The sequence below is a fragment of the Zingiber officinale genome, chromosome 2B, assembly GCF_018446385.1.
Source record: "Zingiber officinale cultivar Zhangliang chromosome 2B, Zo_v1.1, whole genome shotgun sequence".
In the NCBI taxonomy this organism is placed as follows: Eukaryota; Viridiplantae; Streptophyta; class Magnoliopsida; order Zingiberales; family Zingiberaceae; genus Zingiber; species Zingiber officinale.
Window position 1 is genome coordinate 128059835 of NC_055989.1, and position 71202 is coordinate 128131036.

Below are 71202 nucleotides of genomic sequence, written 5' to 3' on the forward strand. Positions count from 1 at the left end.
CCACCCAAATAAGGAGAGATTTTTCTATTGTCACTGAAGTAGTGGGACAGGGACAAATAGATATACAACTCCATAAAAAGGAGGCTCTCTATTATCGTACCTACTTTACCCTTTGTTTGGATGGGGTGAGTGGATGTTCATTAACAGAAGGGGAAGAGAGGGGAATGGAGGGAAAGGAAAGGGAAGTAAAATATTTATATTCTCCTTGTATAGGAGGGAGGGAAAGTTCATTAACATAACATGTGTTACTTGTTGGAGCAATCCCAATAGTCTGTGCGACCATGTGTTTTGGTGTTTGGGCAAAGAGTTTAAGTTAGGTTCACCCTTGTATTTGATATGTGTATTTGAGTTGTGCAGGTTTGCAGGATACACATATGACTCAGGTTGATGGTTTCGGGTTCGATGAAGGATGGAGCATCCGAGGGACCATGGACAAGGCAGTAAGGACAAGCGCCGAGGGAAGCGACTTCGAGGCATACGTAAAGGATGACATTGGGACAAGCCACGAGCTTGGGTGCATCCGAGGGATAAGAGCCAAAGGAAGTAGGTTTGAAGGCAAGATGTCAAGGATGCAACGAAGAGTCAAGTGAGTCGTAAGGGTGAGGGTCCGAGTGTTGAGAGACTGTACTCGGGGTACTAGTCGACTAATGGAAATGGTAGTCGACTGGTATAGTCGACTGGCAGTTGACTGGTATAGTCGACTGGCAGTTGACTGGGAGCAAACAGAATGTTTCTGTTCGCTCGGCCATTGTGAAGCAGTCGACTGGTACTTTCACCAGTCAATTGGTATCAAGCCGTTGGATTGTAACGTTCGAATCTCCACATAGGGCAGTTGACTGACACTTTCACCAGTCGACTGGTAGGCGGGATTTTTCAACCCGTGGCCTATATAACAAAGGCTTGGAATCTTGGTTAAGGTTGATGAAATTAGTGGTGGTTAACCCTAATTAGTAATCAACTAATGCCCTAGTAATCCGAGTGCTCTTGGTTGAGTTGTGGCGAGGTTTCTCCACCGACGAGGACTGTGCTAGCCGGAGTTTTTGGGGATTAATCCACCGACGGATTGCGGGACCATCCACCTTACGGACAATCGTGGAGTAGGAGCCCTAATCTTCGAACCACATTACATCGACGTGTATTGGTTTGCATTTCTCTTCTTGTCTTTAGTTTAGCTTTCGTATTTGTATTTAGTATTAGATTTCTGCTGCGCAAGCTAACCATTGTAGGAAGCTATTGAATTGGGGGTGTCGTCTATCTAACCCCCCCTTCTAGCCGGCCATACAAAGATCCCCAACAAGTGGTATCAGAGCAAGGACGCTCTCCTTCAGACTAATCTTCAAGGAAGTAAGAAGATGGCCGACTTGATAGCACCTCCAAAGTTTAAAGGAGGAAGCTTAGGGGGCATCACATTTTGGATGATGAAGATGAAGGTCTTCTTCGACACAGATTGGGACACCATGATGGTGATCAAGGAGCCTTTCGAAGTCTCAAAAGACAAGAAAGGAAAGAGACTTCGACCACGACATTGGACGGAAGAGCAAACCTCATGATCGAAGGCAAACTCAAAGGTAATATGAATTTTGATAGATATTTTGCCTTCTAACTGTTGGTGCAGTGGGGTCGGCAAGAGGGGGTGAATTGCCTGTAAAATAAGATTATACCCTCCTCAAGGCTTTCAACTTAAAATAATAGCAACTATAAAAATAATGAAATAACATAAAAGAAATAGAGACAGGAAATTTAACTTAGTTACAACCAAGACGGTTGTTAATCCAAGACGGTTGAACAGCTCCACTAGCAGAGTCTCCTTCACTGTAGGCGGAGAAGCCTTTTTAAACTTAGAATGTTCACTAGTTGCTAGGAATTGATTACAAAGTTGATTGCTTGAATGAATGAATATTTCCAAGCTCCAAGGGCCTTTAAATAGTTCCTGGAAATCCTATCTCGAAGGTCCAAGGTGCCTCCAACAAGATCCAAGGCGCCTCTAACCAAGTCAATAGGATAAAACTTTATCCGATTACAAACGACAAGTTTTACTGGGTCTGAGGCACCTCAAATGGCCTTGGAGGCGCCTCGGACTGTCTAAGGCGCCTCCAAGCTGTCTAAGGTGCCTCAGACAGTGGAGGCAGCTGAGGCGCCTTCAGCATTGGTCTGAGGCGCCTCTGGCTAGCTTCTTCAGCTCCTTTTGGCTTCCTTTCTTCTTCCGAAGCTCCGATTGATTGGGTGATTACGGCCAACTGAAATAGGGCTCACCCGAATCCAATTTCTGGCCTTTTCCTCGAGCAGTCTTCCATCCCGGCTTTACATCCCTCGAACGTCGTGCACGTTCTTCTCGCCCACCGGTGTACTCTTCCGCAGCTTTCTCATCCTTCGGACGCACCGAGCCCATCAGCTCCCTTCCCGTGTCGTCCTTCTCGCTAGCTGCGTCTTTCACTCGACCTCCTGCGCTCATAAGCTCATGCACACTTAGACACAGGAATAAAAAACAAACATGACCTAACTAACTTGGTTGATCACATCAAAATAACCACGGGATCCAACAATCTCCCATTTTTGATGTATATCAACCCAAGTTTAAGTTAGGGTAAAAATAAACTAGTAGTAATTTAAAGAAATTACAAAACTAATATTTAAAGTTTAAATTTGCAATTAAACTAAATTGCAACAAGCATAAAATTTAGTTTTGATACTAAATGTTGAAAAGCAAAAAAAAATAAAAAAATCAAAGTTAGTTTTAATTCCCCCTAAACTTAACTTGTATTTATTTCTCTCCCTTTGATCACAGCAAAAACGGGGTACAAAATATTTCAAAATAAATTCTAAGTTAATTATGAAGAGATTTGAAAAAAAAATTTTAAAAAGTTCTAAGTCTGTTGAAAAAAAAAATTCTAAAAATTTTAACTTTAGAAGACTTTTTAACTTAGGCAAAAATAGTTCTAAAGATTTTCCAAGTAAAAATTCTAAGGAAGAATATTTTCCTAAGTATGGAAAAAATTTTTTTAAAGCATTATCTAATTTTAATTTTAATGTTTTAATAAGAAGTTAATTAAACATTTCCTTTCAATATTTTGGCTTCTAGGTCGTGGCGAGACACTATGCCTTCTTGGTTATTGGAGTAACAACCACTTCCTTAGTCAAAGCCTCAAAAGAAATTATCTGTTTAATTTTTCTTCTGAAAGCCTTAATTTAAAAAAAATTAGTCTAGAACGGATTTTGGAACCCAATATAGGTTCTTTCCTACAGGGTTATTTAAAAGCTTAGGGGGTATATAGTTTCTAGGAATTTTCCTAAGTTGTCCTTGATGTTTTCTAGGAATTTATTTAAGCATGTATTATTTTTCAATTTCTCAATTTCAATTTTTAATTTTTCATTTTCTAAATTTAAATTATCATACATTTCTAGTGGGCATGCTTTTGCTAAGTTCAATTTTAATTCAGCATTTTCTTTTTCTAATTTTGCTAGATCTTTCGTAAGCAATTTGATAAATTGAAATGACTGATTAGGAGTGAGATCACGTACCTTACTTACCTTACTCGGTGATGCTCCCCCTTCGTCGCAGCTTGCTTCTTCTTTTGAGGTTCCTCCCCCTTCATCTATGCTCATCTCTGAGCTTGAGTCATCTTCGAAGAGATGGTTGGCCATCAGTGCTAATCTTGAGAAGACTTCGACTTCTGATTCGGAGGATGAAGAATCATCCCAAGTGGCCTTCAGAATCTTGTGTGTAGAGGGCGTCGGTCTTTGAGGCTTTTCCTTGTGTCTTTTCTTCAACTTGGGGCAGTCATCCTTGATGTGCCCTTCCTCGTTGCAGTTGTAGCACCGGACTGTCCTTTTGTTGCGCTGATGCTTCCTCGACTGTGATTTAAATTTATTATTTTTAAGAAATTTATTGAAATGTCTTACCAGTAGCGCCGCTTCGGTTTCGTCAATCGACGCTTCGGACTCGGGATCGTCCTTTTCGTCTTGTAGGGCAATGTTGAAGTTCGACTTTTCTACTTATTTAGGCTCTGCAAGTCGAGACTCGTGAAGTTCGAAGGTAGAAAATAAACTTCCTAGACTACTTACCTCAAAGTCCTTAGAGATGTAGTATGCATCTACTAAGGACGCCCATTCTGGAGTTCTGGGAAGGCGTTGAGTGCGTACCGGATCGAGTCCCGGTTCATCACTTCTTCTCTAAGGTTGCTTAGTTGAGTTATTAGCTCCTTAATCCTTGCTTGGAGTTGCGTTACCTTCTCGCCGTTGTTCATCCAGAGGTTTGTTAACTGGATCCGGAGGATGTCGCGCCTGTTGGGGTTGCAAGGTTGCAAACATAGTCCCATATTGAAAACACATGGAAAAGATCATGAGTTTATAAGAAAAAGATATCTCCATTGGCATGAGGCCTTTTGGGGAGAGCCCAAGAGCAAAACCATGAGGGCTTAGGCCCAAAGTGGACAATATCATGCAATTGTGGAGATATCTAAATTCTTTTCGATCCTATAATTGGTATCAGAGCCCAGACTGCCAGAAGGTTTAACCGCTGATTGTGCACAAGAGCTATGGTCTGATTGAACCATGTGAGTACAATATTGACCTCGAACAAAGAAAGTGGGGGCTCCTATGTTCGGATCAAGAGGACCAGACACCAGGAAGGAAGTCCTAGTAGGTCGGGTGGACCGAGGGGCAGGAAGTCCTAGTTGCGGCTAGGCAAGGAAGTCCTAGTAGGTCGGGTAGACCGAGGGGCAGGAAGTCCTAGTAGGTCGAGTAGACCGAGGGGCAGGAAGACCTGGTGGGTCGAGGATCGGACGTGGGAAGCCCATGGTCCTTTGTTTGAGGGGGGGGTTGTTGGGGTTGCAAGGTTGCAAACATAGTCCCATATTGAAAACACATGGAAAAGATCATGAGTTTATAAGAAAAAGATATCTCCATTGGCATGAGGCCTTTTGGGTAGAGCCCAAGAGCAAAACCATGAGGGCTTAGGCCCAAAGTGGACAATATCATGTCATTGTGGAGATATCTAAATTCTTTTCGATCCTACAGCGCCTTGCTAGCTTTGCTTCTGAGGTGCCTTCGTGGGGCTCCAGGAATTTATCCCAGAGGTCTTTGGTGGAGTCGTAGCTTCCAATCCGACTTACCTCCTGGGGCAGCAGCACGTTGAGTAGGTGAAATTCCGCCTTTCCGTTGGCCACGAAATCGGCCTGCTCCTTCTTTGTCCAGTTGAATTCTTCTTTGTCTTTTGGCGCTGCATATCCATATTTCATTGTTAAAAGTATATCAAATTTAGTTTTAAAAAATACCTCCATTTTTTGCTTCCAAGTAACGAAGTCTCCGTCCAAATTCGGGGGATGAATGTCCGCGCCGGCCATCATCCTGATCTTTGTGCTTCAGTCGGCGGTAAGTCCTTTTTACACTTAGAACACTCACTAGTTGCTAGGAATTGATTACAAAATTGATTGCTTGAATGAATGAATATTTCCTAGTTCCAAGGGCCTTTAAATAGCTCCTGGAAATCCTATCTCGAAGGTCTAAGGCACCTCCAACAAGATCCAAGGCGCCTCTAACCAAGTCAATCGGATAAAACTTTATCCGATTGCAAACGACAAGTTTTACTGGGTCTGAGGCGCCTCAAATGGCCTTGGAGGCGCCTCCAAGCTATCTGAGGCACCTCAGATAGTGGAGGCAGTTGAGGAGCCTTCAACATTGGTCTGAGGCGCCTCTGGCTAGCTTCTTCAACTCCTTTTGGTTTCCTTTCTCCTTCTAAATCTCCGATTGATTGGGTGATTGCGGCCAACCGAAATAGGGCTCACCCGAACCCAATTTCCGGCCTTTTCCTCGAGCAGTCTTCCATCCCGGCTTTACGTCCCTCGAACATCGCGCATGTTCTTCTCGCCCACCCGTGTACTCTTCCGCAGCTTTCTCGTCCTTCGGACACACCGAGCCCGTCGGCTCCCTTCCCGTGTCATCCTTCTCGCTAGCTACGTCTTCCGCTCGACCTCCTGTGCTCCTAAGCTCCTGCACACTTAGACACAAGGATCAAAAACAAACAAGACCTAACTAACTTGGTTGATCACATCAAAATAACCACGGGGTCCAACACTAACGTGATAAGTCGTGTAGGTGAATATAAGAATGTCCACGAGTTGTGGAGTAAGGTAAAGATGGTTTTAAGTGAAGAACTCATGCCTACACACGAAGAGGAGAAATCCAAAGAAAGGAATGAAGTGGCTCAAATGGAGGAGGAGCAACCGGAAGATGACGTGTCTTCAATTTCCGAGGAGGAGAAGGATGAAGAAATGTCATCCGCAAGTGTGGATGAGGAAACATCTTCAAAGGTTGAAGAAGAAGTCAAGACGAATGAAGAAGAGGTCTTGGAAGTAGTCAACCTAGTGAGCATCTCCACCGAAGACAAGTCAAAAGATCACATTGTGTGCTTCGGGTGCAATGAGAAGGGACACTACAAGAGTAGGTGTCCGTTGGGTAAGAAGATGGTAACTCTTAAACCTATTCAAGTTAATTTAAATACTAACAAGGGTTGTAGGAATGAAGAAACCCAAGGAAGGAGGATGCGCATTGTGTGCTTCACGTGTGGGGAGAAGGGCCACTACCACACCAAATGCCCCCAAGAAGGGAGAGCTCAAGAAGTTGGAGCATTTGAAGAAATGAGAGAAGAAGAAGAGGAGCTCAAGTCAAGGGAGAGCTTCAAGGGTAAGGGAGGTATACCCTAATTTAAAGTGTAATTCAAATTTAAATTCTTATACTCCCATGCATGCTAGGAATAATTGTCATTATTTACGCATGCAAAATTTTAGACTTAGATATCATGATAGGAATAGGGTAAATGTCGATCATAACCCTAGGAGACCTATGCATGATAGACCTAGGCAAATTAAATTCTCATTACCTAAGGAGAAGAAGGTAATGGAGAACCAATGCATTAATCCCAAAAGGGGGAGACACATGCCTAGGAAGGGTAGGTCTAGGAATGTCCATTGTGGACATGTTAACTCTAGATTTAGGAACATAGAAAGAGAGAATCAAGCTTTAAAGGCAAAACTTGATAGTTTGGAGAAAACCCTAGATAAATTCAATGTTGGATCTAAGGGTTTAGGTATGGTGTTGGGTAGTAAAAGACCCAACAATGATAGATCCGATTTAGGATACCGATCTAATGTCTCCAAAGCTAAGGGAAAGTCTTATGCTAGGGTTGCATATGACTATAGCAAGGAGAAGCCAATAAATGGCAAGGGAAAGTCATTTAAATGTAAGGAGAAATTAACCAAGGACAAGGTGTCCAAGGTTAAAAAAAGTTAGGTTTATATGACAAGTGTCACCGGAGGTGCACCGATGTGGCCTAGCAATTGTAGATGAGTCACCTAGGGAGGTGGCTAAGGCTAAGAGCTTTAGGGGGAGCTCAAAAAGTCAATTTGGGACCCATGGCAAATGGATCTCATGTGGGTTTTACTTGGAGTCTAAATTGAGTTATGGAATGTGCCAAAAGGTTTGGAAATGAATTTGAGTCACAATCTTAGGGAATTGACATAATTGGGTTGTATTTCATACAAGGAAATATGATATTGAGATCATATTGCATGATAATTAGTTTTGAATGTATATATGTCATATAAACCAATGTTAAGGATGCATTGTGGTTTAGCATGAGCAAATACACCAAGAGGAAGCCAAAACTAGGACTTTAGGTCAAGGTTCAATTGAACAATTTAACTAGTTTTGGGTTTTGTGTCAATCTTGGGATTGATGATAGATATATTTTTGAATGTATTTTTACAAGTAAATATGGGTAAAATAGATCTCTCCACAAAATTTAGACATTTTTGAATGTCTATAGAATATTTGATGCATTTCTGAAGTTGGATTCAGAATGATGTTTGGGCTGAAAATAGTGTGTCAGTCGACTGATGCAGTTCCTGTTGGATCGTAGACGTTCGATAGAGGGGGGTGAATATCGAAAAGTGTTCGTCGATAAGAGAGTTAAACACAGAGAAAAAATTAAGACAATGCAATGCTAACACAAGAACCAATTTTACTTGGTTCAGAGCCTTTGGCGACTCCTACTCCAAGGCCCGCACACAAGGGTGCTTTCGTTGGGCAATTCACTAGCAATTCGAAGAGTGTTACAATTAAGAATTACATGAATGCTAAAAAAGAAAATTAATACCGACAAACTGGAAAGAAGTAAACTGAGGACAGCGCTTTGTCGGAGTAGCCTCAAGGCGTCGCAGGAGCACAGTAGAGCAGAGAGTTCTGAGTTGTTGTTGAAGCTCCACCCCTGCCCCTTCTTTTATATGAAGCTCGGGGCGCCCCAGATCCCTTCCGGGCGCCTTGGTGGGATGTGGCAGGTCCAACCAGTGAGCTCCACGTGGCGACGACGCGTTTGGATGAAATTTGCCTCCCGGGCGCCCGGATCCCTTCCGGGCACCCTGACCTCCGGGCGCCCGGACCACCTTTTTCCAGGGAACACCTTTCCTGCAAAACAAGGTTAGTCCGAGGTAAATAGATAATTTATAACCTGCAAAATAGAGTGTTAGTTCAGTTTACAAGTTCAATATATATAAGTTATGACTTAGATTTCATCTTTCCGAGACCGGAATCTAGTCACGATCTCGACTTAGATATCCGAAATGGATCTAAGCCGGATCGACGTCTACTGTTCCCTTCCCGGGAACGCGTCCTCACAGTCACTCCCTTCAGTGACTTACCTTTACTTACCTGCCAGACATCCGATCAGCCCTTCGACCCGTCTGGACTTCTTGCCAAGCGTCCGGTCAGCTCGTCGACCCGCTTGGACTTCGTGCCAAACATCCGGTCAGCCCGTTGACCTGTCTGGACTTCGTCTGCACACTCGGTCAGGGTGTTAGATCACGACAAACCTAACTTAACCTGATTTGTCATTCATCAAAACCTGAGTTAGACCGTTAGTGCTAACCGCACCAACAATCTCTCCCTTTTTGATGAAATGACAACCTGCTTAAGTTAGTGAAAAAATATGCGAGTACAAACCAGCATGAAGTTCAAGTTAGACATTTTGTTCTAGCATGAGGTTTAACTTTGACAATTTATTTCTCTAACTTAACCACCTATCCCTCCCCCTTTGGCATTTATCAAACAAGGACATAAGTTAAACATTTAAAAATACAGAATAAAAAATTTAGGGAATGATGTCAAGGTAACTTGGGGGAGTTTAAACTTTCGAAGATTTGTTTAAAATATTAGCTTTAAATTAATTTTAAAACTAAGTTTTTAAAATAGCTAAAACATTTAAAACAATCTTTTGGAAAATAACTAAGTTTTGAAAGAGTAGTTAATTTTTAAAGATTATTTTTGCAAAATTAATTTAATTTTCAAAAATGACTTTGCAAACTCAAAGAGAATTTTCAAATCAGAAATTTGAAAAGCTACTTTTCAAATTTTAGGATTAAATTTTCAAAATACGTTTCAATTTTGAAGTATTTTTAAACCTAAGTTTTTTAAAATCAAAATTTTAAGGCTAAGTTTTCAAAACTAGATTTATCAAAAAAAAATTCCAAACATAAGTTTTAATTTTGAAACACTTTTCAAACATGAAAATCAAAGCTGAGTTTTCAAAAGTATTTATTTTTCAAAACTGATTAAAACTAAGTTTTCAACAGATTTAAAACTTTAGTTTATAAAATCTAATTGACGAAATTAGTTTTATAAAAGCTAGTTTTCAAAAATAGGTTTAAAAAAATGAAACTTAAGTTTTCAAAATTAAAGATTTCAAAACTAAGTTTGAAAAATCTGCTTTTCAACACTGACTAAGTTTGTAAAAACTTTGAACTTAAAGAAAATTTAGAAAAGATATTATGTTTAAGGTGGAGAAAATAATTTTAGTGCTAAGTGTTGATTTAATCCTCCCCCTAAACCTGACATCTAATATAACTGTCTAACCAATTAGGAACTTACTGACTATCAGAAAATAGCAGTTTTCACTTGGTTAGTCAAGTTAAGTTCATTGTAATCAGTTAGCGGTTGACTAAACTGAATAACTTAACTTGATTAATATATGTTTGGTTTTTAACGCCCAGACTTATTTTGATGCACTGACATCAACATCTTAAGTCCAGGCAATTGGCCTATACATCTCACCCCTTTCTATGTATGTCAATCACAAGCAAGGTAAACCTAGAGTGTTGGTGAGATGCTCAAACACTAGTCCTGGGGGAACATGATTTCTAAGGGGATTTTTCTTAGTCTAAGGCTAAAATTATTTTGAAATTCTAAAAGTAGGAAGGTTTTTTTTTAAAAAAAAAATAAAATAATTTTAACCTAGAATTTAAAACAATTATTTTTGAAAAATAGTTTTGAATTTTGAAAAGTCCTAGTCTATTAAGCACATTCCTAATTTTCTACGCAAATTGCTGAATTCACTTTCAGGGAGTGGTTTTGTGAATATGTCAGCTAAATTGGATTTGGACTCAATGTATTTGAGTTCAATGTCCCCTTTAGTAACATGATCCCTGATAAAGTGATGTCTAATTTCAATGTGTTTAGTTCTGGAATGATGCACTGGATTTTTTATTAGGTTAATTGAGCTAATGTTATCAATTAAGACTTTGACATTTGTAAGGTTCAAGTTAAAATCTTTTAGGGTGTGCATCATCCATAATAATTGTGCAATACACTCTCCTATTACTATATATTCTGACTCAGTTGTGGATAAGGCAACACAGTGTTGCTTTCTACTAAACCAGCTGACAAGTGATGGACCCAATAATTGACATCCACCACTTGTGCTTTTGCGGTCTAATTTGCATCCAACATAATCGGAGTCAGAGTACCCTATTAATTCAAAATTATTAGTCCTAGGATACCAAATACCTACATTTGTTGTTCCTTTAAGATATCTAAAGATTCTTTTGACTTGAGTCAAATGAGATTCTTTAGCACTGGTTTGGTATCTGTCACGCATACTAACTGCAAATAAGATATCCGATCGACTTGCAGTTAAGTATAGTAGGGTACCTATGACACTCCTATAGTGTTTTAGATCCACTGGTTTTCCATTGGGATCATCATCTAGGATTGTGTTTACTACCATAGGTATTTTTATCTCTTTGGTGTTTTCCAATCCAAATTTTTTAAGTAATTCCTTAGTATATTTTTGTTGATAAATGTAGTTACCTTCATTTGTCTGTTTGATTTGTAATCCTAAAAAGTAGGTTAATTTTCCTACCAGACTCATTTCAAACTCGTGTTCTATTAAACTTGTAAATTCATCTAAAAATTCTGAATTTGTTGAACCAAAGATTATGTCATCTACGTAAATTTGTGCTATAAAAATATCTTCTTTTATTAATTTGACAAATAAGGTTGGGTTAATTTGACCTTGGTTAAACCCTTTAGAGATTAGGTAAGACGTTAGTCTTTCATACCAAGCTCTAGGTGCTTGATTAAGTCCATATAAGGTTTTCTTCAATTTATAGACATAATCAGGGTGTTCTAGACTCTCAAACCCAGGTGGTTGTCCTACGTAGACTTCTTCTTTTATTAGTCCATTTATGAATGCTGACTTAACATCCATTTTGTATAGTCTAAACCCTTTGTGTGTTGCATAACTTAGTAACATCCTAATGGACTCTAGTCTAGCCACTGGGGCATATGTTTCATCATAGTCAAGTCCTTCCACTTGACTGAACCCCTTAGCAACTAGCCTAGCCTTATTTCTAGTAATTTCTCCAGTTTCACTTAATTTGTTTCTAAATACTCATTTTGTTTCTATTATTTTCTTATTCTTGGGTGGTGGTACCAAGTCTCAAACTTCATTACGCTCAAATTGAGTTAATTCTTCTTGCATAGCTATGACCCAGTCTGGGTCAAGTAGTGATTCAGCTATGGTTTTGGGTTCAATTTTTGAGATTAAAGATATTTGACTTAGATTTCTAAAGGAAGATCTAGTTTAAACCCTAAGATCTGGGTCACCAATTATTTGATCAGTTGGGTGATTTGGATTGACTCTTATTGTTCTAGGGGGTTGACTCTCCTGAGGTTCTTCTTCTTCTTCATGACTTAGGATTTGGTTGGTTCCTTCAGAGTTATTATGTTCTTGAACAAATTCAATTGATTGATGTTGTGTTTGTTCTAGGTTCTGTTTGGATTCTTCAAATTTCACATTAGTAGTTTCTTCAATTCTTAAGGTAACTTTATTGTAAACCCTGTAGCCTCTACTATTTAGGGAGTAGCCTAAGAAAATTCCATTTTCAACCTTAGAGGTGAATTTTCCTAAATGTTCTCTTATGTTTAAGATGAAAGTTGGGCACCCAAATACTCTAAAGTATTTTATATTGGGTTGTTTATTGTAATAAACTTCAAAAAATATTTTGTTATGGGTTTTGTTTAGTGTTGTTCTGTTTTGTACATAGCAAGCTGTATTAACAGCTTCCGCCCAAAAATATCTAGGTAAATTGTATTCATTTAGTATCATTCTAGAGGCTTCAAGTAAGGTTCTATTTTTTTTTTCTACAATCCCATTTTGTTGGTGGGTTTTAGGACACGAAAATTCGTGATGGTAGCCATTTTCAAGACAGAATTTGTTAAAGTTATGATTTTTAAATTCTCCCCCATTATCACTTCTAATTCTTTTAATTTTAAGGTCCTTTTCATTTTCAACTTGTTTACAAAAGTTTGTAAAAATTTCAAAAGTTTCATCCTTATTTTTTAAAAATTTTACCCAAGTGAACCTAGAATAGTCATCTATTATTACTAGACAGTATAGACTTCCATTTATTGATTTGACTCCATGGGAGTCAAATAAGTCTAAATGTAACAGTTCTAAGATTGAGTTGGTGTGTGATTCATTAGTTGGTTTGTGGGTAGATTTTGTTTGCTTACCTTGTTGACAAGCATTACATATGGTTGAATCAAGGTTAGGTAATTTTGGTAGTCCTCTAACTAGTCCATTTAGTCTGTTTATATTTCTGGAATTTGTATGTGACATTCTTCTATGCCATAACCAGGTTTCTTCTTTTTGTGTTAAATAACACTTAATTGAAGAAGTGGTTAAATTAATCGCATAGATGTTGTCTTTCCTAAACCCTTTTAGACTTATGTTAGGGTTGACTAGGTGCTTGATTAAGCATTCTGTAGATAAAAACCTAACCTTATACCTAGTATCACACAGTTGACTGATACTTAAAAGATTATACTTGAAATTTTCAACAAATAAAACATTTGTAATAATAAAGTCAAATTTTAGTTCGATATTACCTATACCAATTACCTTGAGTTTGCCGTTGTTCCCAAAGGTAACTGTTCCTAGGCTTTTGTAGGTGAGTTGAGTGAATTTTGTGTGATCTCTAGTCATATGTTTGGAGCAACCACTATCCAAAATCCACTTAATTTCCTCTTCGGAACCTTCGGAAATGAGTACGGACTCGTGGCTCGATTTGGGTTCGGACCCGTCTTCCGATTCTTCTTCTGATTCTGCTTCGCGGGCCATCAGTACGAGGTGGCTCTGGTGCTTCTGATCTTCTGCTTCTGAATCGTCTGAAGAGGAGGAGTCGTCCCACGTCGCTTTGAGGACCTTCTTTTTGGTTGGCTTCAGTTTATCGATCTTCAATCTCGGGCACTCGTTCTTGTAATGGCCCTTCTTGTTGCATCCGAAGCACGTCACACTCCTCGATTCGGTTGGAGAATTGATCTTTTGAAGATCCTTCTTGCTGAAGCTTCTTTTCCTCCTGGTGAACATCTTCCTTACCAGGTTCACCAGGTGTTCTTCATCTTCAGTGTTCTGGTCAGACTCTTCTTCAGGTTTAGACTTGTTCTTCTTTAGTCAATTCGCACTATAGGGTGTTGATTGCTTTGTTCTTTGTTGATGTCTTCTTCTTTAGGTCTGTTGTCCAATCTTCTGGATCTAGTAGATTCCTGGAACTGTCTACTGGTATTTTGTAGGGTCTTGTAACGCTCAGCCACTGGTCGAAGTCTGTCTTGAGATACACTTCCATTCGCTTCTTCCAGTATGGGAAATCATCCTCGTTGAAGAGGGGAGGTCGCACTGTGCTGAAGCCCTCGATCTGCGATATTTCTAATCTGCACACAAAAAATATAGAGAGGTTCCAAGACTTGGTCTTGGATTAGTAGTGCGGGAAGAATTAAATAAAAATAACTAAATTGGTGTTGCACCGATATGTTTTAATTACGACGGAAAAAATTTCCAAAAGGGTAATAATACCAGTTTGGATCTTTACGAATAACTAAAATCCAAAAAGAAATAAAAAGCATATCACCCTCTTGTCTGATTGGTGGTTGCACCAAATCAGAGCGGTACCTGCTCTGATACCACTTGTTGGATCGTATACGTTCGATAGAGGGGGGGTGAATATCGAAAAGTGTTCGTCGATAAGAGAGTTAAACGCAGCGGAAAAATTAAGACAATGCAATGCTAACACAAGAACAAATTTTACTTGGTTCAGAGCCTTTGGCGATTCCTACTCCAAGGCCCGCACACAAGGGTGCTTTTGTTGGGCAATTCACTAGCAATTCGAAGAGTGTTACAATTAAGAATTACAGGAATGCTAATAAAGAAAATTAATACCGACAAACTGGAAAGAAGTAAACTGAGGACAACGCTTTGTCGGAGTAGCCCCAAGGCGTCGCAGGAGCACAGTAGAGCAGAGAGTTCTGAGTTGTTATTGAAGCTCCACCCCTGCCCCTTCTTTTATATGAAGCTCGGGGCGCCCCGGATCCCTTTCGGGCGCCTTGGTGGGACGTGGCAGGTCCAACCAGTGAGCTCCACGTGGCGACGACGCGTTTGGATGAAATTTGCCTCCCGGTCACCCAGACCTCCGGGCGCCCAGACCACCTTTTTCCAGGGAACACCTTTCCTACAAAACAAGGTTAGTCCGAGGCAAATAAATAATTTATAACCTGCAAAACAAAGTGTTAGTTCAGTTTATAAGTTCAATATATATAAGTTATGACTTAGATTCCGTCTTTCCGAGACCGAAATCTAGTCACGATCTCGACTTAGATATCCGAAATGGATCTAAGCCGAATCGACGTCTACTGTTCCCTTCCCGGGAACGCGTCCTCACAGTAACTCCCTTCAGTGACTTACCTTTACTTACCTACCAGACGTCCGATCAGCCCTTCGACCCGTCTGGACTTCTCGTCAAGCGTCCGGTCAGCCCGTTGACCCGCTTGGACTTCTCGCCAGCTATCCGGTCAGCCCGTCGACCTAGCTGGACTTCTCGCCAAGCGTCCGGTCAGCCCGTCGACCCGCTTGGACTTCGTGTCAAACATCCGGTCAGCCCGTTGACCTGTCTGGACTTCGTCTGCACACTCGGTCAGAGTGTTAGATCACGACAAACCTAACTTAACATGATTTGTCATTCATCAAAACCTGAGTTAGACCGTTAGTGCTAACCGCACCAACAGTTCCCAGTCGACTGGTAATAGTATTTATCGAACACAGAGTGGTTCTGTGAGTTTGTTTCGATAAGGACAACCGACTAATACCAGTCAGAAATTGTTTTCAACACTAATTTTGACCGGGTAGCTCGTATAGGTGTATGAGATCCTAGGGGGATAAATACACGAGTTTATGGTCAATTTGGATGATAAGTTTCTAACAATTGGGATATTGTTGGAGCTTTTTGATATTAGGCAAAGGGGGAGAATTAAGATTTAGTTGGGAAAACCTTAAATGCTTTAGTTGGGAAAACCTTAAATGCTTTTGCATGAAATTCCTAGCTCAATAGGGAGCATAGGTATAGGGGGAGTCTTATGATAGGTTCTTAAATAGCCCTATGGTAAAATTCCTAGCTCAATGGGGAGTATAGGTGTAGGGGGAGCCTTGTGATAGGTTCTTAAATAACCCTGCGGTAAAATTCCTAACTCAATGAGAAGCATAGGTGTAGGGGGAGCCTTGGGATAGGTTCCAATGCATGTTTATATTTTTGATTCGGTGGTGTAAGTCCAAGTGTATAGCCTTGGCAACGAAAGTTCATTCGGCGGTATAAGTCCAAGTGTGTAGCTTTGGCAACGTAAGTCCATTCGACGGTGTAAGTCCAAGTGTGTATCCTTAGCAACGTAAGTCCATTTGACGGTGTAAGTCCAAGTGTGTATCCTTAGCAACGTAAGCCTATTCGGCGGTGTAAGTCCAAGTGTATAGCCTTGGCAACGTAAGTCCATTGTTTTTAGCATGTTTATTTGCTATTATGTTTTCCCTAATTTAAACATATTGACAAATATCAAAAAGGGGGGAGATTGTTGGAGCAATCCCAATGGTCTGTGTGACCATGTGTTTTGGTGTTTGGCCAAAATGTTTAAGTTAGTTTCATCCTTTTATTTGATTTGTGTATTTGAGTTGTGCAGGTTTACAGGATACACATATGACTCAGATTGATGGCTTCGGGTCCGATGAAGGATGAAGCATTCAAGGGACCGTGAATAAGGCAGCAAGGACAAGGGCCGAGGGAAGCGACTTCGAGGTATACACAAAGAATGACATTGGGACGAGCCGCACGCTTGGGTGCATCCGAGGGACGAGAGCAAAAGGAAATAGGCTTGAAGGCAAGAGGTCAAGGCTGCAACGAAGAGTCAAGTAAGTCGTAAGGGTGAGGGTCCGAGTGTTGAGAGACTGTATTCAAGGTACCAGTCGACTAATGGAAAGGACAGTCGACTGGACAATCGACTGAGAGTGAACAGAATGCTTCTGTTCGCTTGGTCAGTGTGGAGCAGTCGACTGGTATCGAGTTGTTGGGTTGTAACGGTCGAATCTCCACAAAGGGCAGTTGACTGACATTTTCACCAGTTGATTGGTAGGCGGGGTTTTCCAACCCGTGGCCTATATAACCAAGGTTTGGAAGTTTGGTTAAGGTTGACGAAATTAGTGGTGGTTAACCCTAATTAGTAATCAACTAATTCCCTAGCAATCCGAGTGCTCTTAGTCGAGTTGTGGCGAGGTTTCTCCACCGACAAAGAGGATTGTGCTAGGCGGAGTTTCCGAGAATTAATCCACCGACAGATTGAGGGATCGTCCACCTTACGTACAGCCGTGGAGTAGGAGCCCTATTCTCCGAACCACGTTACATCGACGTGTATTGATTTGTATTTCTCTTCTTGTCTTTAGTTTAGCTTTCATATTTGTATTTAGTATTAGATTTCCGCTGCGCAAGCTAACCATTGTAGGAAGTTATCGAATTGGGGGGACCGTTTATCCAATCCCCTTCTAGCCGGCCATACAAAGATCCCCAACATTACTGTGTTTGGGAGGAAAGTGAGGGTAATGAAGGCTAAATATATAAAGTTATAAAATTACCCTTACTTTTATTAAAGACATATGTGTTCAAAAACCCAGTGTATTTTGCATACATTTATTAGTTAAGACTTACGCATTCAAACAATTTTAGCTCATTTGTTAAAGTCCACGTTGACATCGACGTCGGCGTCGACATCGAAGTCGGTGTCGACGTCCGCGTCAAAGTTGGCGTCAAAGTCGATGTCGAAGTTGGTGTCGATGTCAGCGTCTCGTCAATGTCAATGTTGACATTGACAGAGTACGAGCATTGGGCGGTGCAAGTGTTTTTCATCGTGACGCAAAGAATACCTAAAATAATATTTTTTAGAATTAATATAATAAAACAAGGATAAAATTAGAACATAATTTTTTTTAATTCCTTTTACCCTACTTTACATCTCAAATCAGGGTGTAATAAATTCTTTCGTTTCATATTAAAGAAGGTTAAAATTTACCCTTCCTTACCTTTCCTTTCCATAGCTCACTTCCTCCCATCATAATTTCAAATTTCCCTTCCCTTTTTTACTCTTCCCTCCCCTTCCCTCACCTCCTCCCAAACAATGCATTATTCTATTTTTTTTTTATATCATTTCTTCTCTCTATTATATTGTTTTGGAGTTCTATGATAACTCCCGATGATGCGGGATAAATTTCTTCCGCATCATGCTCCCGGCTCTAAATGTTCGTCTCTTATATTTTGGATGAATAAAAACAAAATAATCATAATAATAATAATAATAATAATTTGTCAAATAAGAGCATCGCATCTATTTATCTGTAAGTAATTCTGAACTGTTATTTCTGAATAAAAGGTAGGCCTGTGCTGCTATTTACAATTTCGCACTTGTTTTAAAGAGAAGGGAAAAATGAGTCACGAAAGCCAAAACTGAGAACCTTAAAAATCTATTATCGGTTCTCCAATGGTCAAATTTCTATGGAGGGACCATGGCAGGTTAAACAGCTTGGCCACCACGAACTTGAAGATTTTGTTGACGTTTATGTTGTGGGTAGCACTCGAAAAGAATAGCGTCGCTTTCATTGCTCTCGCATATGCTCTGGCCTGCCAAACCGTACAATAAACAAATCCACAAATTATCCACTTTAGTTAGAGAGCAAAGTGATAATTAATGTTGTATTTCAATTTATATAGCAAGTGTATCATAAATTATGAAAATTTTATAAAACTAATGTTGTGCCATATCAATTATGCCAAATGAGCCTAGCTATCAGGCCAATCGATCTAGTCAAACAAGCTGCACAAGCCAATTCATATGATTAGGTTGGCCGAGCTAAGTGAGTTGGATGAATTGATTGAGACAAGTTGGTTTGGTCCGATCAGACTAAATTGGCTAGTTGAGCTAGTTGGACTAAAGAGCAAAGGACTTTATTAGGACAATTGGGTCCGATAAGCAGACAGATTAGTCAAGTCATATGGGTTGCAAGAGAATTGATCGAATAAGCCATCATCGAGTGGGTTGAACAAGCTGAGTCGGCGATGAGTTGCCTACTTATTCAGTTCATGAAATCTACTTCCTCCTTTAATTCCAATTCCTTCTCTTTCCTTTCAACAGAGGTAAATGCAATGAATCCTATGGACCAGTTTCATGATCTTATCAGATGAAATTCTCACACACCCAAAGTTGAAACCTCATGGAGACCCTACTGCAGTACTTTGGCCAGGCAATTGTAGTCGATCAAATCATGAATGGAGATGGAAAAAAAAGCTTAGCAATCATTGTACTCATTCAAAACTCAAAGGAACCAAAAAAATAAATAAATCATTTCCTATCAGTGGCAACGTACTGTGAAGCAAAATTACCTGATTCACTATAGCCCATTGCATTTCAAGAGGGAGTTGAGCAAAATCATCAAACTTGGTTCCTATTAAAATAGGAATTGCTGCCTAAATTGAACCAAAAAGATCGTCAGCCGCATCACTAAAATCCCAAAGAAAACCATATCATACAGTTTTAGTGCATCCATAAAAGAAAAAAAGGAGGAAGATTAGCACCTTGTTCCATTTTCTTGCTCTCTGATACCAGACAATGACACTAAATGTGAAAAAGGAGAAAATATCACAATCATTCATATTGAATCAGATGATTGATTACAGGAAAAATTTGAGGGGAAAATAAACTAACTTGTTTAGAGTGGAGCGATTTGTGAGGTCAAACATTATGAGAATCGCCACAGAGTCTTTACAAGCTATAGGAACATGATGAAGAAATTTGGCATCACCTGCAAGTTCTCGATGGCAATCTCTCCAGTAAGATGAAGAAAACGAAGCCCGATTCTGCCTGATTAGTAAAGTAATTACCTCCTACATCCCAAATACTGAAAGCAATTCTTGCTCCTCCCTTAATATCCAAGACTTTGTCCATCAAATTTAAACCTGTAATTTCTAGCCCTCTTTGTTCTTCCGCATCACCCAAATACTTCATCTACAGAGAAAAGAGAGAGAACAAAAAATCAAATAGAGGAACTAATTCTTCAAAAAGCAAAACTATATTTAGGGTTGCAAATCCATATACCATGAAGCTTGTCTTTCCTGTGTGTTGGTCACCAAGCAGGCTGATCTTGAGAGTGACCAGGTCCGGATCCGCCTCGACGGCATCCGTCCGAGCTCCGGAGGCAACGGGACGGACGCACTGCGCGAGATCGATCTGGGGAAGGGAGGAAATCTGGGCCTTGAGGCGACGGTAGCGGCCGCGGCCGCCAGGGGAGGAACAAGAGAGGAGGCGGCGCAGGAGGAGGCGGAGGAAGCGGCGGAGACGGGAGAGACTCAGGACCCGGGACCATCGGAGGTCGACGGTGAGGCCACTCATGGCGAGGCGGAGGCGGAGGCGTTACCGGGAAGGAGGTTGGCCATCAGAGAGAGGAAGAGGATGAGGAGGAAGCTGGGTTGGGTAGGAAAGTGGAGGAGAAGCTAAAAAAAGGGATATTATGCATTTTTATTTAATTTATTAAAATAAAGTGAATTAATTTTATTAATTGTAGTGATCAATCAACCACGTCGAAAGTCGAAACGACTTAGTTTGGCGACTAACGACTTTTTGGTCGGGAGTTGACCGGGACTGCCCGGTCGGTCCAACATGCCGGCTCAAGTTGGAATACGTGTACTTCATAAATATTTTTAATATAAATTAACGATCGTGTACATGTGTTACGGATCGCCTAAAAAATAAGTTAATGTCATATTTAATCTTAATTAAAAATTTAATAAGAGTATATTTTTTAATATTATTAGCTCAAGATATTTATAGAAATTTATTTATTCATAGTGTTGAGCATTTTAAAATATGAAACTAAAAAAATTTATGATTTTTAATAGCTCATTGATGTGTTTATAAAAATTATTAATAAATTTTAAAATTATTTTCAGATTGAATAAAAAACAAGATATTAATATAATAGATCCTGATTAATATAATGATTAGATGATTGAAAATTTATTATTTTTGTTTATTAGATGAGAAATTAAAATTATATATGTGTATATATACTGGGAGCGGGGCCACACTATGCTTACCGCGTCGTTTTTTTTGTTTTTTTAAAGTGTATCCTGAATTATCCGTTCTCAACTATAAATTAATATTTGAAAATATGTATAATTAAAATCCTAATTATTCTCGATTCTCAAAAATTCATTTCATAATTGTTCAATTAAGATATCTCAACGGTACTCGATCTAATTAATGAAATTAAAGCACATTAATTATGCATTAATTTAGAATTACATATTTTGCCTCCATCTCTTGGTCAACGCCGGAGGAGTTTTTGGCGAACAAGATGGAGACAAACTAGGTGGAAACAGTCCCCTTAAAAGCTCCCACCACAGATCTCAGGAGAAAGAAGAGGAGAAGAAGATGGATGAAGAACTCTCGAAGAGATAGATAAGAACAGAGCAGAAGGGTGGAGAAGGGGGGAAGAAAATGGCCCAAGAAATCAGAGAAGAAGAGAAGATCAAGGAAGTGGTGGAGGAAGAGACGATGGCGGCGGTAGCGTCGTCGGAGCGGGGGAGTGTCTCGAGCCCAAGGTCGTCGTCCAAGTTGAACGTCCACGCTCCGGAGTTCGTGCCGCGCTCGCACCTGCAACCGGTCGCAGCGCCGCCCTCCCTTTCATCCGAGTGCTTCTTTCCTTACCTTCAGTTCGGCGGACCAGCTGGGCCACTGGGGCCGGAATGGCTCTGTCTCGCGGACCAGCTGGACCCTCCTCCTCATTTTGCACCGGACCTCCACGAAAAGGGCGGCGGCGCGAGCCATTCGAAGAACAGCAACGGCGATCTGGCCCAGAAGATCGTAAAGCAGGCAGGTTCTTTGCTTCAGAAATCTTCGTTCCTGAATCTCTACCCGCGCCTTTAACGTGTTTGTGGAAATGCAACCGCAGGTGGAGTACCAGTTCAGCGACGCGAACCTCGTCGCCAACGACTTCTTGATGAAGATCATGAACAGAGATCCAGAAGGCTACGGTGAAGAACACATTCCTTTCATGCTTCCTCGTCGATTATGTTAAATTAATCGTGTATATATTTCAGTGCCAATGTCAGTGGTGGCGTCTTGGAAGAAGATAAAAGCTCTCGACGTCAATAACTACACGCTCATTAAGGCCCTTCGTACCTCTTCTAAGCTTGTGAATAGTGTTTCATGCATCTCCTTCATTTCTCTCTTCTTCTTCTTCTCCTCGCTTTTAAGAAGATATATGGCAACTTCGATTCACAGGTTCTCAGCGAGGATGGCAAGAAGATCAAACGTAAACAGCTCTTCACTGAACGAGACAAAGAGGAGCTCCAAGTAAACACTCAAATCTATAGCATCGTGTTTTGTTATACTTCTAATGTTTTTGTCTCTGTTTTTGAAGTCTCGCACAGTTGTAGTAGAAAACTTGCCTGAGGATTACTCACGCCAGAACCTGGAGAAGATATTTGGCGTCGCTGGGAGGTGAAAATATATAAGTCGATCGACATTATTCATGATTGTTTTCAAGATCAAAGAGGTGAAATTAAATATATAATCTTCTGTTTTGATCAGTGTGAAGAACATCAGGATATGCCATCCTCAAGAGCCGAGTTCAGCGAGGAGTTCTAAGAATGATTTACTGATCTGTAACAAGCTGCATGCGCTGGTGGAGTATGAGACTGCAGATCAAGCCGAGAAAGCGGTAAACAGATTAGTAAATCAAAGAACAGTACACTATTGCATTCAAAGAACAGTGTGGATTTCAAAGAAGATAAATTTTTGTCAGATTTGGAAGTGAAGATTGTCGTTAAGGAGATTAGTTATATATGAATATTGTGCAGGTTGAAAAACTAAATGACGAGAGGAACTGGAGAAAGGGGCTTCGAGTTCGAACGATGCAGAAATGCTCTGTAATTTTCTCCACCTTTACTGATAATTTAGCACATTTATAACTTTTTTTTTTTTGGAAAAAAAGGAGATATATATATATATGTGTGTGTATACTTCCATTTGCAGCCAAAATCTGTGATGAGAAATAAGAAATTAGGGTTCGATCATTTTGATATGTATTGTGAGGACGATCAATCGCCATCTTCACAGAGTTTGGGATCTACTCACAATGATCAAGTTCCTGACCACAATGTAAGCATCGATATTGGGCACTTAAACCACCCACCTAAATTTTGTATATATTTAAATAGCACATTTTACTTTTTAGAATTAGTAACTTAGGCACATTTTTTTTCAAATTATACCCGCGGCCGCTTGAATAGACGGTGGAGATGGTCGTAAAATTGCGGCATAGACGGTGGAGATGGTTGTAAAATTACGACTGAGTTAGTTGAGTGGCCTCCCGACCATGATTTCACACTAGCCGTGAAATCATGGTCGGGTCTAACCGGTTGCTAATTTTAAAAGTACAGTGCTTGATTTCAGTATGTTGGATGAATTAAGGTTGAATATTTGAATGTCTAGTTAATCGGTATGTATTTACTTAGTTATTTCGACAGAACGAGGAGAACCAAAACGGAGCTCGAAAAAGTTGGGGGAGGGGTCGAGCCAAGTTGCACGGGCAAGGCTTGAACCAGATCGGAGAGGCCTCGAGCAAGCTGATGAGTCTGCAAGCCCCTAGAATGCCCGATGGCACACGAGGTTTCACCATGGGGCGCGGGAAGCCGCTTGACAAAGTTTTAGGGCGCACACAATCATTTCCGATGGCAAAGTGTTCTTCACTAGACCCATGAATGAAGAACAAGCAGGCGTTGCATCTCTTTGTTGTAATCACTAGCCGATTGGATCAATTATCAATAGCTTAATTGTTTAATACTTAAATAATTTATCATAAGACACTCTTAGCACTGTCCTAATAAATTTGTCATACTATTTTGGTTGTATAATTATGTTTAGCATGATAAGCTTTTGTGTCGATAGGCTACTTGATCTCGAGTCTAAAGATTTTCATTAATGTATAATTATTTTAAAGATTTTCAAAAATATTTTTAATAATTTTTTTCTCATGTTTGTTTTAGGATTTTAAAATCAACTTGGTATTTTGTAAATGATCCATCTTTAACTTTGAAAATATGCAAGATAATAACTTAGATCAAACCAAACCACATCATCTTATCCGTGTCGAACCGCCCGGCCCGGTCCGGTCCGTGGATCACCGGCGCTGCTTATAAATGCGGTCCGCTTCCCCCACTGCCACCGACACCTCTCCATCGCCCTTAACAAGCGGAGGAGTCCGAAATGGGAGGCACTCCGCTGCTCGGTGCCCGTACGAACCGCCTCGCCGCTTCCCTCTTCGTCCTCTGTGAGTACGCCCAACTTCTTGATCTCTTGTTCCGGTTTCACAGATCTCTTCTTTTTTTTCCGTCTGGTTTGTCAAATTTGTGATGTCGTCTTGGTTTTGAGGGTTTTACTGGCATTGTATTGACCCTATTTGGATGGATGGTAAACAAATTTGATTTCTCGAAAGGGTGTCTTTTGGTGGCATCCGTAGAAAGAATGGAAGTTTCACTCGTAGACAAAATTTTGTCGCAGAATCCTGTTCAGTTTTGTGTGACTTCAGTTTCCAATTGGATCAGTGAAACAGAGTTTGAATTTACATCTTTAGAATATACTGGACGTGAAGAATGTACTAGTTTATATTTAGTTTATGCAAACATGAAGAATCAATAAAGCAAAAGAAGAGTTTCTTGACTGATAAAATAATCGTAAACAACTCATTCAAGCTATCGGCTATATCTTATTAGTCTTTTTTTTTTTTCAGATCTGATGGGAACCGGTATTAAACTCACCATGATCTTTTGTTCATTGCTGTCACTTTTGATGATGCTGTAATCCTCTTAAGTGACATTGTTTCGATACTACTGATGCTTCTCGTACCACCAATGGTTAGATTTTGCGAGTGTTTACCAATACCCTTAACCATATCCTGCATTTGTTCAGTAAATCTCGTGCCCAAATTTTTGATTCTGTAGCTAACGAGGACTGATGGAGTGAGAACATTATTGTCTTTGTAATTAGTCACAGATCGTTTAAACCCATTTGAAACTCCTACAAGTCTTAAAAGCTTTATTACTCGTATCAGGGTGAGACAAGCAGTAGATTAAGTGTTCGCGCCGTCGTGCCTTTCAGATTCAACAAGACTGAACTTTTATCCCATCCTCCTACCTTCCATCGTACCTTTCAGGTAAGCATTAAAATTTTTAAGCACATTTGAATGCAAAAAATAATCTCATTCTTTAGTTCCCTGTTGTCCTCATAACAACCTCATAACCTCTCATGACCTCTGATAGTATGTTTACTAGGACCAAAAGAATTTAAATATCTCCATGAGAATATGATACTGTCCACTTTAGACCTAAACTCTCATAATTTTATTTTTAGATTCTATCAAAAAGGCCTCGTGTCAATAGAAATATCTTATATCCTTTTAAACCATGATCTTCTTCATATCTTTTTCAATGTGGGACTTTAACAACAATCTTCCCCTTGAACAAAGGATCATTATTACTCTTATGGTTCGGGCCTCTCCGCGAGCATCTGATCACTCTTGAGTTGTTCTAAGCCTTCCCGCGAGCATTTAGTTATCCTGATCTGCTCTGAGCCTCCCTGAAAGCATCAACATTCAATCACTCTTGACCGGCTCCGGGCCTCCGGACCAAAAGAATTTAGATATTTCCACAATGATATGATATTATTTATTTGGGACTTAAGCTCTTATGATTTTATTTTTAGACTCTACCCAAAAAAGTCTCATACTAAGATATCTTACATCTTTTAAATCCATGATTATTTTCCTATTTTTTCAATATAAGCTTTGATTGTATCCCAACAACCATAGTATTGCTAATAATTTCATCAAATACTTGGACAATTTTAAATGTGACCCCCTTCGCGGAGCTTCAGTGTAGGATGTGTAGAGTCTACTTAACATTAAGATTAAATGCACCTATACGAAGAACAGGGGCATCACATAACATAAGTCAAACAAGTGCAAATGAGAGTTAAAATAGGATGTAGATGAGATGGAAAAACATGTGTACATGGATTGAAAGAAAGGAACTTTTTCATATTCAAAATGGATACTCAGAAATGCACTTGAACACTTCATAATGAGTTAATGAGATGGTTGGAGAAATAATTGAAGAACCTTGATTTCTTTAGCTGAGCTTATTGATGCTATAGAAGATAAAAATTACATTCTACTGGATAGCAATTTATTGTCAGCTTTGAAATAAGAAGAAGAGCAAACATATTTGTAACACTAGCACAGCGAAAAAAGAATAGTGGAAATATTACAATATTATCACTTACAATGCTATTTTCTATTAGATTCATCTGATCTTTTCTTCAGATCCTCAGGCCATCCTTTCAACTTTACAATATTGATATTTCATGAACACAAATCAGGATCTCCAGAAATTTCGAGATCATACGACAGATCTTTAGTCATGTATGCATATCTTTGTTACACTTTTTGATCCTTTGATAGGTTTCCTATAAAAGAAGCGCCCAATCAGACCTGAATTTTTTTTAACTTGTTGTCCTAGTAATTTCACAAATATATTTTGAATATTAAGATATTTTATGCAAGTCTTAAATGCTTACAATTCCAGTCAAGTATGATCATGCAGGTGGGAGGGAACGTCGGCAAGTCGGGCATTCCATCTTAATGTCCATCCATCTCTGTAAGCATCCAGTATGGAAGCAGTGATCGCATGGTGTAACCTGTGGGAGTAGAGCTTAACTGTAAGTCTATGGCAACAGCATTTTGGTTTCAGGGGGGGAAAATGGAACTCTCAATACCATGTAATCATTCAGACGTTGTGGAAGTTCGATACCAGTCATGCAAATCACACAATCAACTGCTTGATTACTGTGGTTCCCGAGCTTTCGGTAGTAGTTATATTTCTCCGGTAGGATCTGTAAATCACAGGCAGTAAATAGTTGTACAAGCCAACTTATGAAGCCTTGTGCAACTCCAGAAAGAACCATCAACCGAGAAAAAGAACATTTGAAGTCTTTTCAGTAGAATTTGATAAAGACATACCTGACGGGGAATAAACCACCGGGATCCAAAATAATTCTGAAGCAGAAGGATCAGTGCTTGCAATGTCATAAACAACAAGAAAGATACACACCAACTTCGGTCGATCTGAATTCGCAGAAAGTTGTTCGGGCAACCAAATATGTATAGTGGAATTGCAGTACGAGTGAGCGTCATGCCTATTATGTAATGAGGGTGCAGGGGTTTTCTTGTATCCCGGACGACATTAGTGATTATCTGAGGGATCCAAAACGAGTACATAACTAAAAGAATAGGACGAAGGAAATTGTGCAGCTCATACATGAAGAGAACTCCTCCCAAAAGAATGCCATCTGTAAAGCAGGAGACTTTGGTTAAGCATGAAAGTAACCAAGAAAAAAATATATTCTCGATATCATTAAAAGGATTTCAGTTGGCTTATTTTATGATGTACAAGCCGATTGAAGACATTGCGAAGGTGTAGGCAAAACAAACTTAAGAAATCAAATGTTCTAAAGCACTGAAAGTTCAGACATCGGCACTGAAAGTTCACGCATCAAAATGTATACTACTAGAAACTGGTGAATTCAATCATCAACACCGAAAGCATTGATTGAGTAATTCAAAGTTCTCTTCAAAATCAGATTTATCATAGTTGATCGACATGAAGCTTGTTTACTGATCATTGTAGTTCCCATTCTATGAAGTTGATGCCATGAATTATCGCTCGAGTTATATGACAAGTTGCTTGTTTTCTAGGTTCTCAAATGTTTCCAAGATGTTTTTGTACATTGTTTGAATATGCCGATTTGTAAAACCGGCATATATCGACATGCGGTATAAATATTAGAATAACCATTCAAGTATCTATTAAACATCAAAGAAAACTAACACTAGTCTTTATCAGATGTAAACCATACAAAATAAAGTCCAGCAATTCACCAAGCAAACGGGAACTCACAAAAACGGCTGTAAAGAACAGACAGCTCATGCCGCATAGTTTCCCAACCTTCTCCACTGTTGATAGGTCTACCTGCCTTCCATATGGAAAGGAGATATCTCATCTCAAAAATCGAGAAAATAACAAACTTGAAGAAAGCCGCTGTCGCAAATGCATTGAATAGCGACTCTGTGTGCATAGAAATGCAGAATTAGTTGACCAGTGGAAGGATTAGAAATGTGCAATACTTTAAAAGCTAAAGAAACAACATAGATATAAGATCATAGTGATAGTTTAGTGATGCCTAACAACATATAATAGTAAGAATTACTAGGATATTTTAGGTCGTTAGGAGGATTTTATTTCAAGGAAACAAATTCTGTTAAATTGAGAAAAAAATATTAAATCTATCCTCAGTAATCTACTACATTGAGAAATCCAATCCCGACAACCTAAATGACACTCATTTTGGTGAGGTCGCCTGCCAACTCAATAAACAATAGATTGCTTCTTCTTGTATCAATGTAGAACTAGCGGAAGTATTTTGCAAATCTCTTTTGGTGCTTCATGCCACCAAAAGCTTGCAACTTGAGGGGAGGCTGCCTCTCCAATTATCTCATGGATCAATCACCACGAAACTAATGGTTAACGCCTAACCTATCCATTCGAGCACTTGTCATAAGTTACCTTGTGATAGTTGTCCTACACTAACAAATGCACAATGAAGCACGACATGAAACTGATGCCTAACATGTAATCACTTGAACGACAAGATATTCACAATTTGTGCTAAAAGAATCCAGCAAAAAGAGAAATTCAAAATGCAAATCATGAACTTGCTCTAAACTGACAGAAATTACAGAACTTCAAATATTTATGAAACTCACCAACTAAGATTCCTGCTGTCAAATGTAATAAACACATATATGCATCCAATATAGCTTGTTGTCCGATCATTACGATAGAAACCTTCACAGCACCCTGCCAATAGCATTTACACGGTTAGAAAGATCCAACCATTTCTTGGTATTTGGACAAAGGAGAGCCTTGGAGCAATAGTAAAATTGTTGTCATATGACCTAGAGGTCACGGGTTCGAGTCGTAGAAATAACCTCTTACAATGCAACTAGGAATGCATACAATTGACCACATTGGCGGGAGCTTTATATGCCGGGCTGCCCTTTTATAAGGACTTAGAAACATGTATAAAAAGCCAATGTAACAAAGATAAGGATATTAATGTTGATGTGTGGGGTAAGTAAAAAGGAAAAAAAAATAAAATAATATTGTTATTCAAAAGCAATTAGGTATAATTCTAATGGGTAATCAAAAAAGGACAACTCGGTGCACGAAGCTCCTGCCAATGCGAGGTCCTAAGGAAGGGTCTATTGTAGGTAGCTTACCTTACTTTACAAGAGGCTATTTTCAAGACTCGAAACCGTGACCTTTAGGTCACACGGTAACAATTTTACTATTGCGCCAAAGCTCCCCTTCAATTCCAATAGGTAATAGAATGAGAAAAATAGATAGACATAGTATAAATATGTTAAAACATGGCCAATATATGCTATGGTCGGGCGAGATGAATCTATTAGAATGGAACGGAAATAAGGACTAGAGGGAGATAAAAAAATCTTTTAGTCAATTTAATAAAAGATAATTTAATATATTTGAATATTATTATAGATATAACCTTGCAAAGAGCAAAAAAATGGGATACCATGTAACCGACCAACCGCAGATAGTTAGGACAGAGAAATGAGAATGACGATAATTATAAATTTTTGGATGATATACTCACTGATTGGGTATTGCTATGCTCCATTTGTCTGATCAGAAGAAGAACTTGAAGGAAGGAGACCTATTAGATGTCAAGGTATCCCAAAGAAGGAAGGAAAATCAACAAGCACATTGTTGATTGATTATAAAGGATACAAAGGTGACCATCAGCGTGTAGTTGACTGCTTTATTGTAGTAAACCTCAATGTTCAATGAGGTAGCATTCAACAAAATGGGGGAAAAGCACTCTCCATCATCTTCAACCTTTGGACTCTCTAAGAAGCCCTCTAAATGGTACTGTTCATTGTCTCTACCTCCTAAATTAAGAAACAGAAAGCAGAATCAAGCGAATGAATATGGTAAAGATGCACAATGTTGACAGAAGCAGAAGCCATGCATGCATGCATGCATCAGAACAAATGGAAACGCCATGTTTGTGAAATCATATTGTGGTATGTGAAACTCAGTACATCTTGACATCTCAATCTGTATTTTTGTAATAGGTTATTACTATGCAATATGAAGGTATTTAACGAGTTGAGCATCTATGAATAAGAACTTGACCAGGGGTCTAGGTTAAGATTGAAGGCCTATAATTCCTATGAAAAAACAACCATTTCAAATCAGCATGATGCACAACGGCAAAATATCATAGGATACGTGAACAATAATTACAATGCTTTGGTTGGTGTTGCGCATGTTTGACAAGGACATTGTGCCATAATTTTTCCTTGATAAAGTCGTGGCGCCTATGCATTTTTAGTCTTTGTTGCTTCTACTTGTTGTTTTCTAAACCATAGTTTGAAATCTTGCTCAATGGAAGTTGGTGAAACTGATCACAAAGCTTCACCTAAGGCATGCAAGGCTTCTACGATGTCCTGTAAAGCTTCCTCAAACACGTAAGACTCTTATGACAACAACACAATGGAATGTTCTGCATGGCAAGAAGGATAGGATTTGGTACTCCTAATTCTCTTCTTCCTTCCTGATCTTCTTCCTCTTCTCCTCCCCAATTCTTTCATCCTTCTTGTTGGTACCTCTAGCACAGCGAGTCTGCACTGGACATTGTGGATCAGAGACTAAAACTGTAGCTTGCAATGAGCTTTCAATCCTTGGTCTAAACAATTTAATATTTCAAAACTTCAAGAATAAAGAAAATGCAGTAATCATATTACACCTAAGCACATCTTTAAACAATTTTAAGTTTTTATGATCTCAATATTTGAATCATTGACCATTATTTTTTCTAAAAAACAAAAAAAATGAATTGGGGATCTGATCTTAATTTCGTCAAATGGACATTTATGTTAGTAAAACTGATGTATCATATCATCTTTTTACCATCTTCTGCCAAGGCACTCATTTGGTAATAAATCTGACATGAATAATTTAAATAGCTTCGAAAAGATGATAGAGGCAATTGGTTTTGCAAGCCTTGAGCATTGACATTCGTTTTTTTAATTCAATAATACCAGTTTAAGTCAAAAATATATACTTTAAACACATGTTTCAATGATCACACATCCAAATAATTATGAGAAAACATATACTTGCCAAAAGTTAGTAAAAAGAACAATGATAAGTAATTTCACCAACAATGCATATTACATCAGCATGATATGATTTCCCCCTCATATATGGAGGTATAGAAGCAATGATACAATAAACAATAAAAGTGAACTGATGTGATATCAAAGAAACCAGTACCACTTTGTCGAGATGATGTACGTGAAACTTGAGCAGCTATTTCTATGTTACAATGTTTGTCCATGTCATAATTTAGAGCTGAAAAAAGAAGTTAGAATGCAGTGACAAGTTGCAATGCCAGTCCACATAAAAATAGAAAAAGACCAAGAGGAAGCGGGAAGACACTTACATTTTCTCCTCCATACTTTATCTTGGTGAGATTCTTGAAGCACTTGCGAAGAAAACAAACCAAGCTGTTTGGAAAAAGAGACAAAAAACACCATTTTACTGCACTTTCTAAGAAAAGAGCAAGTACATTATAAAATCCTAAAATAAAAAAATAATTTTATTATTTTTAATATATTGCAGATATAGTTACAAATGTTCAGAATGTTGAGGAGTTTTGATCTTGGATTGGAAGGATATTGTTTTAGTATAACATTCTGATGCATGATGGTGGTGACGGATTAGAGGTTGAAGAAGGAAATGAATCATAGGAAAAAGGCATTGTTTGTGTTGATGGAGTGATATCAAGTTTTAGTAATTTATTGGAATGATATATTTCGACCATTTCACTCGACACGGTATGAAATTTCAAACCATGATAGTTACATGATTTTTTTTAAAGAAAAAGTGCATGTAAACACTGGTATGAAAATTTCTTGAACATTCAAAATGGATGGAAATACCGTTCCGTGCCGCTCAGCACGGATGGTTTTTAGTTTTTACCGTTCCATGAACCGAAACCGGCACCCTACGCGCAGCTGTTTCAATCGTGCGTCGCGAGTAGTAGGTGTCCCGAATGAGTCATCGGATGCTTCCGGACGCCTTCGGTGCCAACGAAGGCGTCGCAGGACGCCTGAAGTGTCGCAGGCACTAGAGGCGTCACGACACGACCCTTCTGGAGGAGCCGAAAGTGTAGCGGGACACTTCCGGCGTTGCAGGAGAGGTGCGGGACACCGGAGGAGTCGTGGACGTGCATTGTGGGCTCGAGGTCCCGAGCATGCGTCACAGGCTACTGTGCAAAATTTGTAATTTAAATAATTTAAGTATTTCCCACTTAAGTGTTGTTTTAAAGAGACTTTCGTAAATCCTAATTAAATTATCTCAATAAAATATAAAAAATATATTTAAAATTTTAAAAAAATAATAAATTTTGTTAAATGATAATCTGAAATTGTTTTTACTATTTTAAATTTTATATAAAAATTCTAAAAAATCCTTAAAAATTTTATAAAAATTCTAAACTTTTTTATTAAAATTATAATAAATTAAATTTATATTCTGATATTTTTTTACTGTTTTAATATTTAATTGATATTTTAATATTTTTTTATTATTTTAAATATCTATTATTTAAATTAATAATTAATTAAATGAATAAATAATTAATTTATATAATTATTATATATAAAATAGTAGCTTTGTATTAATTTATATAATTATTATATATAAAATAGTATTTTATATTAATTTATATAATTATGATTATTTAATCTGGACATTGGAGAACTATAGAGGTTACCTTAAAAAAATATTATAAGAACCAATGTTTCTATCTGATTCACGCTACTCCTTTTACTATTTGCAAAGTAACATATTATGATGTATTAATTTTAATTCACATTATTAATAGATCAAATTTTTTTACAGAAAACTATATTTAATCATTTTTTCTAACAATATTATGTTGTTTAATAATGGAGAACTTATATAAATTTAATATATAACTTATTTTTAAATTATACATAATAAATATATTTATCTAATAATTACTATATATATAAAAAAAATACCGAAACCATATCGGCACGGCACGGCACGATACGATACCGATACCAAAACCGTATCGTTTCAGTCTTGGGCCGAAACTTCAACATAGGTCAAAATTTTAAACCTTGATTTTCAAATTCACCATGTCATCAGGAAATCTCAAAGAAACACTAGTACTAAAAAGAGTTTAGCATAAACAAAAAGCACCAGTGCACCACAGCAATATGTACAATTGTCCTTGCTTAGAAATTTTAATAATACATGAGAAAAGAAACTGAACTTTTTGTAATGAATATGAAATAGTTACCAAGTAATATGGATTGGACAAAAAGTAATCCTCTTCTCGAACAGACTTAACATCTGCTCCACTGTCAAAAAGGTAAATCACTTTAGTTTCAAAATAATATCAAGACACCATTAGTAGACAGTAGTTAATCCACAATTCGGCTACACACAAAGCAAAAGCAAATTAAAAAAAAAATGCAGAGATGCAAAAGTTGAGAAATTGGATTCATCACAGCAGATATGTATATATCCATACATCAAATTAACTATAGGTTGACTGTAGGATCGGTGCAGTCGAGAGAGGGATCAAAGAAGTTGATTGCACCAACACTGACTATTTGCGTATGTACACAAGTAGCCAGCATAGAGCAATCTGACTTGTAGATGAAGGTAATTGCGTCATTGATACTATGATACTAAGAAGGAAAGGAACCAAAACATCAAGCTAGGTTAATATAGCTTCAAAAAGTATATTCCACTGTGTGAAAGAAGATTTCACTAGACAGACAGTATACATTTGTTATGACATTGACCGTCCAATACAAATTGCAATTAGCAGAGCCAGAAGTTCCATGGTGAAAAAGGACCAAGAAAGTAACATGGAAGGTTCAGTTATACTCTTCATTTAAAGTTCACACAACAAAGAATCATACTCATCCTAAAGTCTCAACAATATGCTTATTAAGTAATATTAATTGAAACTAAACACATTAGAGTCAATTCTTTGTCACCATCATCATCATCAAGTTGTGTTTAAGTATTTGGGGAGAGCCAATCCTTCATATATTTCAATATCAAAAGAAAGGTGGCTTATCCCCCAAGTTAGAAAGAGTTCCCAGTACATGTAATTTTCAAAATTGTCAGACTCAAATTTTCAGAGACAAATGTAGAACAATCCAGTGTTCATATAAGAAAGGAAAACTGATAGCAGATGATAATCTGTGAAGTATAAACTTCAGCATCCACAGGAATTTCTATTAAAAGATATGACACTGGAACTTGAATATGGATTGTGGATGCTAGAACCTTCATAAGCTGAGATTATCTAAATATCCAAAGCATCACAGGAACATTAAGAAATTTAGCTCAAGAACATCAATATCATTAGTAAATACTACCACAGCAGTATAATACAATATGGGAGAGAAAAATGGACTTGATAAATTTACCTGCTAGCTACCATTCGAAGTTGTCTAAAGGGCCAAATATATACACCTTCTACTCTCATCTTAGCAAATCCATGATCATGTCCATTTTCAAACACATCATAGAAAGTAACTGCCCCCTGCCATTACCAAAATTAGCAGTGATGAGTTAATGATCCAAGATAGTGAAAGTCTACAATTTCTTAATCCATCCTTTAAGTTGGTTTGGCATGGATTATCGTGAAAATAGATTAAGGTGGCCTATCAAAAGCTTTTCCAACTACTGACAAACTAGATTAGGAGCATGCCAGTGATTTACTGAAGTATGTGAGGTGACCAGGTTTGTAGTGTATTGAAAAACACCACTGCAGCTCCAGTTAACATAGTGCTAGTAGAGCTTGCCAGAGACGGTGAAATGAAATTCTATGCTACTATAGCATGATTATTTAAATAACTATTTTGGCATTGTTCGTGCACAAGTTCCAGAAACGTACAACATTAAAAACAGATGTCAATGACATACAAACACTTTTTATGAATAAGAAATTATAAAACAATTATTCAAGTAATATAAACATGTTTAGTAAGATATTTAAATAATAAATAATAAATAAAATCAAATATATGGTATCTAATAATCTAATTTCAGATAAACACTGCAAAGGAATAAATGGAAATGAAAAATGAATAATTTTGTCAGCCTTAGGAAAAGAACAATTTATGATGATAAATAATAAGCAGTAGACAAGAAGACAAGATTTAAAACAATTAATAGATGTATTTTTACCTGAATGTAGTGTACACCACTTATCTTTGTGGGCGTACTCACCAACTCTAAAACTGATACACCATCAGATTTCCCAAAATCAAAAAGCCTAGAGGAGACATTGGCGGTCTCTACAAAATTCCATCTTCCTGCATAGCACTATAAGAATAATCAAGATTCATGAGGAGAAAAAGAATAGCAGAAACTAAAAGGATAGCATGCCTCAGAGTAGCAAACTAATTATACAAGTAGTAAATTCTCAACTTGAGAATATTCTATACAGCAACACTGATCGACATTCGCATTAATCAAGGATGCAAAAATATAAGGAAACCTCAAAAAATTACAAGATTAACATGTCTATTATCTCCATGCCTATAGAATATTTTTCTCTATTGAGTAATTCAAATACAAACTCCGTCCGTGATGAATCAGTCATGGTCAATCCCAAGCCTGGATAAAGGAGGAGAATTGCGTTAAGTTGCCAACCGGTGTTAAAATTATAGCAAATATTGAATGAATAGATCCATTAAACTATTGTGGCTTGTGCTAATGCTAGGTTGTTCCCCGGAAGGAACACGTTGCAGGGTCTGACTGTAATGTCTCGACAAGGACCGTTACATCTCCAGAACTCAAGTGTAGTGCTAAATATGCAAGAATTCGCGTTGCAAGGTCCGACTGTAACGTATTGGCAAGGATCGCTACCATGAAAACTTGGGTGTAGTGTTAAATAGGCCAAAGTTCTCACACCATAGGTTGGATAAGAACAAATATGATAGGAAAACTAATAATCTAAGATTTGGAACATGGAACATAGGAACCCTCACTGGTAAATCAATAAAGATATTAGATATGATGATTAGGAGAAGAATTAGTATTTTGTATGTACAAGAGACAAAATAGACAGGTAAGAAAGCAAAACTGATAGAGAACTCGGGTTTTAAGTTATGATACACAAGAAAGAGTAAAGCAAGAAATGCAGTGAGCATTGTTGTAGGTAGTTCGCTAAATGATAAAGTTGTAGGAGTAGTTAGAAGAGATGATAGAATTATAGCCCTTAAGATAATAGTAGCGAAAGAAATTATAAACATAATTAGCGTATATGCACCGCAAGTAAGATTAGATGAAGTTACAAAATCAAGGTTTTGGGATGACTTAGATGAAATATTACATAACATTCCACCAAATAAAATGATTTTAATATGAGGTGATCTAAATGGACATATCGGAGTGAAAAATGAGGAATATGAGAGGGTACATGGGGGTTATGAGTTTGGAACGAGAAATGAGGAAGGGAAAATTATAGATTTTACGATAACATATGACCTTATATTAGCTAATACGTTTTTTAAGAAAAGAGAAAAACACTTAGTCACATTCAAAAGTAGGAATAATAAATTACAAATTGACTTTTTTATGGTTAAGAAAAAGGATAGAAAGATTTATAAAGATTGCAAAGTTATCCCTAGAGAAAACTTAACTACCCAACACAGATTAGTAATGTTGGATATACGCCTCAAACATACTATCAATAGAAAGAATATGACTTCTAGAATTAAGTGGTGGAAGTTAAAGAATGGGAACCAAAATATATCTAAGAAGAATGTAGGAGTACAAGTATTAGGTGAAATATACGGTGATTCTAATACGACATGAAATAAGATGATATCAAAGTTGAAAATAGTAGCTAACAGTACAGTGTACTGGATGAATCAAAGGGGTATGCACCACTATGTAAGGAATCTTAGTGGTGGAATGAGAAAATGCAAGAAAAAGTAAAGGAAAAATGAATAGCTTATAAAGAATTATATATTTAATGAGGAAAACTTAAAAAAATATACAATTGCCAAGAAAGATGCTAAGAGAGCAGTGAATGAAGCAAAGACTGAAATTTTTGAACGACTATATCAAAAATTGGATACGAATGAAGGGGAAAGAGACATTTATAAAATAGCTAAAGTAAGAGAAAGGAAGACAAGAGATCTTATCCAAATAAAATATATTAAAGATGAATGTAATAGGATACTAGTAAATGATGAAAAAAAGAGCGGTGAAAGAGATATTTTCATCAATTTTTTAATGAAGATTTAGGTGACCAACTTAACTTAGGTAATTTAAGTAGATAAAATGAGCATAGAAATTTAAATTTTTATCGTAGAATTCAAATTCATAAATAGAACAAGCTTTAAATGGGATGCAAAATGGAAAAGCCATTGGATCAAATAATATTCCGATAGAGGTATGGAAGTATCAAGGGAAACAAGGAATTGAATGACTTACAAAATTATTTAACATGATATTGAAAATGAAAAAAAATGCTTGATCAATAGAGGATAAGTACTATAGTTCCCTTATATAAGAACAAGGAAGATGTACAAAATTGTACAAATGGGGTATTAAATTAATGAGTTATATTATGAAATTTGGGAAAAAAATAATAGAAAAAAGATTAAAGAAGGAGACTACGGTGACTAAAAATCAATTTGGGTTAATGCTTGGAAGGTCGACAATAGAAGTTATACATATTCTTAGACAATTAATTGAAAAATATTGAGAGCAAAAATAAGATCTACACATGGTATTTAGTGACTTAGAAAAAGCTTATGATAGAGTCATAAAAGAAATTATATAGAGAATTTTAGAAAAGTGATGTGTTAGCGTAACATATATTGAACTAATTAAGGACATGTACGAGGATGTAATGACTAAAGTAAAGACTTCAAACGGAGCAACTGAAGCATTTCCAATAAAGATAAGGTTACATCAAGAATCAGTTCTAAGACCCTATCTTTTTACACTAATTATGGACGAACTCATTGAATGTGAAGACACAGTACTGTGGTGCATGTTATTTACAGATATTGTTTTGGTAGATGAAACACGTGAAGGAGTAAATGTAAACTAAAATCTTGGCGGGAAACACTAGAAGGGAAAGGTTTTAGGCTTAATAGAATAAAAACATAATATATAGAATTTAAGTTTAGCAATATCAGACATAATGAGACAATTATTAATATAGGAGGTGACGAGTTGCCCGGAACCGAGAGCTTTAGATATTTTAGATCATTTTTGCAAAATGATAGATTGAGAGAGATGTCTTTCATAGAGTACAACCAGGATGGTTAAAATGGGAGAGTGAGTACCTCTAAAACTTAAAAGGAAAATTCTACAAAATCGCAGTTAGACCTACTATGTTATATGGAGCTGAATGTTAGGTTATGACTCGAGCACATGAGCAAAAGATGAGAGTTGCATAGATGAGGATGTTAAGGCGGATGTGTGAACATACGAGAATAGATAGAATAAGAAATGAGAGCATTAGATACATCTATCGAGAAAAAACTCAAAGAGATAAGTTTAAGATGGTACAGACATATACTTAGACGATTAATAAATGTTGCAGTTAGGCGACATGAAACTAGGACAAACACGTATATCAAATGAGGAAAACCAAAAAAGACTTAGTTAGCAATAATAAAATAAGATAAAATTTATTTAAGTATGGATGATATAATAGGAAATAGAGCTTAATGGCATAAAAGGATCCATATAGCCGACTTCATCTAGTAGGATAAGGCTTGGTTGTTGTCGTTGTTGTTGCTATTGTTGAGTAATTCAAATACAAATAAATACAAAGTGGCTCAAAGGAAAATAAGACATTTTTAGTGAAAATTCAGCTTAAATTGATTTAATTCAATTCTACCAAGACAAAACTGGATGTTAATGATTATAAATTCAAGAAAAATAAACAAGTTTTAAATTTAGTATGAGAGAGGAATCTGACCACAGCAAATTTTAATTATATCATTAGGTTCGAGTTGGAAAAGGCAACACTAAGATGAGTGTCAATGAAGCGACTACAAGAAGCAATATTCAACCAAAGGCAGAAAGTTATATCTTCATTTTAACTAGCATGATATCGTTCACAGTATGTCTTGGAAAACAAGAGTGGAATACAAACCTCTGTATGTTCCAGTAATATTCCATGATGAATAAGGATTGGCATCGCTCTCACGTCTTCTCAGGAAAAGTCTCTGCAAGAAGGTAAATATAGCCATAAACAAACCAGAAAATGATAATTATTTCTATCATATAACCAAAACTACAAAAATAAGCGCACAAGATGACTATAGAATAATACATACAAAAGTGTGTAAAGTTCATAACTCCATATCATGTTCAAAGGATGTTGTGCAGCTCATGAATAGAAGTATTATGAAAACCAAGGGCTTCAAGTTAATATATACCCATTCAAGAACTAAACATACTCTCCCTACCTGGTTTCTTACCTCAAGTCTGCATTAGATACAGTTTAAGAAAGACGCTTTCTTAGTAACCCAAGTTCTTCAAGATCCTTCTTTGTGTAGTCAAAAAATTGGAAAGCAGATAGTCGTTTGGATGGATGCATGCAATTTCCATGTTAAGAATTAAGGCCAGGGCTGAATATTCTCATGTGACTCTATAGAAGCTACTGCTTAAAGGTCACAAAAGGTAATTACAATAGTTACACAAGCTTGATAAGTACAGCTAGCTAGGTATATCAGTGTTAAAGAATATCTCCAGTAAGTACACTGATGACTGATGTGCACATGACCTAACCAATGAAAATATCTAACCTGAAGTCTGATAAATTTGATCATAACCCTTCTCACTTTTGATCCTCATTCATGGTGGATCCACATGAAGTTACTTGTCATTGCATTATGTAATGGACTTCTTCTATATAACAAACTCAAATAGCTTATTGAATAATATGTTGGTTGAGCTTATACAAGGTTGGGAGAAGAATAACAAATATAAGGCTACTAATTATCTGTGTCTTGGGTAACTCTAGTGAGAAATAGCAGATAAGACCAAGAGAGAGAAAGAAACTCAAGACACAAAAAAGCAATATTTTTGAGAATCCATGTTATTTCTTATGTCCCATAGATGATACGTAATGTAGAATAAATGTATGGAATATCCCTAGCTGGTTAAAAGAGATTGCTGAACCAACTAAGTGAGTATTTAGGAGAATTCTAAAGCATTTCAAGCATAGAGGTAGGAAAATCTCAATCGCCACTTTAGGACAGTACTGATTTAACTGTTGGTGCAACATCCCTCAGGTCAAGGTTGACCTGGTTGACCAAGCGGAGTCTTGGTTTGAGTTTAGATGTTTGACAATAAGAAATTGATTGAAGAAGAGTCAAGTAGGTCAAGGTTGACCGGATACTTGACTGGGAAGTCCTAACTGGGATGTTAGGTAGAATGGAAGTCCTGGTGAGTGAAGCCAGGCAGAAGGAAAGTCCTAGTGAGTGAAGCTAGGCAGATTGAAAACCCTAGTGAGTGAAGCTAGGTGAAAGTCCTGGTGAGTGAAGCCAGGTGAAAGCCCTAGTGAGTGAAGCTAGGCAGATTGAAAACCCTAGTGAGTGAAGCTAGGTGAAAGTCCTGGTGAGTGAAGCCAGGTGAAATCCCTAGTGAGTGAAGCTAGGCAGATGGAAACCCTAGTGAGTGAAGCTAGGTGAAAGTCCCGTGAGTGAAGCCGGGCAAGGAAAATCCAGATGGATCAGGATGATCGGACATCTGGTCCAAGTAGGTCAAATTGATTGGATACTTGGCATGAGGAAATCTGAGATAGGTCGAAAGGATTGACCGGACACCGATGGAAGTCCAAGTAGGTCGAAGGGTGACCGGATACTTGGCATGAATAGAAAAGTCCAAGTGGGTCAAAGGATTGACCGGACACTTGGTGGGAAGTCCTAGCGGGTGAAGGGTGACGGATGCTAGGCATGGTGTACCAACAGTCGAGGTTGACCGGGTGTTGGTTTGGTAGGCTTGGGACTTGGTTTTGGGCAAAACCAAATTGGATCGATCGATGGATCGATCAAGCCTTAGCGAGAGCAGAGCCTCGGATCGATCCGTGGATCGATCGGATGTCTCAATCGATCGATGGATCGATTGGGACGCTGTTCAGCAGAGCGCGGATCGATCCATGGATCGATCCGGCGCTTAGCGAAGGCGCTGGATCGATCCGTGGATCGATCCAAAGCCTCCCGATCGAGGAACATTCGAATCGATCGGGATCCGACCGTTGGCGTCGATAAAGGCCGCAGGCGCACGATTCCTTCGGCATCTCTTCTCCGATTCACTCCAGATCTCTCGCCAGCTCCTCCACAGCACTCTCAAGCTCAAGATCGCCAGTTCTTGAAGGTTCTTGGAGGCTCTTCCAAGTCAAGAGGCGGATCAAAGCAAGAAGAAGAAACTAGGGTTAGGGTTTGTGCTTTCATTGTAAGCTTGTAAGCTTGTATTTCTTTACTACCCTTTCTTCTTCTTGTATTGAGAGTCTTGTAGGGCTTCTCCGCCCTTGGTAGTTACCATAAAGGAGAGTTTCATTAGTGGAGGGTGTGTGCGTTGGTGTGGATCCTTGGACTAGTCACCTCTTGTGAGGTGGATACCAAGTAAACCAACCGTGTTAGCGTTGTGTGAGTGTTTCTTTGTATTCCGCTGCGCATCACTTTGAAGAAACAAGCAACGAAGCACGACGAGCACACGCGAAGCTATTCACCCCCCCTCTAGCTACTTTTGGTCCTAACATTAACAAGTGGATAATTGCTTAAAATAGGAAACTATTCAATATGATCTTGTTCAAGTCGCAAAATAGAAAGCAGATAAACCATATGAAAGGTCCTATAGTTAGTAGGTTTGCCAGGATGAATTTTAGTTTATGGATAGAAAATTTTGAGCCTATTAGGCAATAAGTATCTCACTGAGGATACATAATACTAGTTACGTACATGTCAGTAACCACATTTAGATATTTTTGAAGTTATTGTTTGGCTATGATATTGTGGACTGAGAAGAAGAGATTTCATTCCAAGTCCTAAAAAGAAGATGCTAACAGGCCTTGCCACCAAGTTTATAACTTGTATACTTTGCTTTCTACAACTAATTTTCCCACCCTCCTTGTCACGCCTTGCTCTTCCTCAATTACATAATGTCCTAGTACAAGAGCCAGATTCATAACACAATTTACCATGAAAAACTATGTGATGAATACAAGTCACCTGTTTACTTTGGGGAACAAAATTGTAAAATATGACTAATCTTATATATTTTAATACAGGCAACATACAAGTGATGCAAGTCAAAATTCTTGATGTACCAAATTGTTGACTATTTCAATACTACATCCCAAAGGATTAATGAAGGCTTAGCAAGTAGAGAATAACAACAATAACTAAGCCTTATCCCAGGGGTCGGCTATATAGATCCTTCTACGTTGATCCTGTCCGAAAGTCGAAGAGACAGATGCTGGGGGCGTGGCGCTCGTGCTGACCTCCGATGGACTCCGCTCTCGCCTGCAACACAAGCAGCGTTAGTGTCGAGCCAAGAAAGGGGTCCAGCGATGGCCCTCCGACGCTCAAGTCAGTCTCCGATGAAGCAAGAAGGAGCAAAGAGAATTGTGGCGTAACAGTAGAAATCGCGAGAAAAGCATACCTCCGTCGATTCTTGGACCCCCCCTTTATATAGAGCTCCTGTAGCGTATGTGCACGCTTCTTAAAACGGGCACACTTTCCCAAGTTTTCCCTGAAAAGATATGTCAATAAAGTGTCCCTGACACAGTACCTTAACGGGCCGAGCATATCTCTGAATGGACTTTTAGCCGAGCGGCTATCCCTCTTGACGTGACAACAGATAATGCAGGGATATCAGATTCTAGCCGAGCGACCATTCCGCTCGGCCAAGCAGCAGACACATCGGGATATCCTTCGACATCCTCTTCGGAGCTAGTGTCGCTGACAAGCGGCATGGTCAGACAGAGGATCATACGGCGGAAGCTTCACTGTTACTTCAGAGATATGCTTGGCCCATTAAGGGATTGTGTCAGGACACTATTGAAATATATTTTCAGGGAAAGCTTGGCAAAGCGTGCCCGCTTTAAGAAGCGTGCACACACACTATAGGAGCCCTATATAAAGGGGGATCCAGGCATCAGCGAAAGTATGTTTTTCTCGCGATTTCTACTGTTGCGCCACAGTTCTCTTTGCTCCTTCTTGCTTCACCGGAGACTGACTTGAGCGTCGGAGGACCATCGCCGGGAACTCCTTCTCTGGCTCGGCACTGCGCTGCTTGTGTTGCAGGCGGGAGCGGAGTCTATCGGAGGTCAGCAGGAGCGCCACGTCCCAGCATCTGTCTCTTCGACTGTTGGATAGGATCATATTTGGCGCCAGGCACGCAGACAGTGAGATACTCGCCGAACATGTGGACGGGGGCTTCATGCAGAGCGGCTATCCCGCTCGACCCGACAGCGGATGACACGGACAGTGGACTTTCAGCCGAGAGGCTCTCCCGCTCGGCGCAACAGTGGACTTTCATCCGAGCGGCTATCCCACTCAGCGTGATAGCAGATAACGCGGGGATATTAGAATTTTGACCGAGCGGCCATTCCGTTCGGCCAAGCAGCAGGCACAATGGGATATCCTTTGACATCCTCTTGGGAACTAGTGTCGCTGACAGGCGGCATGGTTAGACAGAGGATCGTACGACGGAAGCTTCCACTGTCACTTCAAAGATATGCTCGGCCCATTAAGGTACTGTGTCAGGGACACTTTATTGACATATCTTTTCAGGGAAAGGTTGGGAAAGTGTGCCCGCTTTAAGAAGCGTGTACACACGCTACAGGAGCCCTATATAAAGGGGGGGGGTCCAAGCATCGGCGGAGGTATGCTTTTCTCGTGATTTCTTTGTTGCGCCACAGTTCTCTTTGCTCCTTCTTGCTTCACCGAAGACTGACTTGAGCGTCAGAGGGTCATCGCCGGGACCCTTTCCCTAGCTCGGCACTGACGCTACTTGTATTGCAGGCGAGAGCAGAGTCCATCGGAGAGCAGAGTCCATCGGAGGTCAACAGGAGCGTCACATCCCCAGCATCTGTCTCTTCGACTTTCGGATAGGATCATATGTTATTGGGCTCTGTTCCCTACTATATCATCATCTATACTTAAATAAATTTTATCTTATTTTATTGTTACTAACCAGTCTTTTTTGCTCTTTCTCTTCCTCGTTTGATATGCATATTTGTCATAATTTCACATCACCTAACCGGAGTATTTATTAGCCATCTAAGTATATGTACATATCATTTTAAACGTGTCTATTGGAGTTTCCCTCAATAGATGCAACTTCAACTTTCTTTCTAGTACTCTCATTTCTAATTTTATCCATCATTGTATGTTCACACATTCACCTTAACATCCTAATCTCTACAACTCTCATCTTCTGCTCATGTGCTCGAGTCATAGCCCAACATTCAGCGTCATATAACATAGTAGGTCTAACCGCCGTTTTGTAGAACTTCTCTTTAAGTTTAGAATTGCTTTACAATCACATAAAACACCGGCGCCCTCCTCCATTTTAACTATCCTATTTGTATTCTATATAAGACATCTCTCTCAATCCCTTTATCGTTTTGCAAGGTAGAGAATAAATAATAAGTAAAATAGCATATAACAAATATATGAGTTGTTGCTGCTTGGTAACCAAATATGATATAAGGAATCAAAAGCTATGGAAATCAAAAGACTAGAACAAAAGCCGAATTGGAATGTCAAATCATCTATTGCTAATTCCACTTTGTTAACACTTCAAATTGCCAACAGAAGGGATAATCTTTGATAGTTGAGTAGAACAAGCAAGTTAAAATAATGAAAATAGGGATGTGCGGCCAACTTCTAATAGCATATCAAAGCATGAAAAAAAAAAGAGAGACAAAGGATTCGATAAACAGTGTAAATAACTGTACCAGATGTCATGGAAAACAAAAAAAAGTTTATATAGGGAAGATTAGAATTTAAAATCAAGAAATTTCATACATAACTGAAACATAAAAGCATAATGAAATTGTTTGATGCAAGATTGAGCCGTCTCATGATCACTTAATGTGGAAGACATAACTTATAATTAGAATTGCTTATTTATCCCAATTATTCAGGCCCTAAATGCTTAATGAAGTTATCCAAACCCTATATTGACTGAAATTTCTAACTCTTGTATGATAATGTCTTAACAGGTCTTGGCCTATATCTGATTAGTGCAGCAACAAGACCAGAAACTCAATGATTATTTACGCTCCTGGATTGAATGTAACTCCAAAAATTAGCCCAAAAAATCTACAACCCACCGCCATAGCAATATCAAGGCGCTACAATGCATTAACTGTTTAATCATCCAGGATAATTGAGGATTTCAATACTCAATAGCCTAAAAAATGGCCTTTTACATTCGGAACTACATACTCAAGAGAAATGGAACCTATTAAAAAAATATGAACCTCATCACCCCAAGGACCAGCAGAATCCATCCCCCTAAGAGGCCTCAGCGCCGCCAAAGGCCGAACCAGACCCAGAAGCACCACTGCCACAGCCGCCGCCACATCCCCAAGAAACCATTTTTCTCTCCTCCGCCCTGCCATTCCCTCCAAGCGCAACCCCTCAGCGCAGGAGAAAGCTATTCTGAGAGTAAATCTTGGAGGTTACGCCCCAAAACCTGCGAATTAAATCAGTAAGAAAAGAAAAAGGGGGCAGTTTGCTTCATACGGAGTCAACTACACACCAACCACGAGGAGTAAGAAGAGGAGAAGAGGAAGGGGAGGGGGAAAGGGAGGCCGCAACGAACTGACGCAGAAAGTCCAACAATAACTCCGCCCATGTCTGTGCAACAATCGCATCAAATCCAGACAGCGAACCCAGAAATTTTAAACGAGAAGCGATTAGAATAAGGCGCAGCCGCTAGCAGACGGCGAGTCTCCGTCGGAGACGACCTCCAGACTCCAGTGGAGTCCTCGGGGGCGGCGAAAGATATCCGGATCGAGTGTTGCGGTCCACTAACATATACGAAATGGGATCTCTCATCGTAGCCGTTGGTTTGATGCTAATGACGAGGTGCAGACGCGTGTCGATATTTGAGGGGAATTGGAGATTTAATTTGCTGCGGTCATGGGGCGTGGCGCAGCTGGCTGGGTAAAGTTGGTAGTAACGTGCGATGCGTGGTATTGTCTGGACTTGGCTGTCACGTTGACGTAATATGATTTATTATGGTAAATTATATATAATTAATAATTTCTCATAAGTTTTTTTTACTTATCTTATCACGCTAGTTTTTTTAGTCTTCCTAAATGTATATAAAATTTTATCTTAAAAAATATCATTCGTCCACGTGCGATACGTAGTCGGATAAAGACTACATTATTTATTGGCAAAAAAAAACGTTTTTTTTTCTTGAAGTCGTCGAAAAACTATTTCTATAATCAAAATTGCGTTCAACCATCACCCTCCACACCCCTCCCTATTTAACCTTTTCGAAACCAGTTTTATTTTTCTTACGTGATTATAGTAATTACGGCTGTGTCATAATGGTACTTATTACTATTTAATTAAAATTTGGAATATTTAATAATTAACTTTAAATTAATTTGGTCAATATTTTTTTCATTTCATATAAAAATAATTTCAAGAATTTTTAGTCATTTCAATCACAATACTTATTAATAATTTTAACTTTTTATTCGTCTCAAATCACATACACATAATTTAATTTTTACTATTTGAATCATTTCTTTTCACCATTTTAATTCTTATCATCTTTCTCTCTTCCCCTCTCTATCTAATTTTTACTATAACTTTCTCCTTATATATTTTATATCACAACACATCAATATGTTTCGACTTTTCTGCATATTAATACCGTCATATCAATCTATCTACATATATCTCATCGATTTTTTTAGAAAAATCATAGTCATATCTATTCATCTCTTTATCCCATCGGTTCTTCAAGGGATATAAGACATTATCGCTACATAACTTGAGGTATGATTAATAATCTAATTTTTATTTTATTTTTGGATTAATTTTTTTATATAAAAAATCATACCTAGAGCATCCACATTATATACCTTATTTAAAAATTTTACTCTAAATTTTGGACAAAGTAGCTAAAAAAATCTTTTATCAACTACCTTATCCACTCCCTAAATTATGCATTTATTAACAGTAATTTTTTAAATTTAGGAAATGAATTCCATTCTCTAAACATTATAAAAGAAATAGAAGAAATAAAGATACTAAGATATATGATGTATTAAAAATTGGATATCTAAATTTAATAAGGTAATTTTTGTACTCTAAATTATACATTTTAGATAGAGAAGATGATATGGATACTCGAAGTATTAAATTTAATATTTAAATATTTAACCGTAAATATTTATTTACATAATTTATACGTATTATTATATTATAGATTAATTATAATAATTCTTGAAGTTATTATATAATTATAGTAGTTACGATTATTTAATTATTATAATTATATATGGGGTTACAATAATTATGATGTCATAATTGTAGTATAATAATGATTAATATTAATCATAAATAACTTATTTATATTGTAATAATTATAATTTATAACTGCATTGATATAATGCTAACTTAGGTTGATTAAAAAAATGATAATCATAATTAGTCTCATTGATTATTTCTGGGTGATCGGTTCGATCTCACAGAAATTTTCCATTGATCATTAGGGTAAATCGGAAAGTGCACATAATAGTTAGTCCAGAAACATAGCATCCTTTGATTGAGCTCCTTATTTGGAGGAAAAATTTCTGTAAATACATCATAGTTGTGGTTTGAATCGTAGATATCTGAATGATAATCTGGATATTCTACTGTAATACCATAACCCCAAGGACTAACCTATGTTGACTAGGATTAATAAGAGATGAGTGTTTATATTAAAAGAACTATGGAATATAGTTGCTGCACTATAACATTATTGTCCATAAAATGTAGCCGTTAACTGTGGTAAATTTGTAGAAAAGTATAATACAATGTTATTTTTTAACGTGTGCAAAATATTTTATTGGGAGTTTACTTTTTGATCATTGTATGAGAGTAGAATATCTTTTATAATTTATCTGTCAGTATCTTATAGTAGGGTCGATGAAATTAGGCTGCTTGAGATGAGAGATATCACTATTTACTAATACAATACACTATTATTAATGTTGTTTTTTTTATTTTTTTAAATTGATATCAAGTATCCAGCTTACATCAATTAATCATAGGGGTAATCGACAAGGGTGGAGCCACGTTGTTGGCTACTCGGGCTATAGCTCGGGGGCCAACAATGATGGAAAGCTAATTTCCTTAAGCAGAAATGGAAAAAAAAAATAAAAGGCTAGCTTGGGTGATGTCGACGTCCACACCAGTGGCCCACAGTCCAGGCAAATCACCTGAGCTGGCTTTGCCAGTGGTGATCTGTTTGACACCACAAAAGTTCCCTCAACCATTAAAATAAATCAGAAAGCACTCGTAATAGATGATTAATTATATAGAACGTAATGTAGATAGTGGACATATGAAATCTGTAATGTAATAATTAAGAGTTAATTTTCAGAAACTGATGACTTAAAATTTATTCCAACGTACATCTAACGTGTCTATATATACATATATTTACTTATCTACTGGGTCAACCGGATCTAGTTCAGATAACGAATTTTTTTTTTTTTTAATCAACCTTACGTTAAAAAATTTTATTTATTAATTTATTAAAAATAAGAGTTGATCGTTAGATATCACAGAATTGAAAAGACAGCCGCTGAACCATTACCTCGGTGACAATGTTATTAAAATTGCTAAGAGTTGCTACTATAATATAATATTAATTGATAAGAGATACATGTTCGCAGTTACGAACACAGTTTATTATATTAAGGAAGTGTCATGAAGATATAATAATATTAAAAATAAAGATATATTTGAAACGTAAAATATGTAGAGGTGGGTGAGATGAGGGTGGACTGCGACATAAAAAATTTGAAAAAAAAAACCTGCTTCTACTATTCCAATAAAAATGTATGGCCTTTTAATTTTTCTTTTTTATCTATTTATTTTTAAAAGAGCATCCTCGTTGAACAAATATCTATTTTTATCGTAAAAACACAATTATTTATAGTTATTTTAGTTAAAATGGATAAATAATTTTAATTTGATTAAAATTATTATATGTAAAATATTCTTAGACTCGATATAAAACTGTCCTAATTTAATTGAAATGGCTCCACCTTAAATTTTTTAAAAAATATTATTATAATAAATTTAGTAAATTTTTTATATAATAAACTCCACCGTGACGGATTGAGTTAGATTGTTAATTAAACTATGATAAACATTGAATAAGTTCAGTTCAGATCCTCTGTCCTCAAATTTTTTTATCCTTGTGTCCCCTTGCCGATCAGACGGACCAGAATACATTTCAAGGATGTCTTGCACATCACGAGGATACTGCACACATCTTAAGGATGCCATAATGTATTAAGATGTAATCTGATCCGTCCAATTGACAGGGGACACGGGGACAGAAGATTTGATTTCGAATAAGTTATATCACTATGGTAAATATTGAATGAGTTATATGATATAGAAACTTCATCTACACTAGCAACCATATTCAATAATTTAGGTTAAAGTTAGCAACTTTATATTTTTGTTTACAAAAGCAAGCGGCGACTGTTTAATTAAACCGCCATTATCACAAGTCAATTACATATCAATTGTTATTAAAATCTATATTAATGTCGTTTTCTCTCATTTTCAAATAAATTATGTAAAATAGAATTTTAAATATTTTCTATCGAATGGGAACCTAATATGATGGCTCATCATACTAGTAATAAACTAATAATTGGGCATGACAAATTCCTACGAATACGGTGCAACCATAAAATACTCAAAAGAATATTAAATTTTGAATCGAATTGTGAAAGTCGACTTCTTGGTATAAATTATAATAAATTTTAAAAAATAAATTTATATATATATATATATATATATATATATATATATATATATATATATATATAGCTGTTCATGATAAACTAAGTTATTTCTCAAATAAAATAAAATAAAAATATGGAACCTTCACGTTAATTAACTCCTGGACCGTTGAGGGAGTTAATTTCCGACCACTGTAAGGTACGACGACAACTAAATCATTTTCCCCGTAGTAGGTCAGATGGCGACCGATAACAAAAATTAGAGTTTTACGTTGACACGAAACTTTAGTTGCAAATGTTGCTTCGACTGCCTCATCGTGACCTTGACAACTAATGAGTTAGTGGAGGCTGTAATTTATGAATAAAATTGTTCTATTTATTTTTTATTAACTTAATTAAAAATATCAAAAGCAATATTATAATAATTTTAGGATGAAAAATATGCTGAGTACTATTTATTTTATTTTATTTTAAAAAAAACACACCATTTTAATTCTACCCTTTATTCTCAATAACTCTTCTCTCTCTCTCTCTTTGTTTTTTTGGCAAATTAACAAAAACAAACAGCACAACCCAAAGCACATAAATTGGACTTCATAGGCACAAATAGTAATTGGACCTTTTGGGCAAATAACAGCAATCGACAGCCCAGCAAACACCACACACTCTTCGCCTCCGGCATTGCGTGAAATCTCGATCCGCTACGGGTCACAAATGAAGGGAGCGTCCACATTCTCGTCGCTGCAATAGAGCCCTGGCCGCTGCGTGAACCCTTGCTTCTCCAGCATCTTCCTCGCTCGGATCACCAGCTTCCGGTTCGAGATCTCGCCGCCGTTCTCCTGGAGGATGCTCTGGATCGCGTTGCTCAGGGCTCCGTACGCCCCCCCGCCCTTCCCGCCTGCCGGATTCGCGTCCGCCGAAGTTTGGTCCGATTGGCATCCGCTGACCAATATCCCGCTGTCCTGGCGTTCTCCGTGCTTGCCGCTGCTCGCGTACACCTCCTCCGGCTTCACCTCCTCGTCGTCGTCCTCCCCGCCGCCTAGCTTCTGCGTCAGGAGTTCCTGAGCCAGGCCCCCGACGATGCTCAAGAATCCGCCGCTGCCCTCGCCGTCGTTGCCGTGGCGGTGGAACTTGTGGAGCAAGAACTTCATGAACTTCTTCACTTTGGGGCTGGCGTCGTCGCCGAAAACCTCGAAGAGGGTCGGCCGGATCTTGCCCACGTCGATGTCGTCCTTCCCTGTCTTCTGCTTCAGGAGCTCAAGAAAGGTGGAGAGCGGCAAGGATCGGCTCTTGAAATATCCCTCGCCGCCGCGCTCCCGGTACTCGCGCTCGGCGGCGGCCCCGTCGTCGCCGCCTATGAGGTGTCGACCTTCATGGGGAAGGTGGATACCGCGGGACTCGAATGCTTCGTGCACAGCTTGCTTCAAGAAGGATCTGAAACCAAAGCCGGATCCGGAACCGGAACTCTCTTCCGCATGGTCCCCGTGCTTAGTGCTCTCGCCGATCTGCTCCTTGGCATGGTTGATGAGGCCGCCGCTGTGGCAGGAGTCGGAGACGATGGTAAGCCGGCAGCCTCGATGTACTTTGTCCACAAACCCTCTAAAGTCATCATCTACATCCCAAATCCCATCCAAAAATCACAAACTCAATGTTTAACGCTCCCAATACCTAATTTAGACAGAGGGAGGAAGGGAATTACATACCAGTGATGAGATTCATGTCGCAAGGAACGATGCACTCGTCGTAGCCCGTATCATCATCCTCGCCAGTCTCAGCAGGGAGGCGGGTGCCATGGCCACTGTAGTGGAAGAAGAGATAATCGCCGGGCTTGGCGGCGGAGACGAGGTCGCCGAGGGCTCGGCGGATGTTGGCGCCGGTGGGCTGAGTGTAGGACTTGTCGGTGTCGATGAGGACGGTGATGTCTCGGTCGTCGAAGCCGAACTGCTCCACCAAGGAGCGGTGCATCCGGTTGACGTCGTTGATGCATCCCTTGAGTTCGGCCTTGGTGCCTGGATAGTTGCAACCCACCAACACCGCCCTCTTCGTCGCCATGAATCTCCCTCCCTCTCCTCCCCTTCCCTCTCCTCGCTGTGCTGCTGCTGCAGGCTGCAGGCTGCAGGCTGCAGCTTTTGGTTCGTCAATGACTACGAGTGGAGATAGGGACAGGCTGGCGTGGGGTAATGGATTGGTGGTGGAATTGGGTATAAAATAAATATTATTTCGGTGCCAACCAATCAACCATCCACAGCAAACGGGTAATATGTTACAATTATACGCATGGAAAGTCTGAAGAATTGGATAAAGGATATGAACGAGGAAGGCGTCAGCTGTGTATGCCACGTAAGCAAGACAAATTCTTCTATTATTGAATGTTAATGAACACCTACTAAATTATACCTGTGTTATTTGCCGACTTGTACTTTCAATTCTACAACGCACAAAACATGCTAGGATTTAATTTAGGAACGGATTCATAGGGATGTTAAAGGTGAGCAAATCACAAATTAATTCTTTTGCTAACTAAATTATATTAATTTTTTTATTTACATTATATTTATTAAAAGTCATAAGAGCTCTGATACACTAAAGGAAAAATCTTAATAAAATATTTAAAAATAGACACATAAATTCATGATCTATCATTTCATATTTTATTGGTTTCATCATTTTATATGTTGATTCTTGAATATTTCATCAACATTCATTTATTGAACATATCATTTTTTATTTATTATTTATTATTATTATTTTTTAAAAAATAAAATAATAAAAAACTAGCTTCAATCAATATTGGTGTCGAATTATAGCCAACGATTGATATTGATTGACATTCAGGCAATTGTTGTGTAGCCTCTTTAGTACTGGCTGGTCATCGCTATTGAACTTTTGTTCCTAAAATTTTAATAAATTGTTGAAGGTATATAGGTGATATGTTTTTTTTTGAGTAATGATAAGTAGAGAGAAAAATTTCAAAAAAAAATTCAGAAATAAATATATAAATTTATGATTCATTATTTTTATTTTTATGAGTCCCATCATTTTACGTTTCTATCTCTAAATTTTTACTTAAAATTTTTTCTCTCTACATATCATTTTTTCTCTATTTTTTTAATTGTTAATCCAGTTACCCAAGTATATTTGATTAGCTTCATATATTTAGACACATTATAATTTAATATATACTTATATATATATAATTTAATTTTAATTTGCTGAAAAAATACATTCTCAGAGAAATTAAAAAGGTCTATTAAAAATTTCCGATTTTCGAAGCCCCTCTTTAGGAAAATTGCCCGCGAGAAGTTGGCGTCTCCCGTCCAATAAAAATCTCGGGAGTTTCTTGGGTGTCGCCATTAATGTCTTCTTCTTAAAAATCAACGGTCCCTTCTGTCGCACCTCCAGTTTTCAACCCTCGTCCTCAACAAACCTTACAACGCTACTTCCGAACCCAAATTTATGGCTGGCGTCGCGCTTCTCCCGGCGGAGACATCTCTAAACCTCCGCCTCGTCCCCTCGCCATTCTCCCAACTCAAGCTTCAAATCCATCCGCCTCTTCCCCCATCACCGGCGGTTTTCTTTTCTCGATTGCAGGATTGCAGGATGAGCGCTTTCAATCCCCACGGAGAGGAGAGGCAAGAGGATGGCGGGGATCCTGTTGCTGTTCGTGTCTCGTTCGAACCATGGTTTTGAGGTTTCGTTTCTTGTTCTCGTCTGCTGTTGCATGATTTGGCGAGTTGGGTTTTTGAGATGGCCTCGTCGGTTGCTCGCTTGTCCAGCGCCGCCGATGACTGGGGCGACCGTGGCCACCTGGCCGTTGCTGTCCTCGGTGCCTCACATGGTCGCCCGTCTTATGCCCCTGCCGGCATCATGAAAGTCCACATTCACCAGCAGAAGAAGAGGGTGGGAGGCGACGCGCCTTCCTCCGCTTCTCCTGCAGCGGATTTGGATCCGATCGGAAAGAAGGAGGAGCGCGGAGAGTCAAGGTCATCCGCGCGACGGAGGGAGTCGCAGATCCTCAATAAGTGGGCGGCGCGGCAGGCGCGGGAGATGGTGACGACCATCGAGCGGGAGGCTCAACAAGCGGAGATCTCCACGATTACCACCACGGGACGGCCCGTCTCCGCTCGCGCAGGATCGCTTCACCGCGAGTCGTCCCTGTCCGGGTTTCTTGAATCATCTTCCACCGCCTCCGCCGGCTGCAGCGGCGATTTGCGGGCCAATGTACGGGCTTCATCGTTGATTCAAATGTGGCGGGAGCTGGAGGCGGAGGCAGGGGCCACGACCAAGCACCAGGAGGCGTTCGGCGGAGTTGGTAGTAATGCCGAGGACGCCTGCGGTGGCGACAACAACTCTGATGTGTCGGATGCGTTGGACACATTCGGGGATTGGAGTTCGGACATGATGTCGATGGCTTCGACCGGGCCAGCGAATTCCGCATCTGCTTCTCCGATGCACGAGAGCGAGATGAGCCGTGTGGGGAGCATTGTCAGGATGCTGACGTCGAGCTATGGAGCGGGCGGCCGCTTCGTGCCGCCGCTGAACAACGACAACAATGGGTCCGGAAGAGAGAGCCCGGCGGCAGACAAGGCCGAGAGGCCACGAGGCAAGGTCTCGGGGCCGTTGGGGCTGATGAATTCATGGCGGCTGAGAGGGCGAGGAGAGATGGAGAGTTTTGTGGCGAGGATGGAGCAGGAACGGCGTCGGGAGCTCGTGGCATTGGCCGACCACCATCACGTCTCACGCTTTGCCTATTGCGGCCGTCTTCAGGTGAATTCTAACAACTACAACTCAAACCATTCAGTACATTCCTAAGAAAATTCCAAATCCTCATTTCACGTCTAAATTCACACGAGAAATTTAATTCTTTTTCTTAGAAATCTGATGTATCATTGTTTGTGTTATCACTTAATGAACTATCTTCTCATGGATTTCGTTTCAGTTGCAATATGTTGCTTGGCTTTCGAGTTCCAAGTTCTAGAAATGTTTGTCTCAAATGACCATTTGAATTATTTTCAATAAGAGTAACAACAACAACAACAACAATCAAATTTTATCCCACTAGGTGGAATAGGCTATATAGATCCTTCTACGCCATTGCGTTCTATCCTCTATTATATCATCATCTATATTGAAATAAATTTTATTTTGTTTTATTATTACTAATTAAGTTTTTTTTGATCTACCTCTTCCTCGTTTGATGTGCATATTTGTCATAGTTTCATATTGCTTAAATTATTTTTAATAAGAGTAACTTTGATAAAGTTTTCATGATTCAAAGAAGTAACCACTCCTTTGGAGAACAATTTCTCATGATTTTTTATAATTTCTTGTAGTCAATGCTAAAGCTCAGATCTTTCGAACGGCGAGTGGCGATACAGGATCAAATGCGAGCTCCCTCAAGAAGATTCCATTTGGATCAAATGCAAAATGGATCCACAATCTCAGTTATCAGGTACTACTAACCCACGTTTTGTGTTACACAATACAGGGAACTAGAGACTTCTCCCTTAGTTCTGCATTACCTAGCACGACCTTCTAAAGAGGCTTAAGTTTCAACTAAGGGGTTCCCACCTAAGAGCTTTAACATTGTGGTTTGAATTTGGGTCTTTCCTTGAACTTTCACATTGATATTGGAGTCAATCCCTCATCTCTAGCAATGTTGAGACAGGAGGGCATATCAAAGAGGGCAAGAGACTCCTTTCACAATGCCTATGAGATCCTCCTAATCTATCGAAGGATTTTGGGTTGGATTGAGTCTCTGCCATTTGTATATTGATAGTCTTCTTGCACTACCCAGTTGATCCAAAACAATAGAGATTACATGTTGATCTTGTTGCAAAAAGGTAAAATCCATCACCTTAACAGCCCCCACGACTGCCCTACGCCATTGAGAGGGATTAAATCAGGTACCGAGTAGACCCGCATGTGTGAGAGTATTTTTTACTAGCTTCGATTCGATCCTTGCTCCATGGATTACATGTTGATCTTGCTTAGATGTCTAGATGCCTAACTTGTTTTTGAATTATTTAATGTTTCTAAACCTTAAAGATTTGTTTTAAAAAACCCATTTGAAAAACATGAAATTATCTTGAGAGACATTATTTTGTAGGGTTTTTTTTCTTTCACTTTCTTTCATATATATGTGACTTGCTCAACACCAGGGAACGATTTAACCATAGAAGACAATGTTCTGGTAGCAAAAGGTCATTTGTGGAGAGCTCAAGCAGTGTACATATTCAGTTCCCAGCCATGATCGAAAGCACGGAGTTTCCAATAAGTGTGGATGTCCAGTTCCCTGTAAATGCTGAAAGTTCAGACACAAGCATACATGTTCAATTTCCCATGGATGCAGAAGGCTCAGTCCATGCTTCTCCTACCGACCAGTTTCCTTGTGATAAACATCAGTTGCAAGAAATAGATTCCCCTAGAGATTCAACGAGCATTCCAATGGAAGCCTGCTCGCCTATGCCTAAGCACAACGAACCACAGGATGAAAACCACAAGATTGATGGTTCTTGGGATGACAGAAATTTGTGGGTGGATAACCTTGATTGGCAAAGGCCGCTTGAATCGCTGCCATCCAATGGGTGGGAAAGTGAGGTTGCTGTCGAAGACATGGAAACTTCCCCACGGCAAGGTCTTGGGCCTCTTGGCGGTTGGATAGGCGATCAACATTCGGAGTCATGGGCATGGAGCATACGAAGAAAACCTCAGTGTTATGACTGGTTTGAGCACTTCTCAGATAATGTTGAAATAAGGGATCTCCTTGAGAGGTATATCCTGTTTCCTTCTTTCATTTTTATTTTTAGTAAATGGATTCCTTCTCGCATCATCTGTAGATAAAGCTTCACTAATCATTTAGTGTGTTTCATGCTTGATTATTTGTTGTAAATTCATTTCTCTTTTCTCTTCACTTACTCTGCATTTTGAACAGAGTTTCCTTGTGAATTAATTCCAAACAATGTATGCATTGATTCATAACACAAATTAGTCAATATATTCCACCTGCAAGAATCCTGGCGACAATGGGATTAAGAAACATATATTTTTAGTTTTTCAATTTCCAGGTATTTTAAATTCTCAGTTTGAGTTCAGATCTTTATGCACTTATGTATCACTTTCATTCGCTTTGCAGAAAAAGAGTCTCTACTTCCCTCGCAAGTGACTTTTGCAATAAGATGAACCAGTTGGTATTGTCATTTATACAACGAAGAGATCAGTATTGCTCGGATGAAAATTTTGCAGAAAACAACATGGATTATCCATTCTGGCAACAAAGTCTTGTATACCAAAATGCCGAGCCTATTGAATCAGACTCATCGTCAATGGTACCTCTGCATTATTACAACTTGCAAACCCCAGAAAAATGGCAGAATGCTTCATTCACAGGCCAATCATCTCAAAATGTGGTAACATGCCTTTCATCTTTGCACTCCCATTTCCATGAAAAATCTTGGTTCATAGGATACACTATTTGTCTGCAATATAACAGGACAGGGAAGCCTTGAATGACTTGAGAAGTGAGATGACTCAAATTCATGAAGAAATTGGTGAACTGAGGCTAATGGTTCAGAATTGCATGGAGTGGCAGGACAAGCTCCGACAGTCGATCAAACAGGACATTTTGGATGCAATCAACCAGTCATCAGGTTATGGGCATTTCATATGTTTCTAATTTGCTGAATTCCACTAAGCTTTATTAACATCAAAACATGATGCTTTAACCGGGACAGCGAATTCCTCTCTCAATTTCAAAGCTAAATCTGGAAGAAGAGATACCTGCAGAATTTGCTGTCAAATGCAAGTTGACTGCCTACTTTACAGGTACATTACAACAAAACCTGCTGCATTTGCTGTCGGATGTCTATCTTCAATTAGTTTGTGACAATTCTCACAAAAATTCTTTGTTTTCTGTCACCTGCAGGTGCGGGCATATGTGTACCTGTTTCAATTGTGCTCATCAGCTGCAATGGAGCAGTGCCAAATGCCCAATCTGTCAAGCCCCAATCATTGACATCGTTCAGACAATTCCCAATTCATGAAAAACGATCGAAACTATCAACTTGAAACTGACATCAAAGTAAAAAAAAAAAAATCTCTCAGATTTTGTTTGCTGAACTTGCATGACCCTTAAGTTTGTAAAACTATAAGCCTTAGCCAGTCTCCACTTTCTTTGAACCATTGTAAGTAATCTTCTTGTGTCTTCACTACTGAAACCATGTCGATACAATAACAGGAAAGGGTTTCAACTATTTGAGATGGATGATGTAAAATTTACTCCCCATTTAACTTTATACAAGTTTGTATTACAAGAAACTAGCTCAATGCTTCTGTTTGCTATTTCTGCAGAAGGTACATAAATGTATTGGGATTGTCAAGGAACAAAAACCTTGAACAAGTGAGGTTGATTGCTAAATTTGCCCTAAGTTTTAGTATGTGACATAAATATGGTCGAGGATGTAAGTCGTGAAAAATGTGCATATGGTTTCTGCATTTTTGTACCACAGTTTCTTTTTAAACAATAAACTAATTGGTGAAATGTTCAAGTGGGAGATCATTGTTTACTATTGGTGAAGTTATAAATAAACTATTTATTTCATAACCATATTCAGGATAAAACTTACGAAGGAGAAACTGGCTGTATCTTAAGGTCATAAAGTCTTGCAAAATGTAAGGTAAAAGTCAATATAATAGACCTTGATCCGACTCTTCCTTGCACTAATGGGAGTTTCCCTCAATGTGATTGGATTCTTCCTTGGAACTTTGCACTGATGGGAGCCGCACCCCAAATTCTTCCTTGGGATTCCATACAGACATCATTTTTATTGAAAATAAGATGTTGCGGTAATAACTCCCCAAAACCAATTTACCTGAGAACAATTAGAATCGTCAATTGGGTTGGACTATATATACCTTTCACATTGGGAGCTACCTCCGATCATTAAAACCACCTCCACATGTGAGAGACTATTTTATATATATATAGAATATATATATATAAAAAGAGAGAGAGTAAAATGTTAGTTTACATAATGCGCGTGGATGCCTCTCACATGGGGAGGTGCCTCCAATGATCGAAGGTACCTCCCTGTGTGAGAAGTACCCATGAGGGGAGGCGCCTCCAATGATCGGTGATGCCTTCTCACGTAAGAGGTGTTGGAATATAAACAATCTGTTGTCGGAGATTTTTATGGGACTTAGTTGAATTTAAAAATTACACAGAATTTAAATTCAACGTACAGTTGAGCTGACCTGAGCAAATGATCTCAGGCTGTCAGCAGAGGTTGGTTTTTATCCAAGTGTCAACCTCAGAGTGACTGAGTGAGCAGAGCGTCCGAGCAAAGAGGTCGGTCGGACGAGGCAGACAGACAGGCCGAGCAAGAGAGGCCGATCGGGTCGAGCAGACAGACCGGGCGGTAGACAGGTTGGGTTGTCAGAGAGGTCGGCCGGGTCAAGCAGACAGATCGGTCGAAGCAGACAGGTCGGGCTGTCAGAGAGGTCGGCCAGGTTGAGCAGACAGGCTGAGTGAAGCAGATAGGTCGGGCTGTCAAAGAGACTGGCCGTCCGGGAGAGCTGACAAGCCAGGCGAAGATCCCGAGTGGGCAGAGAAGTCTATCGGTCTGACAAAGAGACCGATCGAGCGAGCTGACCGAGGCATGCGAGTCACAGTTTCCTTGAAACATATTCGCCCACCTCCGGCTGTGCTTCGAGGCTTACAAGGGTCGTTTGTATCCCAGGATACAACGACCGATCGTGAATTTGACCAATCACTGGTGGTCACGGCGAGTTGAGTGGTACCCGAATGCTACCACGAGCACTCCGTCAAACAGGAGATGCACGACAGAGGGGAAGGAAGAAAATTGGAGAGCCTTTGCTTTGTTTGCTGTGTTCTCTGCCTATGATCGGAGCCTCCTTATACAAGAGCTCGGATCAATGGCCAGAGTTAATGATCTTAATGGTCATTATTAGCCGAGCAATAAAATGACCACCGTTTCACTCATTATTACTCGGCCAATTTTATTCTGTATTAATCTCGAATTTAATGCATTCGTTTCACAACAGCAAAAGATCTACGTGGCAAAATGTTGACTGTTCCACTTGGGCAAATTTTGCCCCTATCGGTTCGACATTCGTGTGCGCAGGTCGCACTCGCACATGAGTCAACTTGGTTCAGTGCAATCCGGGCCCTGAATTTGCACCACCCCTAGCACACCCACTCGTGAGAGAGAGCCTCTCCCTATGCATTTGTTCACATTTTCAATGTATGCGAATCAATATAAACCAACAAAAATGCTTTGAAACTTTCATTGTGGGACTAAAGTCTTATTCACAATGGAGCCTCTTTCTTCTTCCAATTTTTCTCCATTCACTTATTCAACAATCCCCCACATGAATGGAGATAGGGTAAGTGATAGCATTCAGCAGTTGAGTCAAGTATATGATAGGTAAGTTTTACCCTTTGAACCTTCCCTTGTAAAGATTTGGTTGCTTACTGGTTGATAGTAGACACGATGTCTTTGGACTATACTGCCGTCTGTGTAAGCAGTGACAAATCTCACCCAAGACTCTCCCTGATACAACTCAGTTCTCATGAATGTGTTCGTTCTTGGCCATGAACACACTTGATTCTGTGAGAAGCTCTAATAATTGTGCCTCTAATTCTCTTCGAAGTAGCCACACTTCTTTCTCACATAGGTGATCCCTCAAGAGTTACCATCTACTCTTCTTGATCATTAAAAGCCCATCGGCTTACCCTGGTCTAGTCACTATTTCATTGGGCTATTCCCCACAGTGTGTCTAGTCAGTGCAGATTAGTTGTCCCATTAAACCTAGTTCTTGGGATCTCCAATCAACATAGGTTGGGTGCCCTCTACACTGATCGCTGACAACGACATCAAGCCCATTCCTCGTGAGGAGCTTGCAACTAACTCTCGATTTAACCTTTTGGTTAACGAATCCGCTAAGTTATCCTTTGACTTTATATAGTCAATAGTGATAACTCCCGTTGAGAGTAGTTGTCTCATGGTATTATGTCTACGACGTATATGTCTAGACTTACCATTATACAGATGACTCTATGCCCGACCGATTGCTGATTGACGATCGCAATGTATGTAAATTGCCAGCACAGGTTTCATCCATCGTGGAATATCTTCTAAGAATTGTCGTAGCCATTCAGCCTCTTCACCACATTTGTCAAGAGCTACAAACTCAGATTCCATCATGGATCTGGTTATTACGGTTTTCTTAGAAGATTTCCAGGAAATGACTACACCTGCTAGAGTGAAGACATATCCACTCGTAGACTTAGAGTCTTTTATATCAGATATCCAACTTGCATCGTTGTATCCTTCGATCACAGCAAGATATCTTGTATAGTGCAGTCCATATTCACGAGTATACCTTAAGTACCTCAACACTCTTGTTATCCCTTTCCAGTGCTCAACACCGGATTACTCGTGTATCTACTCAGTTTGCTTACTACGTAGGTCAAGTCTGGTCGTGTACAACTCATCAAGTACATCAGACTTCCAATCACTCGAGAGTACTCTATTTGAGAGATACTTTCACCTCGATTTTTCTATAGATGTTGACTTGTATCTATCAACGTTCGTGCCAACGCAGTATCACTCTTGGTGAATTTCTCAAGAATTTTGTCTACGTAATGGAACTGATTAAGAACAAATCTTTCTGTTATTCTAAGAATTTTGATTCTTAGAATCACATCAGTTAGACTCATGTCTTTCATATCAAATCTTGAGCTCAACATACCTTTTGTGGATTGTATTATCTTATCATTATTTCCAATGATAAGTATGTCGTCTACATAGAGGCACAAGATGACATAGTCACTCTCTGTGACTTTCATGCAGACACATTTATCACATTCATTGATCTTGAATCCATATTCCTTCATGGCATTATCAAATTTTTCATGTCACTGCTTTGGTGCTTGTTTCAAGCCATATAATGACTTCACCAATCTACAAACCTTGTTTTCCTGTCCTAGTACAGAAAACCCCTCAGGTTGCTCCATGTAGATCTCCTCTTCTAAATCCCCATTTAGAAAGACAGTCTTTACATCCATTTGATGTATTTCGAGATTTCATAAAGCGGCGATAGCCAACAATACTTTAATAAAAGTTATTCTCGACACCGGAGAATACGTGTCAAAGTAATCGAGGCTTTCTCGTTGTTGGTATCCTTTGATTACCAGTCTAGCCTTATACTTATCAATCATGTCATCTAACTTCATTTTCTTCTTGAAAATCCACTTGCAACCTAGTGGTTTACTTCCTAGAGGAAGATCCACAAGTTCCCAAGTGTGATTTTGCAAGACAGATTCTATCTCAGATGTAATCGCCTCTCTCCAGTGAGGTCAATCAGAAGAGTCTACAACTTCTGAGTAACTTCGGGGCTTACTCTCCAACATAAAAGTGATAAAATCCGATCCATAGGATTTTTCTACTCGAACTCTTTTGCTCCGTCTAGGTTCAACCTTCATAGGTTCATCCTCCTCCTCATCTTCTTCTTAGCCTTGTGTTTCATTTGCCTGTTTTAAGGAGCTAGCATCCTCTCGGGTCTTATACGGAAACACATGCTCTAAGAACGAGGCATTTCTCGATTCGATTATCGAGTTCTTGTGTATCTCTGGTATGTGTGACTCATACACACAAAATCTATACACAGTGCTGTTTTGTGCATATCCAATAAATATGCAATCAACAGTCTTTGGTCCTATCTTAATCCTTTTCGGATCAGACACCAACACTTTGGCAATACACCCCCACATTAATAAATATTTGTAGGACGGTTGTCTTCCATTCCACAACTCATAAGGGCTCTTATCTATTTTCTTCTGGGGCACCTTATTTAAAAGGTAATTCGCTGTTAACATAGCTTCCCCTCACATGGACTCTGGCAATCCAGAGTTCAATAGAAGAGCATTCACTACAAGAAAAAAGGTCTATTATGACATTTTCTTAATAACACTTACAAAAAAATGTCATTATAAAATATTTATAATGACATTCTTTAGTATTGATTATTTTTTTTATAAAAATAATCATATTAGACCTCTTATAGTGACATATTTTATAAATGCCATTATATTGTAAACACTATTAATTCCCTTCCCACACGATCATTTCCTTTATCTCCCACCTCTTCGTCTTTCCTTTTCTTTTCTCTATCGCCGCTATCGCCGCTATGTTTCCTTTGTCTCCCACCTCTTCTTCTTTCCTTTCCTCTTTGCAATGTAACCAGGTTCTTCCCTCTCCACAGCAAGTAAGGAGAACCTCAAAGGTAACCTATTTATTATTTCTTCCCTCACTGCAGCACCGCGGGCAGCCTCGGAGGAGATGGTGTCGGAGGAAGAGATCAGCCTGTCTTCCTCTTCTGGCTCCCTTCTCACATCCAAGGATGTCTTCCTCTTCTGGCTTCCTCCCCACATCCAAGGATGATATCAACCAATGATGCCAAGTCATTGCGAGATATGGCATGGAAGAAAGATTCTCCAATTCGTGATGCGTATTTGTCTTGTGAGAGTAAGGGTGAGCATGAAAGGTTGACTACCTTCCTGAAGTTGACGTACACCACTACAAGGTTTGGTTTCTTATTGCTATTCAGATGTTTTTGTACGACATTCAGTTATGAAAGTTCATACGGTTACTCTTTATTTTTCTATTTCTCTTATGCAGGCCAGGATTGCACATTATCTATATTGCTGTAGAAATGGCACCAGTTGCAAAGGTGAGCCAAACTTGCATCTTACATAATGTGAACTCTTTGTTTCTTGTATCAGAACTTTGCGATCTTATATTCAAAATTTTAATCAGATGAGTTCTTATTCACTGCTCAGACATGTTGAAGTGGTTTTAGGATACTTTTAGATTCCTTCTTTTGCTTTTTTTTGAAGTGCCTTCTAAGTATTGTTGCAAGTGAGCATTCAACATTTAATATCTGCTTAGCCTCTTGAGTTGCTCTATGAAGCTGGGAAAAGGCCTGACATAATCCATTATCATGATTGGCAGACAACCTTTGTTGTATGGACCAAATCCTATCTTCTTAAATCGTGCTGTCTGATGGTCATTGATTTCTAGTGAAATTCAATGGACCTTAGCTTTATAGATCTATGGTTTATTAACGTAATCAGATTTTTTTAAAAAAATTTTAGGCACCACTTTATTGGGACATATATGCTGCAAAGGGTTTGAATTCAGCTAGAATTTGCTTTACCTGCCACAACTTTGAGCATCAAGGAATAGCTCCTGCTTCAGAATTATCATCATGTGGTCTTGATGTTCACCACATGAATAGATCTGATAAGATGCAGGATAATTCGGCACATGATAGAGTTAATCCTTTCAAAGTAATTACATAGACCACTATGCAATTGTTTTAAAACTATGTAAATATTTTTTTCCATATTACTCTTCTAATGCAATTTGTCAAAATTTCAGGGTGCAATTGTATTCTCTAACATTGTTACAACTGTATCACCAACATTGTTACTACTTTTTGCCAATTCTAATATATCCTTGTGTGTTGAAGTGGAAATATTCTCAAGACTAGCTAGGGTTTTTTGTAACGACCCGCCTTCTACTGCTAGGCTGTAAGGCGAATTGTCACAATAATGCTAAACTATGCTGTGCGGAAAGCTAGACTAATTAAAATTTTTCTACTAAACTGATCAAAACTTAATGCTCTGGGTGTACCTAGGAGTTGTACACTTGCTAGGTACACCCAGAGCATTAAGTTTTGATCAGTTTAGTAGAAAAATTTTAATTAGCCTAGCTTTCCGCACAGCATAGTTTAGCATTATTGTGACGATTCGCCTTATGGTATCAGAGCAGTGTTCCATACTTCCTACACACACATCAGCATTGTACCTGCAGCTTCAAAGTAAGAACACCTCTACTTTATTTATGCTTCTTGTTTATTATTACAGTTCATGTTTATATACCTACTGCTTGTTAGTATGTGATAGTTTAAACATGATATCAGTAGTTAGATAACTGTGATAGTGTTAGTTATACCTATGTTCTCTATGTCTTTAGAAATGGCACGAGGACGCCCAGCTAGAAGGGCACTAGCTACTGAGCCCCAGCAAGAGGCAGGCAGTTCAGTGCCTCCTCCAGACCTTACAACACTAGTGGCTAGCTGAACAGCAACAGGAAATAGCCACCTTAAAGGCTAATCAGCAGAATACCCCCACAGTCACCCCGGAACCGAATTTGACGACTCCGGTAGTCTTAGAGGTTCCACCAGCTCAGCCTACAGCACCAGCACCAGCACCAGTAGCCCCAGCAGCTGAGCCAAGAAAGGAAGCCTATCTGATCCAGTGGCAGCGAGTCAAGCCAGAGAACTTCTCAGGCGCTAGTGAACCATGGGATGCAAAACACTGGAGAGCACGATGGAGCTTCTGGACTGGCCAGAACACGAGAAGGTGAAGTGTGCCTCCTTCTGCCTGACAGGAGACGCACGCATGTGGTGGGAAAGAATCAGAACGAAGCGCCCAGTGAACCAGATGACATGGGCTGACTTTGAGAAAGAATTCTTTGAGGAGTTCTTTCATATGCGGGTTACAAATCGCCACTATGACGAGTTCACTGAGTTTCGTCAGGGCAACCTCTCAGTGGAGGAAGCCGTGAAGAAATTCAACAGGTTGGCTCGTCTATGCCCAGAGCTAGTCAGCACAGAGGATCGGGTTGATGCTCAAGATGCCGAGGCCAGAGATAGCGTGAACGTGGGTGGTGGCATACATAGGCCACAAACCACGGAGGAATTGGTGAGCGGTGCCTTGACCACGAGCACCAGAACAGCATGAGGCAGAAGCAAGTCTCCTCGAGTCCAAGGCCAAGGAAACTCTCACACTCAAAAGCAGCAAGGCCACAGCTAATCGGAAAGGGAACTCCAACAGCAAGCGGGAGTGACTCAAAAGGAGGACCATCTAGCAAGCGACCCAGTTATCCAAAGTGTGCCACTTGTGGGAGATTCCACCCAGGGGTTTGTCGCAAGGGCACACGAGGATGTTTTGAATGTGGACAAGAAGGGCACATGGCCAAGCAGTGCCCGAACAAGACCGGTCTTCCTCAGCCACAGTAGATCCAGTATGCAGGCCAGCCAACTCAGTTACATCAGATGCAGGCCGCTCTAGAAGGTCCACTCATCAGCCAGGGCCGATTAGAAGCCCCTCCAGCTATGGCGAATGCGAGGATCTACTCACTCACCAGAGAGGACGTAGCAAATGCCTCGACAGTCGTCACAGGTCAGATTAGCATTTTTCAGTATAGTGCTATTTGATACTGGGGCAACCCATTCATATATAGCCAGGGTGTTCTCCGAGAAATTAGAAATACCCCCAGAGATACTCAGTGGTCAGTTTCTGACGGCACTACCTTCAGGAGAGGTCATGGCATCCACGCACTGGCTCAGAGCAGTGCCAGTCATTATAGCAGATCGGGAACTCTTTTGTGATCTGATCCTGCTAGAAATGGCTGACTACGACGTCATCCTTGGGATGGACTTTCTGATCAAATATGGTGCTTCCATAGAGTGCCGTAAACAGAAAGTCGTATTCCAACCCGAAGCAGAAGCACAGTTCGAGTACGTCGGAGAACCAAAGAGAAAAGCCAGAAAATTTCTCTCAGCTATGAAGGCACAGAAGTTGATGGATTCGGGATGTACGGGGTACCTAGCACATGTAGTCACTACCAGCCAGGACGAGGACCAACAGCTAACAGAGGTCCGAGTTGTATGTGACTACCCAGCAGTCTTCCCTGAAGAGTTACCAGGCCTAGCACCAGCCAAGGAGATTGAATTTGAGATAGAGCACTTCCCCGGCACCAATCCTATTTCCAAAGCACCCTACCGCATGGCTCCAGCAGAACTGAAGGAACTTCATGAGCAGCTACAGGAGCTACTTGACAAGGGCTTCATACGCCCTAGTCACTCACCATAGGGAGCGCCTGTGCTATTCGTGAAGAAGAAGGATGGAAGCATGCGGCTATGTATAGACTACAGAGCACTGAATCAGGTCACGATCAAGAACAGGTATCCTCTTCCCAGAATAGATGACCTGTTCGACCAGTTAAAGGGAGCAGCAGTGTTCTCAAAAATTGACCTCAGATCAGGATATCACCAAGTCAGAGTCAAGGAGGGTGATATACCGAAGACAGCATTCAGGACCAGATACGGACATTACGAGTTCGTAGTCATGCCTTTTGGCGTGACAAATGCTCCAGCTACATTCATGGATCTTATGAACAGGGTATTCAGGGAGTATTTAGATAAGTTTGTGATTGTGTTTATCGATGACATTCTTATCTACTCAGGAACTCAGGAAGAACACTCAGAGCACCTGAAACTAGTATTGCAGACCCTTCAGCAGAACCAGCTATACGCCAAGTTCACGAAATGCGAGTTTTGGCTAAATCAGGTGTCCTTCCTGGGTCACGTCATCTCAAAGGATGGTATTATGGTAGATCCCAGCAAGATAGAAGCAGTAAGTAACTGGAGGAGACCTAAGAACGCCAGCGAGATCAGGAGCTTTCTGGGATTAGCAGGATATTACAGAAAGTTTGTAGAGGACTTCTCCAGAATAGCCTCCCCACTGACAGCTCTCACCAGGAAGAACAAGAAATTTCAGTGGACAGAGGACTGCGAGAACAGCTTCAGCGAACTCAAACGGAGATTGACCAGTGCTCCTATTTTAACTATACCAGAAAACACAGACAGCTTCGACATCTACAGTGACGCCTCTAAATTGGGATTAGGAGCAGTCTTGATGCAAGATGGCAAGGTAATCGCCTATGCCTCCAGACAACTCAAGGATTATGATCTTGAGCTTGCAGCAGTAGTGTTCGCTCTCAAAATTTGGAGACATTACTTGTATGGAGCTCAGTGCAGAGTGTATACAGATCATCAGAGTCTGAAGTACTTCTTCACTCAGAAGGACCTGAATATGCGACAGCGCAGGTGGCTAGAACTGGTCAAAGATTATGACATAGACATCCTCTACCACCCAGGGAAAGCCAATAGGGTAGCAGATGCACTTAGCAGAAAATCCAGCGCTACCTTATTATCTCTAGCAGCCATGTCACCACCCCTACAGAAGGAGATCGCGGATTTTGGTCTCGAACTCATTGTCGGACGGCTCTCTACTATGACCTTAGAGTCTACCTTGCTTGGTGATATTCAGTCAGCTCAGGATCAGGACCCTGAAATTCAGAAAATCAAGCAAGGGCTAACAGAATCAGAAAGTAGAGAATTCAGAGTGTCCGATAGCGGGGTGTTGTATTTTGGTGATAGACTCTGTATTCCAGATCAGGAGGAGCTACGGAGACAGATTTTAGATGAGGCTCACAGGACTCCCTATGCGATGCATCCAGGCTCCACCAAAATGTATCAAGACTGAAGAAGCGCTTTTGGTGGCCGGGATGAAGCGAGACATCGCCGAGATATGTTAGCATCTGCCTCACAGAGGGTCAAGGCGGAACATCAGCCAGGAGGAGTTCTGCGGCCTATCCAGATTCCCGAATGGAAGTGGGAGGATATCTCGATGGACTTCATAGTGGGGCTACCCGAACCACGAATGGTTTTGATGCCATCCGGGTAATAGCAGGTTGACTAAATCATCCCACTTTTAGCTATCAAGATATCCTACTCCATGGAGAAGCTAGCTCGGTTGTATCTCGGAGATCGTCGGACTACATGGAGTCCCACGAACCATCATTTCAGAGGCAGATTCACCTCACACTTTTGGGAGTGCGTCAGAACAACATTGGGCACCAAATTGAAATTCAGCAGCATTCCATCCTCAGACGGATGGTCGACGGAGCGAGTAAATCGGTACTCGAAGATATGCTCGGCGTGTGCAGACTTCTGAGGAAGTTGGTGCAAATATCCGAGTTAGCGAATTTGCATACAACAACAGTTATCAGGCCACTATCGGCATGGCACCTTATGAGGCACTCTATGGGCGGAGGTGCAGATCACCAATCTGTTGGTATGAGAGTGGTGAACAGAAGGAACTAGAGCTTCAGACAGATCTAGTGGCAGATACCACAGCAGCCATACAGCAGATTCGCCAGAGGATAGAGACAGCACAGAGCCGCCAGAAAAGCTATGCTGATACACGACGCAGACCCCTAGAGTTTTCAGTTGGGGATACAGTTTTTCTCAGAGTAGCTCCCATGAAGGGAGTCATGCGTTTTGGGAAGAAGGGCAAGCTAGCTCCCAGATATGTGGGACCATACCTTATCACGAAGAGAGTGGGCAAGGTAGCATATGAGTTAGAGCTACCTCAGGAGATGTTAGCCGTCCACAACGTATTTCATGTCTCCATGCTGAATAAGCATATCCCAGACGCCACCCAGGTGATTGAGCCCCAGTTGGTACAGGTCCGTGATGATCTCAGCTATGACAGTCGGCCTATTCAGATAATAGACCGAGCAGTAAAGAAATTACGGAACAAGGAAGTACCATTAGTCAAAGTCAGCTGGTAAAATCACACAGCAGCAGAGGCGACTTGGGAGACAGAGGCCAGCATGAGACAGAAGTACCCAGAATTGTTCTAAGTTCAAGGACGAACTTTTTATAAGGTATGGGGGATTGTAACGCTCGAAAATTCTCAAAACTATTTTAGAATTATTCTAAGATTTTTCTGGAATTTTTAGATATTTCTCCGGAAAAAAATCCGAGTATCGGAAGTAGCAAAAATAATTAGAACCGTAAAATAGCTTAGGCGGGAATCGAACCCGAGACCTATGGTTTACGGATAAGATTAGTAACCGGTGAACCCAGCAGGGCCGTGCTGAAAGAAAGGAGAACCAAATATATTTATATTAGAGTTGGGTTCATTAAACCACTTAATATAAATAATAAACTTAAGTTGGGGTTGGGTTATTTTTTTATTTTTGGTTCGGCACCTTCTCCTCTCAAACCCTCACGCCGGCGCCCCTCTTCTTCTCCTCTTCCTCACGCACGGCACACCAAGCCCAAGGTCCATCGGTTCACCTTCCGGCGACGACTCCAACACGAAAGAGGTTCTTCTCCGCGAGAGGAACGCGAAGACGTGATCGGATCGTCGAGAGGATCATCTCCACCGGAACTCTAGCGAATAGAATCGTAAGAAATTACGATCAAGAGGTAAGAAACCCCTCACCTGCAGTATAATAGCTTTCGTTTGATTGCATACTGTTAGATTTCGCTATATGCAGGTTTTTCGGCACATAGGATGTGTTTTAACCCTCCTCGAGGATTTAGGGATCTAGTTGAACACCTCTAGACGGGCCGGACACGTTGTTCTCCTTTAGTTGGAGATTCTAGACGTTGTCGGGTGCCTAGAGGTGATCTCCCTATTAGAGGAGAGAGTTGGAGCACACCAAGTGTTCGGTAAAATGTTAGTGTAGCTAAATACCACCTCAGTTATGTTTAATAGCTCAGTTAGATGCATTAGAGGCATTTAAACCAGCACATTAGTTTAGTTCAGTTCTATGGGACTACGGTCCAATGGGTGGGCTCCCACAGTCGCCTCTAGGTTCAGATAACCTAGCTCTAGGTTCAGATAACCTAGAAACAGCATGTTATATCAGTTAGCTATAGATATCAGTATTTTATTTTCAGTGGCACTGTACTGGATTAGATATCCATTGGGTTGGACTCCCACAGTCGTCCCTAGGTTCAGATAGCCTAGACAACCCTACTAAATTCGGGACTTGCAACCCCGGGTCTAGTAGGGATGCGCGCACAGCAAGTACAGTTGCCGGGCCCAACAGCATGTCTAGTATTTTCACCTATTATGTATTAGATTTCAAAACTCAAAATCAATTATGCTAGTTGAGTTTGTTTCCAGTTACAGATTTAGTTTCAGTTAGTTTAGCTTATATTCAGTTCAGTGTTTATTTGGTTGCTTTGCCATGATCCAGTGCTTATGCCATGCTTATATGTTATGCTTTATGATTTCAGTATACCATGACTTAGCAAGTTCAGTGCATATTTTCAAATAGCATAATTTAAAAGCATATTGCATCGAATGCATGATTTTGTGAGGTAGATGGTTTCTTACTAAGCTTTAAGCTTACAGATTCTACTTTTCCTTATACTGCAGATAAAGGTAAAGGAAAGATGGACTAACAGAGGAAGCTGGAGGGCAATGCAAGGATGGTGTGTGTGGCAGGAACCGGAATCAAAGGTCCTTAGGGGACTTAGCAAGTTTAACCAATTAGAATTCTAGCAATTTTTACTTTCATACACTTTCAATTGTTA

At 39.4% G+C, this 71202-nt stretch overlaps 4 protein-coding genes, 1 long non-coding RNA gene and 1 pseudogene across 10 annotated transcripts; 3 read left to right on the plus strand and 3 right to left on the minus strand.

The window, feature by feature from the left end:
• Positions 1–17995: 17995 nt before the first annotated feature.
• LOC122047104 (septum-promoting GTP-binding protein 1-like) lies at positions 17996–20175 on the minus strand. The gene is made up of 6 exons (XM_042608155.1): positions 19783–20175; positions 19569–19692; positions 19393–19489; positions 19263–19302; positions 19071–19154; positions 17996–18311 (listed from the first exon to the last, which is right to left on the minus strand). The coding sequence occupies exons 1-6, from the start codon at positions 20074–20076 to the stop codon at positions 18147–18149; spliced, it is 804 nt and encodes a 267-aa protein (XP_042464089.1). The 5' UTR covers positions 20077–20175; the 3' UTR covers positions 17996–18146.
• An 834-nt stretch (positions 20176–21009) lies between these two features.
• Positions 21010–23600, plus strand: LOC122049533 (annotated as a pseudogene).
• A 198-nt stretch (positions 23601–23798) lies between these two features.
• On the plus strand, positions 23799–27093 carry LOC122047106. 3 transcript variants are annotated; one of them, XR_006130476.1, is made up of 4 exons: positions 23799–24019; positions 24479–24602; positions 24800–24901; positions 26349–27093. It is a non-coding gene; the product is annotated as an uncharacterized LOC122047106 (long non-coding RNA). The 3 variants fall into 3 exon arrangements; XR_006130475.1 differs by lacking the exon at positions 24479–24602; XR_006130474.1 differs by lacking the exons at positions 24479–24602; positions 24800–24901.
• Positions 25856–45946, minus strand: LOC122047105 (transmembrane E3 ubiquitin-protein ligase FLY2-like). 3 transcript variants are annotated; one of them, XM_042608156.1, is made up of 16 exons: positions 45706–45946; positions 45421–45635; positions 39076–39148; positions 35136–35263; positions 34373–34488; positions 33226–33286; positions 31336–31399; positions 31167–31244; positions 29616–29776; positions 29482–29541; positions 28568–28661; positions 27702–27869; positions 26765–27093; positions 26521–26637; positions 26323–26442; positions 25856–26211 (listed from the first exon to the last, which is right to left on the minus strand). In XM_042608156.1, exons 2-15 carry the CDS (start codon positions 45559–45561, stop codon positions 26341–26343), a joined length of 1692 nt encoding a protein of 563 aa, XP_042464090.1. In that variant the 5' UTR covers positions 45562–45635; positions 45706–45946; the 3' UTR covers positions 25856–26211; positions 26323–26340. The 3 variants fall into 3 exon arrangements, with proteins under 3 accessions (XP_042464090.1, XP_042464091.1, XP_042464092.1); XM_042608157.1 differs by having other exon boundaries at positions 45702–45946; XM_042608158.1 differs by lacking the exon at positions 45706–45946 and having other exon boundaries at positions 35136–35273; positions 45421–45560.
• A 4416-nt stretch (positions 45947–50362) lies between these two features.
• On the minus strand, positions 50363–52063 carry LOC122047107 (metacaspase-5-like). Its single transcript, XM_042608160.1, has 2 exons — positions 51636–52063; positions 50363–51544 (listed from the first exon to the last, which is right to left on the minus strand). Exons 1-2 carry the CDS (start codon positions 51982–51984, stop codon positions 50634–50636), a joined length of 1260 nt encoding a protein of 419 aa, XP_042464094.1. The 5' UTR covers positions 51985–52063; the 3' UTR covers positions 50363–50633.
• Positions 52064–53295: 1232 nt separating this feature from the next.
• Positions 53296–58248, plus strand: LOC122047108. 2 transcript variants are annotated; one of them, XM_042608162.1, is made up of 8 exons: positions 53296–53623; positions 53709–54699; positions 55266–55384; positions 56094–56705; positions 57068–57341; positions 57425–57581; positions 57666–57756; positions 57857–58248. In XM_042608162.1, exons 1-8 carry the CDS (start codon positions 53613–53615, stop codon positions 57972–57974), a joined length of 2373 nt encoding a protein of 790 aa, XP_042464096.1. In that variant the 5' UTR covers positions 53296–53612; the 3' UTR covers positions 57975–58248. The 2 variants fall into 2 exon arrangements, with proteins under 2 accessions (XP_042464096.1, XP_042464095.1); XM_042608161.1 differs by having other exon boundaries at positions 53296–54699.
• Positions 58249–71202: the final 12954 nt, after the last annotated feature.

Bases quoted from the DNA above. Each gene is read 5' to 3' on its own strand.
- LOC122047107 (XM_042608160.1), bottom strand. From the start codon at position 51,984: ATGGCGACGAAGAGGGCGGTGTTGGTGGGTTGCAACTATCCAGGCACC. The intron at 51,545-51,635 runs GTATGTAATTCC...TTTGGGATGTAG, and splicing joins CGACATGAATCTCATCACTG to ATGATGACTTTAGAGGGTTT.
- LOC122047104 (XM_042608155.1), bottom strand. From the start codon at position 20,076: ATGAGTGGCCTCACCGTCGACCTCCGATGGTCCCGGGTCCTGAGTCTC. The intron at 19,490-19,568 runs GTAATTACTTTA...GAGAACTTGCAG, and splicing joins CAGTATTTGGGATGTAGGAG to GTGATGCCAAATTTCTTCAT. The intron at 19,155-19,262 runs GTGCTAATCTTC...GGTTCAATTTAG, and splicing joins GAGCAAGAAAATGGAACAAG to GCAGCAATTCCTATTTTAAT.
- LOC122047108 (XM_042608161.1), top strand. From the start codon at position 53,680: ATGGCCTCGTCGGTTGCTCGCTTGTCCAGCGCCGCCGATGACTGGGGC. The intron at 55,385-56,093 runs GTACTACTAACC...GCTCAACACCAG, and splicing joins TCCACAATCTCAGTTATCAG to GGAACGATTTAACCATAGAA. The intron at 57,757-57,856 runs GTACATTACAAC...TGTCACCTGCAG, and splicing joins GTTGACTGCCTACTTTACAG to GTGCGGGCATATGTGTACCT.
- LOC122047105 (XM_042608156.1), bottom strand. From the start codon at position 45,561: ATGGCAGGGCGGAGGAGAGAAAAATGGTTTCTTGGGGATGTGGCGGCG. The intron at 29,777-31,166 runs GTACTGGTTTCT...TTCTTAATTTAG, and splicing joins TACATCATCTCGACAAAGTG to GAGGTAGAGACAATGAACAG. The intron at 29,542-29,615 runs GTATCCTTTATA...GACATCTAATAG, and splicing joins ACACGCTGATGGTCACCTTT to GTCTCCTTCCTTCAAGTTCT.